The sequence below is a fragment of the Vipera berus genome (genome assembly GCF_964194415.1).
Source record: "Vipera berus genome assembly, chromosome: 1".
Taxonomy (NCBI): Eukaryota; Metazoa; Chordata; class Lepidosauria; order Squamata; family Viperidae; genus Vipera; species Vipera berus.
This window is the reverse complement of record NC_138202.1, coordinates 352,749,649-352,821,737: the sequence shown is the minus strand read 5'-3', so window position 1 is coordinate 352,821,737 and position 72,089 is coordinate 352,749,649. Positions and strand designations below refer to the sequence as shown.

Here is a 72,089-nt window from a genome sequence, read left to right as displayed (position 1 = left end):
AAAGGCCTCAATTCTTTTGCGCTCAGCCTTTCTTATGGTCCAACTTTCACTGCCATACATTGCAACTGGGAAGACCATAGCCTTGACTATACGCACTTTTGTTGACAGGGTGATGTCTCTGCTTTTTAGTGTGCTGTCTAGATTTGCCATGGCTTTCCTCCCTAGGAGCAAGCGTCTTTTAATTTCTTGACTACAGTCCCCATCTGCAGTGATCTTGGAGCCCAGGAAAATAAAATCTGTCACTACCTCCATTTCTTCCCCATCTATTTGCCAGGAATTAAGAGGGCCGGATGCCATGATCTTAGTTTTCTTAATGTTTAGTTTCAACCCAACTTTTGCACTCTCCTTCTTCACTCGCAACAAGAGACTCTTCAGTTCCTCTTCACTTTCTGCCATTAGAGTGGTATCATCTGCATATCTTAGGTTGTTGATATTTCTTCCAGCAATCTTAATTCCAACTTTTGATTCATCTAGCCCTGCCTTTCTCATGATGTGCTCTGCATATAAGTTAAATAGGCAAGGCGACAGTATACAGCCTTGCCGGACTCCTTTCCCAATTTTGAACCAATCAGTGGTTCCGTGTCCAGACATACCCAATTCCAGGAGCTGTTTCTTATATGTTTTAGCCTCCAGTTCCCTGATCATCTTTGTTGCTCTTCTCTGTACTCTTTCTAGAGTTTCAACATCTTTTTTGTATCATGGCAACCAAAACTGGATGGAATATTCCAAATGTAGTCTTACCAAAGCATTATAAAGTGGTACTAACACTTCACGTGATCTTGATTTTTATCCCTCTGTTAATGCAACCTAGGATTGTGTTGGCTTTTTTGGCAGCTGCAGCACATGGCTGGCTCATGTTTAAGTGATTGTTCCACTGGGACTCCAAGATCCCACATCCTTATCAGTTGTGGTAAAACTGTTTTTGTGGTAAAAGTGGCCCTCATACTTTTGATTATCGCAGCATCCCCAGAGATACGTGATCAAAATTCAGGCGCTTGGCAACTGGCATTTATTTTCAATGGTTGCAGCATCCTGGAGGTCATGTGATTACAATTTGTGACCTTCTCAATTGACTTCAGACAAGCAAAGTCAATGAGGGAAGCTAATTTCTTTTAATAACCGTGTGACTCAGTTAACAACTGCAGTGATGGACTTAGGTAAAGGTAAAGGGTAAAGGTTCCCCCGCACATGCGTGCTAGTCGTTTCCGACTCTAGAGGCCGGTGCTCATCTCCGTTTCAAAGCCGAAGAGCCAGCGCTTGTCCAAGGACATCTCTGTGGTCATGTGGCCGGCATGACTAGACACCAAAGGCGCACGGAATGCTGTTACCTTCCCACCATAGTGGTCCCTATTTTTCTAAGATTGTAAAATCAGGAATAACTTATTTAACAGCTGAAGAAACAGATTAGGGATGGATCATCATGGAGAAAGTCTTTATCTAAATCAGGAGTCCCCAACTCCCGATCCGTGGACCAGTACTGGGCCGTGGCGTCCCAGCAACTGGTCTGCACAAACAAGCAAAGCCCCATCCACGGGATGCAGGCAGCACTCAAAACTACGCACCCTCCAGTCCACAGAAAAACCTCTCTCCACGGAACCGTTTCCCAGTACCCAAAAGGCTGGGGACCTCTGATCTAAATCTATTACTAGGAATCGAAAATGACTTGATGGTACATTTTAATATAAAAATATTAAATACTGCACATGGGCAAAAGGTGAAAAAGACAAGATCAGGAGTGGGCAACTTCTCTACCTCTTCTGAGTCCACTTCCCTACCAACCACTTCCAACCCAGGTTAACTGGCAGGGTCAGGTTAACTGGCAGGGTCAGGTTAACTGGCAGGGTCAGCCTTTGACATCGATCAACAGAGTGGAGGGCAGAAAGAGAGATATTCCAAAGAAATATTACATAAATTAGTCCTCGACGTATGATTGCAATTGAGTCCAAAATTGATGTCGCTAAGCAAGAGAGTTGCCAAGTGAGTTTTGCCCCATCTTATGATCTGCCATAGTTGTTAAGTAATCATTGCAATTGTTAAATGAGTGACACGATGTCAGGTGTGCCCTGACTTCAGCCTTTAGGAAAGAACGATCCTTGATTCCATTGGTGAAGTGAAAGGTTCACTTTTACTAAATTCAAGTGGTTACAGCATAAGCAAAGCTGGATCTGAATATTCCCGCATAAACCTTGCATTTTTCCCCTTTCCCTCTTGACCGGTTCATCAGTGTCCAATAGTTTTCTTTTCTTTTTTATGTTTTGGGAACGGCTTTGAGGTTTGGCACCTCTTTGGTGGGGTTTCGCATTCTGTTCTCACGCTCTATCCTTGATCGGCTAGTTTATTCTGGTTTGACACTTCTGATTCCTGTCACCCTGTCATCCCCTCCCCTTTCCTCTCATTTTCATGCCCATTCCTTACTTTCCCAAATGCCTCTCCCCTCCCTTGTGTTTTATGGCAGGATGCCAGCGAAGCAGCCAAGTATGCTGAAGATGGCAGATCTTACACACAGTTGTTAAGTGAATCTGGCTTCCTCACTGACTTTGCTTGTCAGAAAGTTGCAAAAGGCAATCACAGGATACCAGGACACACGGCGACCATCACAAGCCAGTTGTCCAAATTTTGACCACAAGACCATAGGAATGCTGCAACATTTGTGCCATTCTCACTTCAAACGATCACTAAATGAATGGTTGTAAGTCAAGAGCTACCTGTAATTATCTATCACCTGTGCATGCTCTTCGTGCCTTCTTTTTCTTTAGAAGTGGAAAATTCTGAGAAGTTGAGAATCTTTTCAACCTCTCTTAATTCTTACTTTTCTCCCTTTGTAGATCCCCAACTGACCCCATTTTCTTCATTCTTTCTACATTTTGCCCACAATTAGAGAAGCTTTTATTTCAGTTTTGGGTTTGGCAGGATTCTTATCTCTTTTGAGACACATCTGGAATTATAAAGAGTAGCATTTCTGACAGTTGCAGGTGTGGCTGTTCAGAGACGAGAAGAGCCAAAGAGCAAAACCAGTTCTTCTCGTCCAGGAACTTATAATAATTCAACAACAACAGCAACAGCAACAACAACAACAACAACAACAACAACAACAACAACAATAATAATAATAATAATAATAATAATAATAATAATAATAATAATAATTCTTTTTTGAAATTCCCTGGCTGTTGGTTCTGCCTGGTAGTAGCATTGGATGATTTCTCAATTTTCTTTAGTTGTCCAGGTTTTGCACTTTTGTTCCAGTTGCTTTACAGTTGTACGCTATGACGACCGATCCGGTGTGGATTTTTTTTTATTTCTTCTCATCATTGGTGATGGGAGGTGCCTGGGTTGGTTCACGGTGGCTAAACCACTACCAATCTGAAGACCAGTAATCCCATAACCATAGGGACCACACCCGATAGCCATCCAGGCCCAGCCACTGTACCAGGAGATGCCAGAGTCGAAGAAAAAGAAGTGAAAAAAAATTCAAAATACTGCAACCTGGCCATCGAAACTGTGTGATTATGGATGAAACGTGTAATAGTGATACCCGTTGTCATCGGGGCACTGGGAACTATGTCCAAAAACTTTGCAAAATACATCAAGAAATTGCAGCTTCCTGTAATAACTCCAGCAAAGCTACAAAAAACTGCACTACTCAGAACATCTTACATTTTAAGGAGATACCTGGTTGATACCTAGGATGCTGGCAGCAACCCGTGTCAACCATTAGTGCCTGTCAATTTGTGTGTTCAGTTGACAGAGTTTCATGTTTAATGAATAATTTTTTTAATAATAATAATAATAATAATAATAATAATAATAATAATAATAATAATAATAATAATAATAATAACTCAAAATGATTTTTTCCCCATTCACTTGAGGCAACTGCACGTACATCTCCTCGCAAGCTGCAGGGACTTCCTTGGAAGGATCAAAAATATGAAGATGGCAGCTGCGGCCATTTTGTTTACATGTGTTGCATCCGAGATGCAGGCAAAAAGGGAAAGGGACTTCAGTTATATGGTTATAGTCATCATCTTGACATTTTTAATTCCTCCTCTAGAAGATGGTTGTCTGGTCACATCTGCCAAGAACCAGCAGCATGTTTTCCTGCTACTTTGAGATGAGAAGAACATGAAAGCTGGTCTAAGTTCTGAAATTAACTAGAATGGTTGACAAAACCTTCTAGAAATATCTCAATGCAGGCTCTGTTGACCCAGAATTAGGAGACAGCATAAAGGTAAAGGTTCCCCCGCACAACTCTAGGGGCCGGTGCTCATCTCCGTTTCAAAGCTGAAGAGCCAACGCTTGTCCAAGGACGTCTCCGTGGTCATGTGGCTGGCATGACTAGACGCCAAAGGCGCACAGAACTCTGTTACCTTTCCCACCGTAGTGGTCCCTATTTTTCTACTTGCAATTTTTACGTGCTTTCGAATTGCTAGGTTGGCAGAAGCTGGGACGAGTAACAGGCGCTCACTCTGTTACGCGGCACTCGGGATTCGACCCGCCAAACTGCCGACCTTCTGATCAACAAGCTCAGCATCCTAACCCACTGAGCCACCACGTCCTTAGGAGACAGCATTGGAAGTATCAATTGTGGATATGTGCAGATGGCCCTGTTGTCTTTGGGCACTTTCAGAGCATGGATGCAGGGTCATGAAAGGACAGCAAGGAAAACACCCAATGTCCTAACCCACCTGGGAACGTACAATGTCTTTAGGGAAACACCCAAAAGGTGTTTTAGCTACTTCTGCTTTCTCCCTTTTTTATCTACAGTGTGCCAGACTTACTGGGTGAAATCTTTATCTTATGTGTGTCAGCTTTGCTGGGTGGATTGCTTATGTAATCAGAAAGAATACAAGGATTTCTTGTCATTCGGGACTTCTCTCTTTTAGAGGAGCCCGTCTTTGTTCAGCTGAATAAAAACATAAAGCTTAAGGGCAGCTTCTGGTTTCCTGTATTTTTTTTATCAAGCAAAATCTCAGAACCTGCACAGCAGCTCAGGCCACAAAAAGACACAGAAGTGCTTGGTGTACTGTTAGTCCCGGATTTATAACCATTTGTTTAGTGACCATTTGAAGTTACAACAGCACTGAAAACAATGACTTCTAATTGTTTTCCACACTTACAACCATTGCAGCATCCCCATGGAGACATGATCAAAATTTGGATGCTTGACAACTTGCATCCCAGAGTCACGTGATCATCATTTGTTTACCCAGCCAGCTTCCAACAAACAAACTCAATGAAGGAAACCAGAGTCACTTAACAACTGCATGATTCACTTTACAACAGAATAGAATAGAATAGAATAGAATAGAATAGAATAGAATAGAATAGAATAGAATAGAATAGAATAGAATAGAATAGAATAGAATAGAATAGAATAGAATAGAATAGAATGAATAACAGAGTTGGAAGGGACCTTCTAGTCTCCTAGTCCAACCCCCTGCCAAGCAGGAAATCCTACAGCATTTTAGGCAAATGGCTGTCCAGTCTCTTCTTAAAAACCTCCAGTGTTGGAGCATTCACCACTTCTGGAGGCAGGTTGTTCCACTGGTTAATTGTTCTAACTGTCAGGACGTTTCTCCTTAGTTCTAGGTTGCTTCTCTCCTTCATTAGTTTCCATCCGTTGCTTCTTGTCCTGCCTTCAGGTGCTTTGGAGAACAACTTGACTCCCTCTTCTTTGTGGCAGCCCCTAAGATATTGGAACACTGCTACCATGTTACCCCTAGTCCTTCTCTTCATTAAACTACTAGACATACCCAATTCCAGCAACTGTTCTTCATATGTTAAACTGAAGTGATTTCCTTGGCCACCGTGACAAAAAAGTTGTAAAATTGGGTGTAGATCAGTTAACAACTGCCTTGCATAGCTAGTGAAATTTTGGACTCAATTTTGGACCTCTCTATGACTGAAAGAATGGAGCTCCAGTTACTGAAGCTAATTGTGGGGGCTCAACCCAACCTCTCCCACATGGTGGTGGTTTGGGATAAAATGGGAGGGAGAAGGGAGATGCACACGGCTTTGTGATTGAAGGAAAGATGGGTTATGCCTCTGACAACTTGGTCCTTCCCACGTCTGTTTTAAACATCATCGGAACAGAAGCCAGAAGGACTTCAGGGCAGATGATGGAACCAAGAAGACATTTTTTCTAGGATTCATATATATAATGCGGGCATGAGCATCTTTTTTTGTTTTAAGAATTTCTTTTGTCGGTTATATGCATGTGTCCTCAACTTATAACCAAAACTGGGACCCGAATTTCTGTTGGAAAAGAAAGCAACGTTAAATGTATCATGCCCGCTTATACAACCTTTTTTTTTCTTCCACAGTCCTTAAGTGAATCCTACTGTTATTAATAGAATCCGTTTTCCCCCGTCAATTTTGTTTATCGGAAGATGGCACTTGACCTCAGGGGTGCTGCAACCTTTGTAAATTCATGTTGGTTGCCAAGCACCTGAATTTTTTTTTCATGTGATTATGGGGATGCTGCGACAAATGTAATTGTGAGGACCGGTCATAAGTAACTTTTTTTCATTCCCGTTGTAACTTTGAACGGTTGCTAAACAAATGGTTGTAAATCGAGGATTACCTGTTTGTGCAGTGACAATCAATTGCTGGTTGTTTCCCAGTCTTTTAAAAAAGGTAATTTGAGAACTACCTGTATCTCAAACTGAGCGAGCAGTGCGGGAACATCCATTGTTCAGTAGGAGAACTTGCGATCTCCAGATCCTGCTCGAAGCCTTGGAGAACAGGCAGAGGTAGGTGATAGAACAGAGGTGGGCAACTATGGCCCCTTTATGACCTGTGGACTTCAACTCCCAGAATTCCTCAGCCAGCCAGCCCCTGCTTGACGAGTAGGTGGCAACTTTATCCAGGAAGACTATTGTCCATCTCTGTTAATCACTTACACATTTTTGTAGATCAGGCTGTCTTTCAGTTACTCATGCCCTAATCTCCTCATGACTTGACTACTGCAATGTATTCTATATGGGCCTGCCCTTGAAGACCACCCAGAAGCCTCATATGCTCAAGAATAGGGTTGTGCAGACAGTGATAGGCATGTCTTGATATGTCCATGCAAGGCCTCTGTTTTGTCAGCTACGCTGATTGCCACTTTGCTTCTGGGTGTCATTCAAGGTGCTGCCCCAAACGTGCTTTTCCAAAAGGCAACCGGACTTTGTTTTTCCCTGCAGATGTTTCGCTTCTCATCGGAGAAGCTTTTTGGATAAAAAGTGAAACATTGTCAAAAAAACCCCAAGAAAGTCCGGTCGCATTTTTAAAAAGCACTTTTGGGACCACCCTGACCACAGACATTCAAAGTATGGGTCGCTATCTATAAAACCCTACATCAGAGTTTCCCAATGTTTCTGACTTTGCAGACCGACAAGCTGTGTGCATGAGAGGGGATGGTTCTGGATGAGAGGCCAGCAAGCCTGCACGCATGCAGCTCCATTTGTGTGAGCAATGTGCACATGGGCCTGTCGCTTACGCAAATGGAGTAAGCGTGCGCATATGCTTGCCCACTGGAAGCGCAAGTGAGGATGTGCGTGAGTGCTTGCCGGCCATTTCTGCAGCCCGTTTGCAATCCCCTCACGGCTCACTAATGGGCCGCAGCCCACAGGTTGGGGACCCCTACCCTACATGGTATGAGGCCTAATTACTTTAGTGACCACCTGTCTGCTATCATATCTGCCTGGCTGGTTCCACCTGGCAGGGTTAGTGTGCTCCAGGTTCCATCAACTAAATAATGCCATCTGTCTGCAGTAATGCTTGCCCTCTCTGGCTGAGTTTTCAATGGCTTCCACCATACTGGCATTTCCAAAAGCCCTCAATAAACAGTTCCAAATGATTATAGCGGAGTTTATACATTGCTCTGAAATATAGTTTACTTAATTGAGGTTTCTTGAGTAGTTGATCCTGGAGAAAAACTGCCAGTTGGGAGGTCACAATGAGTTAATATTCCCACATGGCCCTAAGTCATTGTTTAACCAAACAAGCTCCAGTGGCCTATTGCTCATTGACTTGATTCCAGTTGAACAAAATCACAATACATTCAACCATGGTTTACTGGACGGGTCTTCAAACGTGGCCCTTTTATGACTTGTGGACTTCAACTCCCAGAATTCCTCAGCCAGGCACACTGGCTGAGGAATTCTGGGAGTTGAAGTCCACAAGTCATAAAAGGGCCACGTTTGAAGACCCCTGGTTTACTGAATGCATTATGCTTACCTGGGTGTGTGCATCATACAAAGCCAGTTTACTTCACACACAGCACACCAAGAGAAAAGCAAAAATCACAGTTTACGGCATAGTTACCAGATGGCAGAAACAGGTTTGCAACTTGTGAGAGACCCTCAGTCCACAAAATGTTCTCCAATTTAACGCCCTCCAGATGAATTGAGAATTCAGAAATTGCAGTTTGGAAGGCTCTGGAAAGAACCTTGGATAGCTTTAGCATTAGATTATTTTATGCAGGCTCTATACAGGGCAAACATGCACATACATGCACACATAGGCAAGGTTTTATTCAGGTATCCACTTCCAGGTAGTTAGTGGAACAAAAACTACCTCATAGAAAGGCAGTGAGTAAGAGAGAAGTCTTGCCAAATGTTGTTTCTTTCAGCTTGTGCCAAAATTCTGCAATTCCCATCTGGCTTGTGGCAAAGTGCTGAATCAGCTTGACTGACGCCTTCCATCTGGGGGGAAATGTGTATAGAGACACAGGAACAGTTGGGGGAAAGAGTGGAAGGAGGAAGAAGAAGCAGAAGGGTGGGGGTGAGGAGGAGGACAGGAGGAGGAGGAGGAGGAAAAAGAAAGAAAGAGAAAGAAAGAAAGAAAGAAAGAAAGAAAGAAAGAAAGAAAGAAAGAAAGAAAGAAAGAAAGAGAAACAGAAAGAAAGAAAAAGAAAAGAAAGAAAGAAAGAAAAAGAAAGAAAGAAAAAGAAAGACAGAAAGAAAGAAAGAAAGAAAGAAAGAAAGAAAGAAAGAAAGAAAGAAAGAAAGAAAGAGAGAGAGAGAGAGAAGGATGTACTATTTGTCTGAAATGGTAGAGGGTTTCCTGTCTGAGCAGGGGGTTGGTCTAGAAGACCTCAAAGTCCCTTCAAACTCTGTTATTCTGTTAAGACAGACATGTCAAACACAAGGCCCGGGGGCCGGATCTGGCCCGCGAAGTGGTTTCATGCGGCCCGCGAAGCCATCCTGGAAACAGTGAGGGAACGGCCCCCACTGCCTTGGCCCTGGCCCAGAGACCCTCAGATCTGTCCCACTCCTGCCCAGGCCCCCATAGGCCCCCTTGATGCGAACGATGTAGAGCTGGCCACGCCCACCCAGTAGGCCATACGCACTCTAGCCACGCCTACCCAGTAGGCCACGCCCACCCGGGCCATACCCACCCGGCCCCCTGAGGGCAACCACAATGCTGATGCGGCCCTCAATGAAATTGAGTTTGACACCCCTGTGTTAAGAGGAGGAGGACAAGGAGAAGCAGGAGAAAAGAACAGGGGAAGGGGAAGGTGGGGAGGAGGCAGAAGAAAATCAAATGGAGCCTCTTTCAAATTGAATGGCAAGCTGCCAATGTAATATTGCTCATGCATATATATTTCCAGCATAATAATTACTAGAAAAGTGAAGGGGAATTGCAGATCTAGGCACACAGTCAGGAGAGGTTTACATTTGGAGTTTACAGGTAGTCCTCAACTTATGAACAGTTGTGGTCAGATGACCGAGATTTACAATATTTTTGCTGGAAACCGGTTTTTCCTTGGGGTTCCACCAAAAAATGCTCCATAGAGAACCAAAGGTCCACTAAATGACGGCCACGAAAAAGGTAGTAAAATCAGGCCGATTTACATGGTGACTGCTCTATGAACGCCTCTTGAGATTTACGCCTTTGTGTATAAATTTGCACGAGGAATTTGCTCCTAGTCATTCATTTATGGCAAAACAGGGACTCCTGTGGCAATCGCCCAACTGAGTGTCTCCAAATTAATTGTCCCCTAGATGTCCTCCAGGTGTGATGGATGTGAGGCTCTTACTCAGAGTCACATGAAAGTGCTTCCCACCCACCCCCACCACCCACCCCCAGTCCTTGAAATAGCATAAAACTACACCAGTAGTGAAAGATAAATTAAGGAAGGTGTTCAGTGGGTTTCCTTTGCCCTCCCACCACTCAGTCAGTATGAAAAGCATCCACCCATTGTGATCCATCCTTGACTGGGGAGGAGGCAAACAGACCTTAACAAAATAACAGAGCTGGAAGGGTCCTTGGAGGTCTTCTAGTCCAGCCCCCTGCTCAGGAAGGAAACCCTATACCATTTCAGGCAAGTGGCTGTCCAGTCTCTTCTTAAAAGTCTCCAGTGATGGAGCACCCATAACTTCTGGAGGCAAGCTGTTCCACTGATTAATTGTTCTAATTATCAGGAAATTTCTCCTTACTTCTAGGTTGCTTCTCTCCTTGGTTAGTTTCCATCCATTTCTTCTTCTCCTGCCTTCAGGTGCTTTGGAACATAGCTTGACTCTTCTTTGTGGCAGCCCCTGAGATATTGGAAGACTGCTATCATGTCCCCCCTCGTCCTTCTCTGCATTGAACCAGGCATACCAAATTCCAGCAACCGTTCCTTATATGTTTTAGCCTTCAGTCCCCTGATCATCTTTGTTGCTCTTCTCTGTGCTCTTTCTAGAGTCTCAACATCTCTTTTACATCGTGGTGACCAAAACTGGATGCAGTATTCCAAGTGTGGCCTTACCAAGGCCTTGTAAAATGTTATTAATACTTCACGTGATCTTAATTCTATTCCTCTGTTAATGCAGCCTAGCACTGTGTTGACTTTTTTGGCAGCTGCAGCACACTGCTGGCTCATATTTAAGTGGTTGTCCACTAGGACTCCAAGATCCCTCTCACAGTTGCTACTGTTGAGCCAGGTACCACCGTCCTATACTATACCTGTACATTGGTTTTTCTTGCCTAAATGTAGAACCTTATTTTTTTCACCATTGAATTTCATTTTGTTAGATAGTGCCCAGTTCAAGTCTGTCAAGATCCTTCTGTATCTTAAGCCTGTCTTCTGGAGTGTTGGCTATTCCTGCCAGCTTGATGTCCATCTATCCCCTCCTCCAAATCGTTGATGAAGATGTTGAAGAGCACTGGGCCCAGAACAGAGCCCTGGGGCACCCCACTACACACTTCCTTCCATGTAGATGCAGTTCCATTGAGGACCACATGCTGAGTACGGCCTGTCAGCCAGCTACAAATCCATCTGGTGGTGATGCTATCTAACCCACATTTTTCTATCTTATCAAGTAGTAGGTTGTGATCTACTTTATCAAACACCTTACTGAAGTCCAAGTAAATTATATCCACAGCATTCCTCTGGTCCACTAATTTTGTCACTTGGTCAAAGAATGCAATAAGATTTGTCTGGCATGATCTGTTTTTGACAAACCCATGTTGGCTTTTAGTAATGACTTTGTTTGCCTCTAGGTGTGTTCGTTGATTCGTTGTTTGATTATCTTTTCCAGAATTCTCCCAGGTATTAAGGTCAGGCTGATAGGTCTTGTTATGTATGCAGGCACCTGCATAGCAACAGCCACCAGGGGGTGTTGGCCTGAACAGTTTTGGCGGGAAACCCAGTTTCGGTGGGAAACCTAGGGCCAACCCCATTGGCTGTCCGCTTACCTGGCTAGGTATTTAAGGAGGCCAGGTAACCCTCACTCCCCAGTACGCTACCCCCCTCCAATAAAGAGCTGAACACATACTCCGGCTGGCGTCTCTTCCTTGAGTCGGACCCACTACACAATAGTGGCGACGAGGGTGGGATTGCTGCCGACAAGGAGCTGAAGTCACTGGGGGAGCGCTCCGTGAGCTGAAGGGAACGGCATTTTCCTTCCTTCTTCCCGCCCCCATGACCGCCAGCCGGCCGGATCACGCCGGTCACCGCATCTGCGACTCGAGACCCGAACCAACACCGCGATGGCAAGAGCCGGACAACCCCGCGAATTCGACACCCGCCACCCTGAGACATGGGCCCGTTACCTCGCTCACGCCGAACTGTACATGCGGTTCAATCAGATCTCGGAGGACGGCACGAAGGCGGCAGCCCTGCTCTGCATCGGGGGACCAGCACTCCTGGAAATCGCCGCGAACCTGTTTGCCCCGGAGGCCATCAACACCGTCGCATACCGGGACCTCGTGGCCAAGCTCAACGCCCATTTCAGGGCCCGGCGTTCCAAAGTGGCCGCAAGGTCACAATTTGAAAAAAGGGACCAGCACCCCGACGAGTCTGGCGCCAAGTTCCTCGCCGCCCTACGAGAAACCGCCATCGCCTGCAAGTTTTCGAACTTGGAGGAGCGGCTACGGGACCAGTTGATTTGTGGCCTACAAGACAGGCGGCTGCAAGAGCGCCTGTTCGAGAGAGAGGAGGTTTTGCTCCAGGAAGCCGAGGACGCCATCCTGGCCCACGAGGCGGCCTGCGGGGCCAAGCAGTACAGGAGACCCGGACCGGCAGCCAGGCGGCCAGCATCCACCGGCAGGTCGCCGCAGCTGAGGACGACCAGAACATCGACCTCCTCCAGCGGAAGTCGACCCCCGACCAGCGAGTCAGACGCCCAGACACGCCAAGGCCTCCCAGCAACGCCACCAACCCTCAGAAATGCGCAGGGTGTGGTGGGAACCACGTGCACAGCCTCTGTAAGTTCCGGTCGGCCACGTGTCGGGCCTGCAAGAAAACAGGCCACATAGCCACGGTCTGTCGTAGCCACCGAGAGGAGATCCATGAGCTGCAACCGGAGGAATCGCCGTTCGAAGGTACTGGGGCCCCGACCAAAACGCGAATTGGCTATGTTGAGAGCCAGCAGGCCATTAACCACACGGGTAGCCGCCGGCTGCTCAAACCCAAAATTAGACTAACAATCCGCTTGCAAGGCGTCCCTTGCAGCATGGAGCTTGACTCTGGATCAGCGGTCTCGATCGTTTTGGACGAGACCCTTAACTACATAAATAGCCAGAGCAAGCAGTGGATTAAATTACGGCCTACAAATTTAACCCTGACCGATTTTCAGAATTCGCCGGTCAAGGTAAAGGGGGAGGCTACCGTCTCGGTGGGGTTTAAGGGTCGCGAAGAGCACCTGGAGGTTGTAGTGGTAGAGGGCCGGAGCGCCAGCCTGGTCGGTCTAGACTGGTTTGAGGCCCTGGGAATCACAGTCTCCGGGATCCACCGGATCCAGGGGGACTCCGTCGAGGCCGTCTGCAAGGAGTTTGCAGACGTCTTCGACGGGACGCTGGGCAGATACACAGGGCCCCCATTTCGTTCAAGCTTAACTCGAACGTTCCCCCCGTTAGGGTCCGGCTGCAGCGAGTCCCCTTCGCGCTCAAACACAAAATTGAGCGCGAACTGGATAAGCTGGTGGCCCAGGGAATCTTAGAGCCCGTAGATGGGGGGGAGTGGGAAACCCCAATCGTCACCCCCCTCAAATCCAACAGGGAAATAAGGATCTGTGCCGACTACAAGTGTTCAGTGAACCGCGCCCTGAACCCACACGCTTACCCGGTCCCCACGGTCAGCCACGTTCTCGCTTCCCTCCAAGGCGGCGCCATCTTTGCAAGGCTCGATCTTGCGCAGGCGTACCAGCAACTCACGGTCACCAGGGCAACAGCGGACATTCAAACCATAGTGACACACAGGGGAGTGTTCCGGGTGAACAGGCTGCAGTTTGGGGTCAGCGTTGCTCCTGGCATTTTCCAGGAAGTTATGGAGAAGACACTCAGGGGCATCCCATGAGTCTGCCCCTATTTTGATGACATCCTGATTGCAGGAGCATCAGCAGAAGAGCTGGCAGGTAGGCTCAGGGAGGTACTGTCCAGGTTGCGTACAGCTGGCCTCAAACTCAAGAAGGAGAAATGCAGCATAGGTGTTCCCTCCACAGAATTCTTGGGATTCAGGGTAGACACCAGGGGAATCCACCCCACAGAGTCTAAGGTGAGGGCCATCAAACTAGCACCCACACCCAAGAACAAGGCAGAGCTACAGGCATTCCTGGGCCTGCTGAACTTCTACCATGCATTCCTTCCACACAAGGCAGCCATTGCAGAGCCACTCCACAGGCTACTGGACAAGCAGGCAGCATGGGTCTGGACTCCCGCCCACGACCAAAGCGTCAGGGCTTTAAAGGCACTACTGTTGGATAAGTCCACAGTAACCCATTTCATCGAGACAAAGCCCATATGCATCGCATGCGATGCATCCCCTTATGGTGTGGGCGCACTACTCAGTCACCTCGAGCCCAATGGGGCGCAAATTCCCATAGCGTACTATTCCAGGACGCTGTCTGGAGCAGAAAGAAACTACGCCCAAATCGACAGGGAAGCCCTGGCAATCGTGGCAGGAATCAAAAAATTCCATGATTATCTGTATGGCAGGGAGTTCACTGTCTACACGGACCACAAACCACTCCTAGGTCTGTTCACAACGGACAGGCAGACGCCCCAAATTCTGTCCCCCAGAATGCTCCGGTGGTCCATCTTCCTTGCAGCCTACAATTGCAAGCTGGTGCACAAGCCAGGGAAGGAGATGGGCCACACAGACGGTCTAAGTAGGCTACCCATAGACACCCCTGATCCAGACCCGGCAGCAGCAACACAGATCCTAGCCCTGCAGGAGCTGCCAGAATGCCCGCTCCATGCCAAGGACATTGCCAGCAACACAGCCACCGACAACATCATGAGCAGGGTACACGCATGGGTTTGCACAGGGTGACAAGACAAGTCTCCGGGGCCTGAGTTCCAGGCCTATTTCACCAGGCGCAACGAGCTCTCCACACACAGGGGTTGCCTCCTCTGGGGAAGCAGGGTCATCATTCCCACAGCAGTCTGGGGCAAGGTATTGGACTCCTTACATGAGGGACACCCGGGGGTGGTTAGGATGAAGGCACTGGCCAGAAGCTACCTCTGGTGGCCAGGGTTGGACAAGGACATTGAGGAACGGGTCAGGGCCTGTTACACATGCCAGAGATCCAGGCCAGAAATGCCACACGCACCAGTACACAGGTGGGAGGCCACACACACACCTGGTCCCGCATCCACATTGACTATGCAGGGCCATTTCAGGGCCAACTGTTCTTAGTAGTAGTGGACAGCCACTCCAAGTGGCTGGAGGTAGTCCCTTTTCCCAACATGACCTCGGGTAGGACAATCCAGGTGCTCAGAGCTCTCTTTGCCACACACGGCCTCCCCGACGTAATTGTGTCTGATAACGGGCCTCAGTTTACCGCTAATGATTTCCAGGCATTCTTGAAGGCGAACTGGATTAGGCACGCCACCTCCGCGCCCTTCCATCCATCGACTAACGGGCAAGCTGAACGGATGGTAAGGACGACCAAAGACGCACTCCGGCGCATCATTAGCTGGGACTGGCATCACAGACTGGCGTGGAAGAGCCCAGCAGAACTTCGATGGGGACGGCGTCTCATCACCAAGCTGGACCGTTTACACCCAGACCGAGTAGCAGCTGAGACGGATAGGCCACCATCATCGTCATCATCATCATCACCACCATCACTAGCACACAGGGTTCTCAACGTGGGGGACCTGGTCTGGGCAAGGAACTATGGGGCAGAGCATCCATGGGTTCCGGGGACAGTGGTTGAGAAAACGGGACCCCTCTCTTACATCGTGGGGGTGGAGGGGGACAGACACATAAGGCGACACATCGACCAGCTCAGAGGAAGGGTCCCTGAGTGCACCACACACGCCCAACAGGAAAGCCACACCCCAGGAGAGGTCAGCCCAACCGGAAACAACACAGAACAGGAACCAGAGGAGGAGGACCTCCTGAACCCAGCCTTGCTCAACCCAGCACAGAGGCCTCAAGAACCGGCTGTCCAAGCCCAGGGCCAAGCCACGCCCAGACGGTCCACCCAGCCCCACAGGACACCTGCCTACTTGGTGGACTATGTGTGCAAGTGACCACGACACAGTTGCCTTGCATTTTGAAACACAGTGTATATAGTTATGTAGTTAGTTGCAAATTGTTTATCGTTGTTATGTGGTTCTTCTCTAAGGGGGGAGGGGTGTTATGTATGCAGGCACCTGCATAGCAACAGCCACCAGGGGGCGTTGGCCTCAACGGTTTTGGCGGGAAACCCAGTTTCGGCGGGAAACTTAGGGCCAGCCCCATTGGCTGTCCGCTTACCTGGCTAGGTATTTAAGGAGGCCAGGTAACCCTCACTCCCCAGTACGCTACCCCCCTCCAATAAAGAGCTGAACACGTACTCCGGCTGGCGTCTCTTCCTTGCGTCGGACCCACTACACAATAGGTCTGTAATTTCCTGGATCCACTTTTTTTCCTTTTTTGAAGATGGGATCTGCATCAGCTCTTTTCCAGTCCTCTGGTAGTTCCCCAGTGCTCCAGGATTTTTGAAAAGTATAGTTCAGTGGTTCTGAGATCACATCTGCCAGTTCCTTGAGAACCTTGGGGTATAATCCATCTGGTCCTGGTGATTTGAACTCGTCTAGGCTGGAAAAGTGCTCACTTACCGTTTTCTTGCCTATCTTAACTTGTGCTTTTAATCTGTTTTTTTATGGTACTGTTTTTGATAGGTAGGACTGTTTTTTTTCCCTTTGTGCAAAGACAGATGCAAAAAACAAGTTAAATATTTCTGCTTTCTCCTTGTTGCTTGCCACCTTCTTGCCACTTTCCCCCACTAAGGGTCCAATCATTTCCTTAACTTTTTTCTTGTTTTTTACATGTTGAAAGAAGCTTTTTGTTATTTTTGACTTTGGTCGCAAGCCTGAGTTCATTCTGAGCCTTAGCTTTCCTCACTTCATTTTGCAGGCTCAGGCTATTTGCTGATATTCTGCCTTAGTTATGTGCCCCTTATGACCATCACAGCAACACCATGGTCACATGATCAGAAATCAAGTGCTTGGCAACTGGCATATATTGCAGCATCCCAGGATCATGTGATCACCATTTGCGACCTTCCCAACCAGCTTCCAACCTGCAAAATCGATGGGAGAAGCCTGGTTCACTTAACTGTGTGATTCCGTTAGCAATGGTGATTCACTTAACAACTGCAGTAACAAAAAAATGGTCGTAAAAGCAGGCATGACTCACTTAACAACTGCCTTGCTTAGCAACAGAAATTCTGGTTCCATTTTGTAGTTGTAGGTTGAGGACTGCCTGTAGGGAGCAATGGAAAAATCACCGGCTGCCTGTTCAATTCCGAACTGCTGGAACTTTCCTTAATCTGAAAAGGAGATTCCCTTCAAATCTGTGGTGTGAAAAAGAGAGGATAACAGTGGGGAAGAAGAAAAAACCCTTAAAGCTTTGCTAGGAGTGCCTTCCTTCTACACTTCCATGTTGTTTTTATTGGAACAAAAGAAGTATACCTCCCTTTTTCTCATTCCTCACGAAGAAATATTGTCTGTTTCCAAGGAGACATACGGAACTGCTATTTATTCATTTTAAATCCAGTGCTACTTACCCATGGCTGCTATTCCTTTCTCACATTTATCTTTCTTTGCAGGCCAAGTCAAAATGTCCACAGTATCCAGGGGCCAGAAGGGAGAACCTGACATTGTTCCCCCTAAAATGGTGAAGAGAAGCGGGACTGAGCCTATCCCCATTGCATCCTTGGTGAAACCACACTAGATTGTGCCCTCAGAAAGCACTAGTTGAGGAGATGAGGAGAACGATTGCCTTACCTCCGAAGGAGCTAAAAATGGCTTTAATTTGCCTTAAAGGTGGGCTGGAAAGAAGAAATATTACGAGGCACAAAGAAGAGGTTATGGGACATATTCATGGCATAGTTAGAGGGCTGTGAGGAGGAACTGTGTGTGTTTCACCATCCCCAGCCAATACAACATTGGCAATGTAAAGTACAGGGGTAGGCAACCTTGGCTCTTTTATGACTCATGGACTTCAACTATGCTGAGCTATGCTGGCTCAGGAATTCTGGGAGTTCAATTCCATGAGTCATAAAAGAGCCAAGGTTGCCTACCCCTGGTCTAGTACATGTGGAAGATGGGATTGGCCAGCAAAGCTGGTTTCAGTAAATATGCATCTGCAGGTTCCCTGGTGCTCTCTGAGCTTGGTTGTTTTCTTGCAGACGTTTCATTACCAAACTAAGTAACATCATCAGTGCACAGGTGATGATATCCAGTTTGGTAATGAGATGTCCGCAAGAAAAAAAACAACCAAGCTCAGAGAGTGCCAAGGAACCTGCAATTCAATCCTGAGCTACAAATATTCCCTTCTAAATATGCATGTCATACGCTGGGCTCAATCTTCTACTGGAAGCAGGATGATTGATTGTCCATATATTTATTTGGTAAGGTAGCCTAGGCAGTTCATCTAAGCAAAACCAGTCTATTTATGAAACGTTGGCTGGAATTCTTCTGCCTCTTCCCACAGAAACACAGAGGCGCTATTCAGTTGATGCTCTAATGAATCGAATGCCAGATGCTGCTGGTATTGTCATGTGCTGACTGTTTATGTTTTTGCACAGTTTTAATAGAAAATAATGCTGTGGTAGTCAGGGAAAGGGACTGGGCTGGATTTAACACAAAAGAACAAGAAGCCAGAAATTATTGCCATCCCTGCATGGAAGAAAAGACGGGGGCAGAAGGTTTTAAATTAAGCTATGTTTTTTCTCCTGGTTTCAAGTAAATCCTGAAATGATATGAATTTTTACCCCTGCCTTCCCTCCTTCCTTCCTTCTTTCCTCCCTCTCTTTTCCCCTTGCCTTCCTTCTGTCCTTCTTTCCTTAATCTTCCCATCCTTCCTCACTTCCCCATATTCCTTCCTTCCTTCCTCTCTCCCCTTCCCCATATTCTCTCTCCTTCCTTCCCTTCTTTCCTTCCCTCTCCTTTTCTTTCTTTCTTTCTTTCTTCTTTCTTTCTTTCTTTCTTTCTTTCTTTCTTTCTTTCTTTTTCTTTCCTTCCTTCCTTCTTCTCTCTCTCCCCTTCCCCATATTCTCTCTCCTTTCTTCCTTTCTTCCTTTCCTTCCTTCCCTCTTCTTTACTTATTTATTTCTCCTTCCTTCCTTCCTTCCTTCCTTCCTTCCTTCCTTCCTTCCTTCCTTCCTTCCTTCCTTCCTTCCCTTTCTCCTTGCTTCCATCTTTCCTTCCCTAATCCACTCTACCTTCCTCCCTCCTCCTTTCCATTCCTTCCTTCCTTTCTCCCTCCCCTCCCTCCCTCCCTGCTTCCTATCCTTCCTTCCTCTTGATAGAGCAGCCATGAAGGCCTTGTACCAGATATTCAGATGCCATGATGCATACCTTCCATGTTCAGCATCCAGCATATTCCCTGTGGTGCTCTGTCTATGGAAGCAAAAGTTGCACTTCAAACAAGCGGGATAGGAAGAGCATTGAGGCCTTTGAACTCCCGATGTCGGAAAAGAATACAGCCAAGAAAACAAACCAAAAAGGATCATCAAGCAAATCAACCCAGAGTTCTCACTCAAAACACAATGACTAGGCACAAATTACCCTACTTCAGGCACATTGTGCAAAGACCCAGCTCTCTGGAGAAAGCTTGAACACTCAGAAAGGTGGAAGGAAAGAGGAAGAGGGAGACGACCCACCCACAAGGTGGATGGACTGTTAGAGCAGCAATGGATGCACCGTTGGAAGCTTTGACAACCAAATTAGGGGCAGATTATTATGGGGGGGGGGGAAATCTAGCTATGTGGTCACTAAGAATTGATAGTGACTTGATGAAACATCATCAGTTAATCAGTCTAGAGCAGGGGTAGGCAACCTTGGCTCTTTTATGACTCGTGGACTTCAACTCCCAGAATTCCTGAGCCAGCATGGCTCAGCTTGGAAACCTCTCCCTTTCCCCTCAGCATGGCTGGCTCAGGAATTCTGGGAGTTGAAGCCCACAAGTCATAAAGCGGCCTAGGCCTAGGCCTAGGCCAGGGGTAGGCAACCTTGGCTCTTTTATGACTCGTGGACTTCAACTCCCAGAATTCCTGAGCCAGCATGGCTCAGCATGGAAAACTTCTCCCTTTCTCCTCAGCATGGCTGGCTCAGGAATTCTGGGAGTTGAAGTTCACGAGTCATAAAAGAGCCAAGGTTGCCTACCCCTGGCCTAGAGGTTTTAACAGACCATCATCTGAATATTTATTTATTTATTCATTTATTTATTTATTTATTTATTTTATTAGATGAACAAGCCATGCAGTGTAACAGTTAAAGACCAATGCAATCTTGGGCTGCCGTAACAGAAGCATTGCATATCAATTATAGGAGGTGCTTATTCAGCTCAATTCGATGCTGGTGGATCCTGTACTGAAGAGGCGAGGTGGGGTGGTTGGATCTGATGATCTCTAAGGCCCTTTCCAACTCATATATAAGATGGTTTCATACATCCAGCAAAGGCATTCTTTATTTTTCTTTTTAAAATGCTGCAAAAAGCTTTAGAATAAAGGCTACAAGACACCACAGACTGCTCTAGACATCCTTATGATTCTCAAAACTCCTCTTTTGTGGAAATACATTTACCAGCCCCCCAACACCCCTCCCCCCGAGTCCCAGGTAACACATGGTGAACCTTTATTATGTGTCATTTCAAACAGCCTCCCCTGGTGTGCAGCAACTCAAAGAGGAGACAGGAAAGGAGAAGGCAAGGTTAAATTCAAAGCACAATAAGCAAGTTTTATTATGAACTGGAAAAGGGAAAGATGGAGGAGGGTCGATAGGACAACTAGAAGACGGTGAGTTAAAAAAACCACGCTGCACCGAAAAATGCTGTGTCCAAAACACAGTCAGTCCTCAATTTACAACCACAACTGAGCCCAAAATTTCCATCGCTAAACAAGGCAGTTGTTAGGGGAGTTCTGCCCCATTTTACAACCTCTTTTTGACACAGTTGTTAAGCGAATCACTGTGGTTGCTAAGCAGCAAATCATAGCATCATTAAGCGAATCTGGCTTCTCTCATCAACAGTGCAGCTCTCCTAAATACATGCCTATTGCCTGGCACCCAAATTTTGATTATGAGCCGTGGGGACACTACAACAGTTGTAAGTGTGAAAACTGGTAAGTCACTTTTCAGTGCCATTGTAACCTCAGTCACTAAACAAATGGTTGTAAGCCGACGATCATCTGTATATGGTGCGGGGAACATTGGGAGACTATGAAATAATCTCAGTCTGGTGGTTAGAGAGAGGATTTCAAGGAGAGGATAAAATAACACCTGCTCTAAGGCTGGATTATTCTAGAACAGGGGTCTTCAAACTTGGCCCTTTTATGACTTGTGGACTTCAACTCCCAGAATTCCTCAGACAGCATTGAAGTCCACAAGTCATAAAAGGGCCAAGTTTGAAGACCCCTGTTCTAGAACATAAAACCTCAGCCAACAGTTCTCTGATAAAGAGATTTCACAGGTCGTCCTTGACTTACAACATTTCATTTAATGATTCTTTGAAGTTACAACGGCACTGAAAAAAGTGAATTAGACCATTTTTCACACTGAAGACCAGTGTAGCATCCCCATAGTGACATGACCAAAATTTGGACGCTTGGTAACTGACTCGTATTTATGACGGCCACAGTGTTCCCGGGGTCCTGTGATCGGTTTTTACAACCTTTTGACAGGCAAAGTCAACGGGGAAGCCAGATTCATTGAACAACTGTGTTACTAACTTAACAGTTGCAGTGATTCGCTAACAACTTTGGCAAGAAAGGTTGCAAAATGAGGCGAAAGTCATTTAACAATTCTCACCTAGCAACAGAAACTTGGGCTCAATTGTGGTCGTACGTCGAGGACTACCTGTAAGTTACCTTAAAGCAGGGGTCTTCAAACTTGGCCCTTTTATGACTTGTGGACTTCAACTCCCAGAATTCCTCAGCCAGGCACCTTGGAGTCCTAGTGGATGATCATTTAACCATGAGCCAGCAGTGTGCAGCAGCAACCAAAAAAGCTAATACAATCCTGGGTTGTATAAACAGGCATAGAATCAAGATCACGGGGCTTCCGGATGGCAAGGCAACGCCGGAGGCAGCCATTTCTTGGCTGTCAGCCTCGCGGCTCCGTAGAACCGCCGAAAACAGCGCCGATCAGCTGTTCGGCGGCTCGGAAGCCCCCACATCGGGAGAAGAGGAGGGGGTGAGCGTCCAGGTAGGGGTAGAGCTCTCCGGGGCCGCCAGAACTTAGAGTTTTGGTGGCGGAAGGATTGAGCCCCCCCGAAGCCTGGGCATGCTCCGGACTGCGAGGCATCTCTGCTCCGGATTTTTTGGAGCAGAACAGGGCGTTCGCAACCATCCCTGCTAGCAAGGAAGAGCTTTTGAGAACGAGGATACAGGCAGAGCGATGCAGGAGATTTTGGTGAAGATGATGTTTTGATCTTTAACTCAATGGACTTTTCTGAATCTGCATGTGAAGGTGCGTAGTTAACAATAGAGGGTGAAAATGGCGGCTATATCTTCTAAAGTTCCTGCCCTGAGGCAGCAGTCCTTGGTGAAAACTTCATTGTTCTCTGCATCTGAATCTGTATCAGCTTTTACAGTAAAAGATTTGCAGAGTTTGCTGCAAGAGACTATGGATAAGCAAATGTAACAATTTGTTGAGATAATGGAGAAAAAGTTGGAGAAGTTTACAGAGAAATTAGCAGAAATGAGAGCAGACATCACATCTGTAATGTTAAATATGGCTAAAAGCATTGAGATTTTGGATGAAAGAGTGGAAGATCTTGTTCAAAATGATATTAGACTGGAAGCCAAAATGACAGAAACTGAAAATGTGATAGTGAAAATGGATTATGATTTGATTTCGACACAGTATTCTCAGATGGAGTTTGCTTTGAGAATCAGAGGCCTAAAAGAAAATCCTAAGGAAAACTTGACGAAAATGGTTTCTGAGGTTTTGGAAGGGGTGTTGGAGCGACCAGCAGATGAAATAATGGAAGATATAGATAAAATCTTCCGTGTTAATTCGTGGATTGCAAGACAAAGGAAACTACCCAGAGATGTGGTGGTTTATTTTACAAAGAGAAAGATTAGAAATGAAGTTATCCAGGCCTCCTATAATATTGATTTTGTAATGGATGAGCAAAAAGTTTTGATTTTAAAAGAGATTCCTGCAAGAATTTTAAGAAAAAGGAAGGAATTTGCTTTTTTGACACAAGAATTGAGACGACGTGATATTAAGTTTAGATGGCAAATACCAGAGGGTATGGTGGTGACTTATGAAGGTACGAGGCATTGTTTTACTATGGTGATTCAGGCACGTGACTTTTACAGTAATGTTTTAAAAGCAGTCCCCATACCGTCTTTGGAGTTTACAAAGAAAAAAGGTGACAGAGAACCTCAACGTTCCAGAGAGAATCCACAAGATGTTGAAGGGTTAACGCAGACAGATGTGAAAGCTACAGGAGTGGGTCAAATTTCATCACCACGGGAGAAGGCCAGAAATTGGAAGAGGTGTGCTGCTTCTGGAAGAATGAAGCAAACCTGAGGATTTAGTTGCATAATTGCAAGAGATAATAATGTAATAAGGATGCTAGAAGGATTAAGTATTTGGGGATTTATTTTTCACCCTTATAAAATAATTATATAATATTTTGTGTTGATTTAGTTTTAAGATGATTATGAAAATTTAATTGGGAAGATTTGTAGTAGTGTTTATTGATATTCTGTAGGTTATGCTTTGTTATTTGGATGGAAAGTTTTAAGCCTGGAATGTAATGTATGGTATTTTAAGTTGTATAACACATTAGGAGAAGGAAAGGTTGTATAAACATGGTTTTAGTATGTTAAAGTTTAGTTGGATAGAAGAATAGTTATATTTTTATGGGTAATATTGGAACAGGTAATAGAATATAAGAATATAAGAATGATGTGATTATATAAAAAATTTTTAAGTTTGGAAAGTAATTTATGGTATTTTAAGTTGTATAACACATTAGGATAATGTGAATTTAAAGCTTAGTTGGAATGAGGAATAGTTTTAGACAATTGATATAAATTGGTTTATTTGGGATTGTTTTTATTGGGTATCAGATTGGAAGGTATTATTTTGTATTTGAATAATTATTGATATGATATATATATGTACGTTTGGAATTTACCTATATGAGTTAAAGTTTGATAGTTTGAATAGTTTAGGATTGTTTGCGTAAGTTAGATCATGATTGTTTGTATTTTTATACCCTGTGTTTTGGTATTAGATTGGAAAGTATTATTTTGTATTTGTATAATTATTGATATGATATATATATATATATATATATATATATATATATATATATATATATATATATATGTTTGGAGTTTTCTTATATGAGTTAAAGTTCGGTAGTTTAAATAGTTTAGGATTGTTTGCGTAAGTTAGATCATGATTGTTTGTATTTTTATACCCTGTATTTTGCTCTGGGAAGCAGGGGGGGGGAGGGGAAAGGGAGGGAGGGGTTGGGGAGGGTTGGGGAGGGGGAAGAGGGTGGGAGGGGAGGGGGTTGGGAGGGGTTTTTTTTGGTTTGTTAAAGATAAAATGTATTGTAAAACTTTTTAATAAAAAAAAATCACGCAAAGTACTAGTACCACTTTATAAAACCCTAGTAAGACCACACCTCGAATACTGCAGCCAATTTTGGTCACCGTATCACAAAAAGATGTTGAGAGTTTGGAAAAAATTCAGAGAAGAGCAACTAAGATGATCAAAAGGCCTGGAAACCAAAACATACCAAGAACAGCTGCGGAAATTGGGTTTGGACAGTCTAAAGAAAAGAAGAAATAGGGGAGACATGATAGCATGTCACGAAAAAGAGGGGGTTAGGTTGTTCATCAGATCACCAAAGGACAGGATGAGAAACAACGGCTGGAAGCTGATCAAAGATAGAAGCAACCTAGAATTAAGGAGAAACTTCCTGACAGTGAGGACAATCAACCAGTTGAACAACTTACCCCCAGAAATCGTGGGTGCTCCATCGCTGGAAGTTTTTAAAAAGAGACTGGACAATCACCTGTCTGAGATGGAATAGGTCCTCCTGCTTGAGCAGTGGGCTGGACTAGAAGACCTCCAAGGTCCCTTCCAGCTCTACTCTATTTTAATTCTCATGGTACCCAGTAGATTCCCTACCTCATCTGATTTTATTTTTGAAAATGTTATATGATAAAATGGGAAGCTGGAACATTGCCAAGTTGTGCGAGCCTCTCTGATCCCCTTAAAATGAAGGATGTCTCTGGGACCTGGAGGGATTCTTGGAAAGCAGATTGGTAGATTGCTTTATCAAGAACTTTGGAAACGTGCCCAGAGGCCCAGCAGAAGGTGGGCAGAGACCAACGTATACTGCAGCAGGAGCAGAGGTATCTGCAGCACCAAAGGATCGTAAAACGACTTCAGCGGCCTTGGGCTGTCCATTGCAACACAACGGCCTCTTGTGTACTTGCAGGCAACAGCATTGGTGCATGAACAGAAGGGGGCAGAATTTGCATTGTATCAATGCAGGGGTGTGTTGTTGTTTTTTTGTCATTCCTTGCAGCTCCTCCTCTAGATGCTCTTAGGTAGCAGTCACAAAGGACTTTATTACCCAACGGTATCCTTGTCAGTGATTTTATAAACCCATCCTTTGAGCTTCAAATCCAAAAGATGTTCACCATCTATCAAAGGTTCTATCTCCTTGTTTTATTTATGTATCTGTCTGTCAATCAGATTTATATGGTTGCCTATCTCACAAGTGACTTTCGTTTAATATTAAGGAAGGCGGCATTTTCCAACCTCTGCAAATTTTAAGATGTGTGGACTTCAACTCCCAGAGTTCCCTAGCCAGCATGTCATGGCAAATCTAAGAGAAGTGGATTTCAACTCCCAGAATTCTCCTTAGACAGCTTGCCATTGCAACTCTAAGATGGGTGGACTTCAAATCCCAGAATTCTCCAGCCAGCAGCATCTTAAAAGTTTCCAGGCTGGAAAATATTTTAAGGAGAATTCTGTCCATTATAAACCATCTTTGGAATGCCTGCTCATAGCTATGATGAGCACAAGAGATAGGGCCTTTTCTGAGACAAGGTTACTAGGGTAGAATAACTCAAGTCTTTTGAGCCTTTACTGACTTACTTTCTATTTTATTGCTGTTTTTAAAAAAGATAAAGACCGGCCGTAAGGCGAGATGGAGAAAGGCAAAGGCCCAGCTAAGCGACTCATAGTTGTTTCTTCTTGGTTGGTTTGCCCTCTGGTGGAGGATAAACAGTTGTGTTGCACACCTACCGTTTTGATTTTACAAATCGGTTTGCCTGTTTTCTTGATGGACAATATTGTCCCATCTGGCAGACTGGAGTAAGATCAAGATGGGGGTCAACTTTGCTTATTGGAAGCGCCCTGGGGAGGTTGTAAATGGCAATGTAAATGGGATGCTGCGACCATCATTAAGTACATGCTGGTTGCCAAGTGCTCCAGTTTTGATCACGTGACTGCGGGGATGCTGCCACTGTTGTTAATTGCAAGGAGCAGTCATAAGTTGCTTTTTTTCAGCATCAGTCATTAAACGAATGGTTGTAAGTCAAGGACTAACTGTATTTCTATGCCATGGGGAAGGCAGCTGCCAATTGCTGATGGATGTGAGCGAGAGGGTGGAGGCAGAGCCTGGACACTAACGGGAGGATTGTCAGGCATAAATAACCAAGAGATAAGAATTCCTTAGTAGCTTATCTCAGGGCTTTTCAACCGGTGGTATGGGTATCACCTGTGGTACATTGGCACCTGGCAGCTGGTATGCGACCATCCTAGAAAAGTGGTAGCAGGGGAGGGGAATGAGCTGAACTGGTGGCAGCACCGCACAAGCCTGAGCGAAAGTTGGCTGGAGCTGCAGGGCTGTCAGGGCTCAGTGAAAGCGCCTGGATCATTGCTTCTTCGGGGCTATCAGGGCTCAGCAGAAGCACCAGGATCAGCACCAGGCTCCAGCTGGAGCTTGGTGCCAATCCTGGTGCTTCTGAGCCCAGAAGAAGCGCCGATCAGCTGGAATGTTGCAGCATCTCCAGGGTCTTGTGATTTACATTCAGATACTTTGCAACTGATTCATATTTATGACCGTCACAGTGTCCCAGGATCATGTGAAGTGACCAAAACCTGCTGCAACCACCCAGCAGAGGGGGGGGGAAATAAAAACCACACACACCCCATCCCACCCCCGCTGCCAATTCTCAACAGAAATGCTCACAATGAAAACCTCAGACAGGAGGAAGAGCGCCACAGACAGACAGACAGATTTATTTCCTGCCTTTATTATTTTTTACGAATACTGTAATTCATAGCTGCAAACATATCCAATGCACCTTCTTCCTCCTCTCCTCTTTTCCTATTTTAAGAGGTTTAAGAAGTGCACAATGGGGGTTATGTGTATGCTCATGTGTGCTCTGAATCTCACATTTTGCCTTTGAATTTGGATTTCTGCATAATCCTATTCAATACTACTCTCTGGGGAGAAGAGCAGAAAAGAGAATTGCTGTCCTGTTCATCCTTGGGAAGTATATGAATGCATTTGATTTGCAGGAGTCTAAATTAAAAACACTCCTCCAGATGGCCATCTAGCCTCCATTGGAACACGTCCAATATTAAGGTTTCTGCCCCCCACACCCCCCAATATTAAATCAAAATTCCTGTAAGCTACAAGTCCATTTTCCATGCCCTGCATTCTGAACAAAAGGAAGAGAGGTTTTGACCTTCTTCTGTGTGATACTATATTTGAGGGGTGTATAGTCTTGTCTCTGCCTTCTTTCACCTTCTTTCTCAAGACTGAACATATTTAGCTCTTTTCAGTCTTTCAAAGGACTTAAATTTCTAATTCATCACTGATCTTTTTGGAACATGCTCCAATTTCTCTGAATCCTCTTCTGATTCAACATGGATTCACTACCCTGGCAATTGTCTTCCCATTTATGATGCTCCGTTGTTGAAAATTCACTGGATTTGGGAATATAATAGCAGTTAGTTTTCAGTCACTCTAAGCCTGACAAAAGCAAGACTTTGCAATGGTGGCGAATATCTGTAGCTCGGGTGTAGGATGAGGGAGGTGGTTTGTTCTCCGAGCCTGTGGGTTGTGTTACTAACTTAACAAATGCAGTGATTCACTTAACAATTGTGGCAAAAAAGGTTGTAAAATGGGGCAAAACTCACTTAACAACTGTCTGATGTAACAGAAATGTTGGCCTAATTGTAGTCATAAAATCGAGGACTAGCTGTATATAAAGTCAGTTACAGGGGGCAATAGGTACATCCTTGGGAAACCTGAAAAACCAGGTTAAGGACATGTCGTCATGGAGAAAAATCTATCGTCATGATCGCTAAGAGTTGAAAACAACTTAATGGCAAATAATCATCAATCTAACAAAACCAAGAAATAAGTGGATGCTTATTATCCTCAGCTAACAGCCAAACACCATCTGGGGATAATGTCTAAACATCTGGAACTCTGAACAGATAATAATAATAATAATAATAATAATAATAATAATAATAATAATAATAATAATAATAATAATAATAACAACAACAACAACAACAACAACAACAACGAGAAGAAGGAGAAGGAGAAGGAGAAGAAGAAGAAGAAGAACAAGAAGAAGAACAAGAAGAAGAACAAGAAGAAGAACAAGAAGAAGAAGTAGTTGGAAGGTACCTGGGAGGTCATCTAGGCCAACCCCCTGCTCAGGCAGGAAACCCTATACCATTTCAGGCAAATGGCTGTCCAGTCTCTTCTTAAAAACTTCCAGTGTTGGAACATTCACCACTTCTGGAGGCAGGTTGTTCCACTGGTTAATTGTTCTAACTGTCAGGAAGTTTCTCCTTAGTTCTAGGTTGCTTCTCTCCTTGACTAGTTTCCATCCATTGCTTCTTGTCCTGCCTTCAGTTGCTTTGGAAAATAGCTTGACTCCCTCTTCTTTGGGGCAGCCCCTGAGATACTGGAACACTGCTATCATGTCACCCCTCACCCTTCTCTTCGTTAAACTACACATACCCAATTCCAGCAACCGTTCCCTATATATTTTAGCCTCCAGTCCAATCATCTTTGTTGCTCTTCTCTGTACCCTTTCTAGTCTCAACATCTTTTTTACATCGTGGTGACCAAAACTGGATGCAGTATTCCAGGTGTGGCCTTACCAAAGCATTGTAACGTGGTATTAGTACTTCACGTGATCTTGATTCTATCCCTCTGTTAATGCAGCATAGCACTGTGTTGGCTTTTTTGGCAGCTGCAGCACACTGCTGGCTCATATTGAAGTGATTGTCTACTAGGACTCTGAGATGCCTCTCACTGTTACTACTATTGAGCAAGGTACCACCTATGCTATACCTGTGCATTTGATTTTTCCTGCCTAAATGTAGAACCTTACTTTTTTCACCACTGAATTTCATTTTGTTAGATAGCGCCCAGTGTTCGAGTCTGTCCAGATCCTCCTGTATTTTAAGCCTATCTTCTGGAGTATTGGCTATTCCTGCCAGCTTGGTGTCATCTGCAAATTTGATGAGTTCCCCATCTATCCCCTCATCCAAATCGTTGATGAAGATGTTGAAGAGCACTGGGCCTAGAACAGAGCCCTGGGGCACCCCACTACACACTTCCTTCCATGTAGATGCAGTTCCATTGAGGACCACATGCTGAGTACGGCCTGTCAGCCAGCTACAAATCCATCTGGTGGTGATGCTATCTAACCCACATTTTTCTATCTTATCAAGTAGTAGGTTGTGATCTACTTTATCAAATGCCTTACTGAAGTCCAAGTAAATTATATCTACAGCATTCCTCTGGTCCACTAATTTTGTCACTTGGTCAAAGAATGCAATAAGATTTGTCTGGCATGATCTGTTTTTGACAAACCCATGTTGACGTTTAGTGATGACTTTGTTTGCATCAAGGTGTTCGCTGATTTGTTGTTTGATTATCTTTTCCAGAATCTTCCCAGGTATTGAGGTCAGGCTGATAGGTCTGTAGTTTCCTGGATCTATTTTTTCCCTTTTTTGAAGATGGGAACTACATCAGCTCTCTTCCAGTCCTCTGGTAGTTCCCCAGTGCTCCAGGATCTTTGAAAAATATAGTTCAGTGGTTCTGACATCACGTCTGCCAGTTCCTTGAGAACTTTGGGGTGTAATCCATCTGGTCCTGGTGATTTGAACTCATCTAGGCTGGACAGGTGCTCACTTACCATTTTCTTGCCTATCTTAACTTGCGTTTCTATTCTGTTTTTTATGGCACTGGTTTTGGTAGGTTGGACTGTTTTTTCCCTTTGTGTAAAGACAGATGCAAAAAAGGAGTTAAATAGTTCTGCTTTCTCCCTGTTGCTTGTCACCTTCTTGCCATTTTCCCCCACTAATGGACCAATCATTTCCTTAACTTTTTTCTTGTTTTTTATATGTTGAAAGCTTTTTTTGTTATTTTTGACTTTGGTCGCAAGCCTTAGTTCATTTTGAGCCTTAGCTTTCCTCACTTCATCTTTGCAGGCATGGGCTGTTTGCTGATATTCTGCCTTAGTTATGTGCCCCTCTTTCTACTTCTTATATTTGTCCTTTTTATCTTTCAATTTATCAGAGTTCTTTATGCAGCCATGCTGGTTTCTTTTGAGACCTGTTATTTTTCTTCTTTGTTGGTATTGTGCTAGACTGGGCCTTTATTATCTCACTTTTCAAAATTTCCCAAGCTTCTTGAGTTGTTTTCCCCTTTAGGATTCTCATCCATGGAATTCTTCCCAAGGTCTCTCTAAGTTTATTGAAATTAGCTCTTTTAAAGTCCAAGACTCTAGTTTGGCTGTGTTCTATTGCTTGTGCTTCCAGAATGTTGAATTCCAATATTGCATGATCTCTTCCCCCCAAGGTTCCTGTGGCTTCGACACTTTCTATCATTTCATCTCTGTTTATGAAAATTAAATCCAATATGGCTAATCCCCTAGTTCCCTTCTCTACTTTTTGGGAGAGAAAGTTGTCTGCTAGGTTTGTCAGGAATCTGTTTGATCTTCCACTCGGTGCAGAGTTTGTCTCCCAGTTGATATCAGGGTAATTAAAGTCCCCCATTACTATTGTGATGTGCTTCTTACATACCTTAGTTAGCTGACTAGCAAAAAGTTCATCTATTTACTCTGCTTCGTTGGGCGGCCTATAGTATACACCTATGGCAATGTCATTTTTTCCCCTTTTATATTGACCCAAATGCATTCAAATTTACAGTTTTCATCATTGTTGTGCTCTATTTCTGTAGTGATAGTTATTTCTTTTATATAGAGCAACTCCACCTCCTCTTTTGTTTAGTCTGTTTCTTTTAAATAGTTTAAATCCCCCTAGCTGTGTGCTCCATTTGTGGGTTTCATCCCACCATGTTTCTGTAATGGCAACAATATCATATCCGTTCTCATTTACCTGAATTTCTAGTTCAGCCTGCTTACTGTTCATACTCTGTGCATTGGTGTATAGACATTTGAGTCCTTTATGACTGACCCTGTGTTTACTTGCTACATAACTTGTGTGGTGCCTGACTTCCCCTATTTTCTTAGATTGCCGGGGTCAGTGATGTTCAATGAACTCACTGTCCCCGTTGTTTAGTTTAAATGTTCCTCCAGAAAAGCTGTGAATTTATTTCCAAGTAACTCAGTCCCTTTCTTGGATGGATGCAGACCATCTCTTTTGTACATTTTTTCATTGGACCAGCTACAGACATCGTGACTAATATAACCAAAGCCTTCTCCTTTACACCACTCCTTTAGCCACATATTAAATTCTGCTATACGCTGGCCTTTTCCATTTTGCTCCTTACTGTATACACTGGTAAAACCTCTGAAAAAGTAAGCCTACAGCCTATTCTGCTAACTTCCTGCCCCAAGCTCTGGAAATCATTCTGCACAGAGAGCACATCTTTTTGGGACAGATCGTTAGTGTCAAGATGTACAATAGCCTCCACATCACAGTCCTTGCTGGCATTCTTGATTATTTTAGAACTACGCTTCTTGTCCCTACTGGCAGTAGCACCTGGAAGACACCTGACCTCTTTCGAACCTTCTGTGTCCTTTCCTAAATTTACATCCCTTATAATTGAATCACCAACCAGAAGGTGGATTTTCTTTTTGGATGCCTTTCTGTTCTTGCATGACTGGTAATACCAAATTCGCACTTGTTCCTGTCGAAAACAAGTTTTTCATCTTGGACCACGATCCCCTGCTTATTTGAGTTATTATCACAGATACCTTTACCTGTCTCCTTAATGTCCCTATTAAGGTCAGAAAGGGCACTGTATCTGTTGTGCAGGGACACAGCGAAAGCTTTGGGTTTATGGTTCACAGATCTCACCCTACCAGATCCCACGGTTGTCCACACTGCCCTTCTCCTGCAGGATCTTTGTGGTAGAGGGGGCTGATAGCACGGAGGCTCAATAGGGTAGAAGGGCTGAACTGGACACCTAATTTCTGCCTGAAGAGCACAGATTACAGACCCTTGATAAATAATCTGTCCTTGTAGACTAGTGAGACCCTAGACAAATAAACTGTCCTTGTAGACTAGTGACTAGTCCTCGACTTATGACCACAATTGAGCCCAACATTTCTGTTGCTGAATGAGACATTTATTGAGTTTTGCCCCATTTAATGACCTTTCTCAAAACAATTGTTAATTGAATCATTGCAGTTGTTAAGTTACTAAAATGTTGTTAAGTGACTCTGGCTTCCCCATTAACTTTGTTTGTCAGAAGGTCACAAAAGGGGATCACATGATCCTGGGACATTGCAACTGTCATAAATATGAGTCAGTTGCCAAGCATAGGAATTTTGATCATGTGACCACAGGGTTGCTGTGTGAAAAACGGTCATAGATCATTTTTCAGTGCTGTTGTAATTTAGAACAGTCACTAAACAAACTGCTGTAAGTTGAGGACTATCTGTATTGGATCGTATCCTGAGATGAAAATTCCTCAATTTATTGATTTCAGCACTGCTCAAGTCCAGGTAGCTGCCAATATAAGGAAAGCAAATTAAAATATGCAATGGAATAAACTCATAAAGTGGCAAATGCAGACAACAACCCACCCTGAAGCCTATGCAACAAATGCCAGCTAAACAACATTCTAGCAATTGGGGGGGGGCATTCCTACATCCGGGAATTGCAGCCTCTCCTTTTGCAATACACGTGAATAAAAACACGTGTTTTCCTTACGTGCAAGTTAAGGCATTGCAAAATCGAGGGAATTTATTTTTTTTAAAAAAATAATCTCGGTGAGGCGTGTGCTTGAGCCTCGTTATTAATGATGCCGGTTGTTTCCTTAACGCGATTTTCTTTTACACGGAAAGGAGGCCTCCCAAGGTGAGTTTTGTGTCAGCGTGTCCACATTTTAATTTTCGTTTCCAGCCTCCGCCCGATCTCAAATCTATTGGCGGCCCTCTTTCTTCGCAATGCATTATGGGAACATTCTTTTCTTTGGCGCCAAGGCAGCCCTTCGCGCGTTGCACTGTGGGATTACTCACCCTCCTTCTTTGTGCAACTCCTTATAAAAGCCGGATCTTCTTCGCGCGCACCTTTAACGGTTCGTGGCCCCTAGAGACTAACGGAAGTCCTCAGCCACGAGGCCTATTTGAAATCAGATGTTTTCTTTCAAATAAAGGCCCAGAGGGTAACTTAAAAACGCCTCATGTCACGCCGGCGCATATCGAACGGCGCCCCGTATTGTTCGATAATAACTTTGGAAAGAAACCTTCGGGGAAAGAAGCGGGGGGGGGGAACTAGAGAGTGGCGCATGCGCCTTACGAAGGGCGGGAAGGCTGCACTCCGCTTTCCCCCCCCTCGGAGTGTGTGACGTCAAGGGCGCGGAAGGATCCTTGCGCAGGGCAAGTAGAGCGCATGAGCGGACGGCCATTTTGTGGCAGCTGAGGGAGTCGAAGCGGCGCCGCTCCTGTCGATGCCCGTTGGCCTCGCCCGCTTTCTTCCCTTTTCTCTCCTTCTTTCCTTCGGTTGGATCGGATCGTTGCCGATTTCTTCTTTTTAAAAATATATATATATATATCTTCTTTTCTTTCCCCCTCCCCCTCGCTGCTTCTCGGGCTCCTTCCCGCCTCTTCTCTCACACACCGACCAACCCCAACCGCAGCCATTGCTGACCTCGCCATGTCTGGTGGCGGCGTGATCCGCGGCCCGGCCGGGAACAACGACTGCCGCATTTACGTGGGCAACCTGCCTCCGGACATCCGCACCAAGGACATCGAGGACGTGTTTTACAAGTACGGAGCCATAAGGGATATCGATCTGAAGAACCGCCGCGGGGGGCCGCCGTTCGCCTTCGTCGAGTTCGAGGACCCCAGGTTAGTGGCCGGGACGGGGGGAGGCCTCGCGCTGGGAAAAACGCCCCTGGGGGGGCGGAGATTTCCCCCCCCCCCACGAAAGGGCACGGGAGCTTCTTTAGGCCAGGCCGGCCGGACCCAGAGCCTCTGAAGTCCCAACTCCCATCATCCTCGCCTCACACGGCTCGGGACGATGGAAGTGACGGGAAGGGGGCACAGGGCGAGGTAAATCGATCGCGGTGCAGCCGCTCCGATCGGCGTCTCCGCCGATCGTCGTTGCGATATCGTGGAAGAAAAATGAACATTTGAAATCAAAAGGCGGGGTGCATCGGGAGGCTTTCAACGGTTCCTGCCCTATAATGAACCCTGTGCGCTCATAAGGACCGGTTGGGAAGAGGTTGGCTCAACTCCTGGGGTGGCGAAGTGAAAAGAAGGGCCAGTGGAGACGGGATAGCTGTGTGTCCCAATATTTGAGGGGCTGCCACAAAGAAGAGGGGGGGTCAACCTATTCTCCAAAGCACCAAAAAGGCAGGACAAGAAGCAACGGATGGAAACTGATCAAGGATAAAGGAAAATGAATAAAGGTTATTCTTTTATAAATGGTACCAAATGTAACACCAAATGTAACCCCAATGAATTGTATCAAATGTAACACTAAGATGTGGGGGCCATCTATTTCCTGCTTAGACAGAGAATTCAGACATGGTAATCAACAAAGCTCTTTTGAAGTGTTAAAAAGGATACTCACCTCAAGAAGGTGAGTAAAACAAGGTAGTGTAGTGACGGATGTAAGGAAGTTGTTACAATAAGTCTTTTGGAAGTAAAGGTTCAAAGAAGATCTTTTTGACTTCAAAGACTGACTTAGGTTTCTTAGGGGGCGGCATGTATCAAGAAAAGAAAGTATAAATACTTGCTTTGAAACTTGCTCAGGGCGCTCTTTGAACCCAATCCAACTTGGGAAGGGTCTAAGAGGCCACGTTTGCAAACGCTTTCTTTATTATTTTCAATTTCTTTTCAATAAATCTTTGTTTTTGTTAACCAGACTTGTCTTTGAGTTGTGAGTATCAAATTTTGGGTTTTTAAATCTCACAAGGAGAAAAGCAACCTTAGAAGGGGTGACATGATAGCAGTGTTCCAGTATCTCAGGGGCTGCCCCAAAGAAGAGGGAGTCAAGCTATTCTCCAAAGCAACTGAAGGCAGGACAAGAAGCAACGGATGGAAACTAATCAAGGAGAAAAGCAACCTTAGAACTAAGGAGAAATTTCCTGACAGAACAATTAACCAGTGGAACAGCTTGCCCCCAGAAGCTGTGAATGCTTCCAACACTGGAAGTTTTTAAGAAGAGACTGGACAGCCATCTGTCAGAAATGGTATAGGGTTTCCTTCCTGAGCAGAGGGTTGGACTAGATGACCTCCAAGGTCCCTTCCAACTCCTACTCTATTTCATTCCCATGCATGTACAACATGATGCTGTTTTCTATGTCCCTTTGCACCGCAATCCTGCCTGGTTGTTATCCTGAGGAAGGTCAGATTGGTGGTTGGTGGGGTCAGAACATGGGAGGATGGGAAGTTGGTTCCTGTCTTAATGGGAAAAATATCTATGGAAGATCTTTTGTGAGGCCATGAAGCTGTAAATGTAGAAAGTAAAAGTCATTTGGAAGCTTTTCTATGGGAGCTTCTTGTATAGATTGCTTTCCCTCTGCAGCATTTGTGCCTTAATTGGATATGTCCCAAAGGTGCTTTTTTTTTCAAAAAAAGCAACTGAACTTGGTTTTTCCTTGAAGATGTTTTGCTTCTCATTCAAGAAGCTTCTTGGATGTGAAGCAAAACATCTTCAAGGACAAACAATAGTCCAATTGCCGTTTGGGGGGGGGAAAGCACCTTTGGGACCACAGCTATGACCTGGAGGACCGAGAATCTCCATACACATTTAACAGGATCTACTTTGCAGGATCCATCTTGCAAAAATTGAGAAAAGGATCAAATTCAAGAATGTTTATATCAGGCCTGTGCAAGGTGAAGTGGAATCCGCCAAGTTTTGGGAATGTTTATTGGAGTCGAAAAGCTAATTTCAAAACCAGTGGCATAACATAATTTATAGTTCTTGTAATGGTGCTTTCAGCTAGGCCACTTTAAAATACCGGTAGTTCATTTTGTAGCTAAGAGTGAAAGCTACAATGCTAGTTTTGGAATAGATACAAAATACCAGTTTTACTTGAGTGTTGGGCATAGCTTTTTTTAAAGTGATACACCCTGCTTATTCTGAGGAGACACAGCTTCTGTAATGCTTAAAGGTCCTGGTCCATTATTTAGCAGTGAATTTACCCATATATTTGTGCATTCATTGCTGTTAAAAGCCAGATTCTAAATTGACATTTGAATAAGTAGCTCTTTTTTTTTTACAAATTAAAAGGCCACTTTTTCCTTTTAATTAATGAACATTCAGAAGGGAAAAATGAAAACTAAGAAAATGGAAAATACAGTAGTAAGCTTCTATATTGATACTGTGCAGGTAATATTTTAATTCACCTTTGTTCCCAAAATATATGCATTCAAATTTTTTCCCCTCTTGGAATCTAAAATTTCTTAACTACCTTGTTTTGTATGTTATTCTTCTCAGTTTCAACAAACAGCATTGCTTTTTATGCATATACTAAAAAAAGTAATGCATTACTTTGTAGAGTTGTGCTGCAATGTCAGCAGTGTTAGAATATTGCTTAACTTACAGAACAATGTCTGTAGTTATAATGCTGTTGGAACAAAGTCTTCTCCTTTTATAGATTGAAGACAAAGGCTAGCTTCCTGCTTGAAATGTATTCCTGGAAGGCCTGTGAGGCAGCTGTCAATCAGGAACCTTGGATTTAAGATCAGTGTGGTTTTCTTTTTCCGATTCTTGCAGGGATGCAGAAGATGCAGTGTACGGACGGGATGGATATGATTATGATGGGTACCGTCTACGGGTGGAGTTCCCTCGAAGTGGTCGGGGCACTGGCAGAGGAGGAGGAGGCGGTGGAGGTGGTGGGGCCCCAAGGGGCAGATATGGACCCCCATCGAGGCGTTCTGAGTACAGAGTGATAGTGTCAGGTAAGTTTTTCCCCTTGGGCTAAAACAAATTTCATCTTTGAAAATGATTTGACTGGTTAACAATTGAATAAAATTGTTGATGGACTATATTTATCTAAGTTATCTTTCAGTTTTCTGGGTAATTAGCTCATGATTTGGCATCTTGCAAATCTGTACATTGTTCCACATTTCCCCTCAAAATACTAGATTTTCTGGTTTAATCAAGATAAGTGCATACTTTAAATAAATATGCTTTGCCACTGATTATTTGTACTTCAAATAATCATGTTGATATACAGCATCATGTTGAGATGAAACCATTTAAAGTTTGTTTCTGTTGCATGTGGGCCCTTCAAAACTACTAACAATGAAAAGCAATAATTAAAATTTATGAAAGAAAATGTAGATAATTGATCGTGTAATTTTACTGGTGAATCAACTGCATTTCTAGACAAGGTAGATTGCTGTAAATAATAATAGGGCTAAGCTAACTTTCTGGTCCAAAGAATTCTACAACTGAAAAGGGAGCCCATGAGGGAGGGCTTTTCTTTTCCCTTGTGCCTTTCAGTCTTTGGTTGCACTTAAGTTGTAAGATAAAAGAATGCTTTAGCCCAGGGGTAGGCAACCTTGGCTCTTTTATGACTCATGGACTTCAACTCCCAGAATTCCTGAGCCAGGCTGGCTCAGGAATTCTGGGAGTTGAAGTCCATGAGTCATAAAAGAGCTGAGGTTGCCTACCCCTGCTTTAGCCACTGGATTTTGGAGACAGAGAAATTGGTTTTGGAGGAGGTAGTTAAAATATTTTATGTGAAACCCCTTTGGTCTTCCAGAATAAGCACCCACATGCTTTAAACTGAGTTGAGAATCACAGTCTAGAGTTTAAAATAACATAAGGAAGGAAGCACTCATTTGCATTCTGACTAGTTATAGTTTCTGTAGACTCTTCAAAGCGGTTCTTAAACAGCATGTATTACCATACTTCAATTTATTTTTTTAACTAAATGCAAAAAAAGAAGAGGAAAAAGATTTATAAAATTTGTACCGTGTTTTCCCGAAAATAAGAACAGGTCTTATTCTCCCCCCCCCTCCAAAAGATGCACCAGGTCTTATTTTAGGGAGATGTCTTACCTCCGGCACTGACAGCCCCGCCTGTCCACTTCTTTTTGGGGGCTGAAGGAGCAGCTTCATTCTGCAGCTGCATTCCAGCCTGCATTATGCAGTCAGGCCTTTCCAGAAGGCCTGTGTAGCCAAGTACCGAGCTATGGATTGAATCTATAGCTCTGTCCTCTACTGCAGAGGTCTTGCTGAACCAAGCTATGGATTCAATCCATAGCTCGGTTCTTGGCTGCAGAAGACACAGAAGTGGGCCAGCGAGGAAAGGCCTGGCTGCAAGGTAAGTGAGTGTGGGGTTTGTGGGGCAAATCCACACCCCTGCCCTAGCTTCATTTTTAAGTGTGCCTCGCCCCAAAACTAGGATTGTCAGCTTGTCACTTTTTAAACAATTCATAGATACAGGTAGTCCTTGGCTTTTGATCACAATTGGGACCAGAATCTCAGTTGAGTGAAATGGTTATTAAAAGAGACCTGTGACTGCTTTGCTCAACAATTGCAAACTCCACAGCAGGTATCCCTCTACTCGGGACCTAGAAATCCTCCCTGCCAGGGTTTTGGCTCATCATCTCTGGAGGTTGGCTGAGAGAGCTGCCTGCTGAAGGATTTCAGCTCTATGCCTACTTGGATTGATGAAATCCTCCAGCAGGCAGCCCTCAGAGATCAGAAGGAGTTCTCTTGGCAGCTGCAGCAGCTTGAAACCTTCCTTGCTAGCTTTCCCATTGACTTTCTGTGGAAACCAGCAAAGACGATAATAAATGAGGATCAACTAGATTGTGATCACATGACCGCGAGGTGGGGTATTTTGCAGCATTTGGATGTTCTTTACGGGCTGTAAAGCACCCTTTATAAGGCCATTATTTATTCAAACTTCTTGAAACGGTCAAAAGTCAAAGTACTTGTAATTTGAAGGAGTATGGGTTTAAAACCGTGATTAATATATGAAATGACTAATTTCCAGTGTGCACGACTAAGTTGAGTGAGGAATGCCTCCATTTCGCTAGCAATAACTTTACAACTGTCTCTTGTTCAGGACTGCCTCCCAGTGGAAGCTGGCAGGATTTAAAGGATCACATGCGTGAAGCAGGTGATGTATGTTATGCTGATGTTTTCCGAGATGGAACTGGTGTCGTGGAGTTTGTTCGGAAAGAAGATATGACCTACGCAGTGCGAAAACTGGATAACACTAAGTTTAGATCTCACGAGGTAGGTTTTTCCACTTAGTATTTTAGCAAGAATTGGATACAGAGGGTTGGATTTGGATGCAGTAAAACTGAAGGTAAGGAAGTGCTTTCTGTTTATAGTATTTAAAAATGTAGAAAGGGCTAGTTGGGTGTCATGTTTAAGTAATGTATGGGAGAAGTAATGCAACTTTTCTTGTTAAAAAAAAATCTTCAGTCTTATCAGCATGCCTGCAAAGACTGCTTAAAAACTTAAGACCTTTCAATCGAAAGTTGTGTCTATTTGATAGGGAGAAACTGCCTACATCCGTGTTAAAGTTGATGGCCCAAGAAGTCCGAGTTACGGAAGATCTCGTTCCCGCAGCCGTAGTCGTAGCAGAAGCCGTAGCCGAAGCAACAGCAGAAGTCGCAGTTATTCCCCGAGACGAAGCAGAGGATCTCCACGCTACTCTCCCCGTCACAGCAGATCACGTTCTCGTACATAAATGATCTTTAATAGTGCTCCTTTTTGTAGAATTTCTCCATGTTGTATGCAGTTTTCCTTTGCCCATATATAGTCCATTCTTTTAGGGGGGGGAAAGAACAGAGCTGAAACTGTTTTACTGAAAATTGGCTAAAGTGTTGAATTGCAGTTTTGTATGATACCCCTAGTGAGTATTTGTTCTTTGACATCACATTCCCTTGCATCTTTCATAAATTGTATTTTAACATGTCCTAGTCAGGGTTCTTTCTAGCTAGTTTTGCTGCCCACTCTCTCTTCCAACTGTGATATTGCTGTATAAAATGTCTTTGTTCAGCTATGGTTTATACAAGCTTGGGATGTTGGGGTTTAAATTGTCTCTTTTGGGGGAGCTTACATTTTTATCTTGCCTTTTCATGTGTCTTTCTGTAGACATATCTGAAGAGATGGATTAAGAATGCTTTGGATTAAAGGATTGTGGAGCACATGTCAATCATTTTAGGATTGTCAAAAGGAGGATTGAGGAGGATCAGATCAAAAATGGAGGCAATGGTATGACTCCAAGTGCTATTGTCACAGATTAAATTGGCAGTATTGACCTTATACAGAGAGAGCAGTGAAATAGGCACGCCTGTTCTCTATTGTTCCACTCATTTTCTAGTCAGCTGAAGTTTTCTGACTACCATCATGACAATTGTGGCTTAGCTGAATCCATGTGGGATGGTGGGGGTGTACTGTGTCAGTTGATTACAGGTGTTGCCCATTTTTATCCTTGTAACATGCAGGTTTTTCAGACATGGAGGTATAATCTCAATACTGCTAAAATCTGCATGTCCTCTGTGTGACTGATAGAGCATTGCTGTTTCATCTTAAATGTAATGGAATGGAAGCAGTGTGGGGGGGCACACTGGGGATTTCTTTCAGTTTTCCCTCTTCCCCTGCAAGATAAATCAGAACTGACTCTGATAACTTCAGTTAATCTTGTTACTTTTTAGACTGAGTAATGAGCTTTTAGTTTAGGCCTTGATAGTTCTAGCAGCAGGATTTGGCAACTTCATAACACTTTTTTTCAACCACAAAACCTGTAATGCACATAGAGTAATTGAAATGTTGAAATTATCAGTTATCCTTTGTAAATATTAGAATGTTTCTTCCAAATGATTAACACTGCTAAAATTTGAGCTTCACAATACAAAAGTTTGTCTTGGGGAACTGATAGTTATCAATGCCTGTTTTTTTTATTATTCAGTGGCAGACATAACTCATCATTCCCCAGAATCCTATTTTTCATTACGGTATCTAACTTTTTGCCTCCTCTTTTTTGGTTTTGCTGGTTATAAAGGTTTGGATTGGAGAGGGCTCACTGGATCCCAATCCTTGGAGCTGGATCATTGGATTCAAATCATAATGTGGATAGGATAGGGAGGATCAATTTCAAGGATTCATGGAGCGGGATCAGATTACCAGGAACATAGGAGTGGATTCCTGCCCCAACCAAACCGCACTCGTATGGAGTTTTATTCAACTCAATTGGCTATTCCAAAGATTTTTTTTTCCTTTTTTTGACGATTGGAGCCCATCCATAAGATGCACGATGGAGTTTTCATATTTTTTTTTTGTAAAAGGAGCAAAGCAAGGACCTGGAGAGGTACGCTGGAGCATTCTCCTTGGAAGGATTCAGCACAAGTAGATGGTAAATGTTAAAGGGGAAAAAAGGGGGGGTTGTTTATAAATGTTAAACCAATAAGTCATTTACCTAAATTTAACAACACAAAGAAATTGGAGTCTTTAAGATTAAGTAGGCTTTAAATTGGCTATTGCCTTTTTCTTTTTGACAAATAAAATTTTATAAAAAAGTGCATGGTGGTTTTGTTGTATTAAATAATGCCCAGATATGTTGTTCTTCTGCTATGATGAATTCACTTAAGTTCCTCTTGATTCTTGGCCTGGTAACTAACTGGGCTTCTTCATCTTATACTCTTTGGCCCGTTCATACGCATTGCGACACTGGTAGTAGCCTGGGCACAAATAAGCCCCGATGAAAAGGTGTGAGAATGGAAGATAATAAACATCCTGGAGCTTGCATGGTCAGGCACACGGAAGGAAACCTTTGGCTGCTCTAGCATGAGGCATAGCCGAGGGTTCGTGCAACTTGGTGAGAGCAGAATATGGATGATCAGGTAAGAGCTACAGAATTCTGTATCAGGTAGGACTGGTCAATAAACAACTGCTTTAGCTTCACACGGATAATCCTTGAGGTATGAAGTGCCTGTAGTTCTGTAATCTTACATTCTTGCACAGTTTTTAAAAGTGTTAACAGTTGGCTCTTGATTAAAAATTAGTGGAATTTCCTAAGGGGTTATTGAAAGTACTCAGGGCCCATCCTCTCAGCAAGCCCTGGTTTCCATCTTGGTGCCACATTGGTAAAAAGATCTCACAACAGTAGCATGGAAATGGTTTTCTATTGCTGCTTTTCTAATACAATCTACAGCCCCAGTTTTCCCAGGCTGCCCAGAGTTAATGGGAATTGGGTGGCATATACATCTAATAACAGTGGTACCTCAGTACTTACCGTTAATTGGTCTTGGTTGCATGATGAGTACCAAATTTTCCCCATAAGGAATAATGTGAGCCACAAGGCAGCTGACTCCCACAGGTGCTACCTTGTCGGTTGGGCACCAAACAAACGAGTACCGGGACAAAAATTTTGTGTCAAAACGCATTTAAGTGCCAAATTTGATGAGTCTCATAGCAGTTGCAGTACCACAGTAAATTGACTCCTGTCAAAGATCTTGGCAACCTGGCTGCACTTCACTTCCAACCCCAGAAAAAGCCAGGGTGTAAAATAGTCTAGGATTCATTATGCCTCTGGGAACAAGGACATTAATCTTGGAGATGCTTCTTAAAGGTATGATAGAATTGATTTTGCACTTGCACAAATCATTTTAGGGTTATATGATATATAAGGGATATGCCCTAACCCTTATTTAGGGATGTGTCCTATATTAGATACTAAGGCTACCTTTCTAGATTCTTCTCAAAAAGATAAAATAACAGTCCTTACAGAAAAGGTGTGAAAGCCCACCAGCTGTAAAAAGTATTGGATCAGTTGACAAGCATTTAAGTAGCATTTTTGGGGGAATAACAAGCAGTTGATTCTAACTGCATATGCAGATAGTCCTGGACTTAACAACCATTTGTTTAGAGACCATTTGAAGCTACAATGGCACTGAAAAAGGTGACAAGTAGTCCCCTGACTTAATAACTGCTACAGCATCCTCATGATGAAAATTGAGTTTGGCAACCAGCGTGTATTTGCTGACTTCCCCACGTGTAACTTTTCCAAGCAAAGTCAGTGGAGGAAGTGGGATTCTCTTTAACTGCAGCCATTTGCTTAACCATGGCAGAAACAGTCATAAAATTGGGCCTGGCTCACCTTTAACAACTGCTTTGCTTAGCAGTATAAATTCTGGGCCTAATTGTAAGTCGAGAACTACCTATACCTTACATTTCAGATGCATGTTCTAGTTACCTAGGGATCATCGGATGCTGGTCAAGGTTGGTTACCGTTAAACTGATTTAAATATAAGCTCAAAAAGATTGAAGTAAGACTAAAAACATCTCTTTAAGAGAATGGGGAGCAAATAGGATATTTGAAGTGTTTAAAAGTATTGAGTCTCTCCTTAGGCAGATCCGAAAGACTAGCAAGACACAAAATTCTTCAGCAGCCAATGATACATTATTTTCCCTATTAAGTTTTCTGTTTAATGATGTCTTGAACTTGATGATTGGGTAAGGATCCCTACTCAGTCATGAATCCTGCTGGTTATCATGGGCTGCATTCCTCCTGGAACTATTAGAGTTGACAAGAAGAAACACTTATCATATGTTTATGATGCTATACAGGTAGTCTTCATTTAGCAACTACAATTGGGACCGACAACCTGGTCATTAAGTGAAGTCACTAGGTGAAACTGCAACTAATCTTTGGTTTTCCTTTGCTTTACAGACCTGCGATAGTCATAAATGTGAGGATTGGTTTTTACTTTTTTATCACTGTCATATAACTAAACAGTTATTAAATGAGGCAGTTGCCTTTTTTGGTATAATTAATGTGGCAACTGTTAAATTAGGGCGATCTGTACTTGTTCCAGCTGAAGGGATCCTGTCCCCCCTTGAGCATGCGCCACATTACTTGAAATTTTGATAGCTTCAAGTTCCTCATATTAATCAGACTTAAGGACTTAAGATTTAAAGTCTTAAGTTTCTTCACAAAATTTGAAAATAAGCTTTTGAGTAACTGCTGCGTAAAAGGCTGCAGAGCTGTATAGCGACATTCTAGTGAAAACAGCTCTTGCTTATTTACTGAAGGTTCAAGAAGCGCAATAACGAGATAATCCCTTAGATGTAGCAGGGGAAAGTTAGTAAATCAGACCTGTAATTAAGATTGTGATTTGTTTTTGTAAACACCTGGTTCTATAGCTTCAGGCTAAAGGTTTTCAGCCTATATAAGCTCTGGGCAGGCACCTAGGCTGGTGCTCATAATGATGAAAATGATAGCTGTGTATAATTGCCCTGTGATCACGTTACTAAATTTGGTGGGGGGGTTTTTCTTTTCCTTTGGTATATGCACCTGTGCAATGGAAAAATAAGACCTCTGAGGCAAAGTAACCTCTAGACCAGGTGTGCTTTACTTGGGGCCCAAGTGCTGAATGCAGTCTTGGATAGCTAGTAATGTGGCCCCACAAGATTGTAAAAATAGATTAAAAATGAACTTTGTTTATATACATTGTGTTATAGATTTGATGTATGGCCCAGGCAAGCCAAAAAGTGGGACAGCCATACTCTAGAGACTAACATAGTCTAGAATATGGACCCCTACTGGGGAAGTATATATTTCCATTATATTTTCTTTTAGTCATATATTGCATAGATCAATGGTTTATGAAGCTTTGGAGGCAGCATCGAGAACTCTTATGCTGTTAGTTTTTAATTTAATAGCAGAGGGAAATTATCAAGTAAATCTTCATTGCACAGTCACTTGTCAACGAGATGGGCAGCATACAAAGTTGTTGAATAAATAGGAATGTGGACCTCTATTAAAGTGGGTTAAATGGCCTAGCATGTTCTTGCAGGGGAAAAATAATTTTCAGGTGTCAAATGATAAAACTAGAAAAACCAAAAACCTGATTCTAGGAAAATCATAGTTTTCCCATTTCAGGGTTTGATTTTATAATACTCTGCAGTGCTAAAATGGAGGAAGAGGATAGTTGGCAAAAGTTTTTTTTTCTAATTTCAAACTTGATCTTGGAGGAAAAAAATATAAACTTTTAACTTACATGGAACCTGATTAATTTGTTTTTTAATGTATTAAAAATTGCTATAGGCATTCCTAAAATATATCAGGAAAGAGACCAGTGCCTATCTCTTTGCCCTTTGCTCCTGAGATAATTAGCAAAATAATGAGTTTTCGATAGACAGTAAACTCTTATCTGTGAACCAGGTTAAAATCTAAAGTTTTGCCTTTAGAAAAAAAAGGCCCACAACTGTTTCCTTTTGATAACAGTCCCCGGATAACATCCCTGTGGATGGCATGCTTGGGCTCAGATGTACATTACTTTAATGTACGCATATCAAAATCAATTGAAAAGTTGCCTATTTGCTGCTTTCCAAATGTTTGAGGCCTTGGAAAATTATTTGAGTCGGTGATTTAAATTAGCATATTCAAGTCACTATCCAGACTCTGCCCAAGCGTGAGTTGTGAAATATAGCATATTTGGGGGATTTTTTGTTTTTTTAAGGATATCTGACGCTGGCTTCTCAAGTGATGGGGCTTTGTCCCTTCTTTCAACTATTTGTAAATAGTCCGTATTCTGGCATTTTACTCAGTGCTTCAGCCTTGTATCAACGGTGAACAGCAATATTATCTTTATGAAGAAACTTGTTAATGTCACGAGTGGGCATGGTTTTTCATGCTTCAGAAATGGACTAGCAAATGTGGTCTCTTTCCACAGGGTGGCCACTGAAGGACGAGAATCTGGCTGTTTCTTCCACATGAGCCCTTTCAGCTCTTATTACATGATGGCTACATGGAATAACACCAGACGGCTGTCTCATTTCTCTAGCTGCTGCTCCCTTCTCATCCAGCCACTAGAACAGATAAAGCAAAAAAAAAAAAAGTTCTGATTTTTTTTTTAAAAAGAAATTTGGTAGAAAAGCAAGCATGCAAATTAGAAATCTTCAAACCTGCTTAAAGCGGGAAAATTTCCAGCCCATATCTTGCTTGCTAGTAAAACATTTCCACGTATTCTCTTTTTCAAATCCCGCAGCGTAATTAATGTGAAGTGAGAGAAAAGGGAACGATGGGCTAATCAGGATAGTATATGAGCTATAGCAAATATTGCCCAGATTCTGCTTCACATATTGTAGAAAGTGCTTCCTGTGGTTTATTTCTGTAATCTGGATTGCCTTAGATCTTCGAATGTTCCTGTCTTTTGCCTTGTTTATTGGAGATTTCCTGATAATCGGTCTCTCCAATGCTCCTTTATCTTGCTTGTCAAAGATCTGAAGGATCAGTTACCCTCAGTCTTTGGGATTGTGGTGCATTACCTGAATCAGTCCTGAATTGTCCAAACTGGATGTTGGAAATTTTTTAGTGGAAATAGTTTTCTCTTGTCACATTACAAATGCATTTTAATAAATGTCTAGAAGAAAACTGACTAAACAATCCAGCTAAAGTAAATTGGCAAGAGTTTACGGAACATACGTGTTCATCTGACAAGATGTAACCCCTAACCTCGGTTGAGTCTCGTGAGATTTTTGAGACAAAAGTGGAAGTAAACTCAGCTGGTGAAGTTTGAAAGGGCAAATTATGACAATCTTGCTATAAAGGCGTTTTTAATTAAGTCTTGGGAAAATCAGAATTTCAACCATGGGTTGTGATTCCCACAGTGTGAAATGGATAGGCAACTTTTAAGACTTACGTGGACTTTGAGATGTCTATTGTTAATCTGCTTAACGTGCTGTTTTTTTCCCCTCCCCTTCCTCCATGTTACCGTTCAGAAAACTTTGAAAATAACCAGGAAAAACCAGGAAGTGAAAGCTGAGCTCCCTGGCCGCTCTTAGGTTGCATATCATTCCTGTTAACTGATGGCTGGTGCATGGAGACGTGGACCTCTGCTAGTGGGTGATTTGCACTTGGAGCCAGGAGAGGATTCCAAGAGACAAACCTTCCGCCTTTACGTTCCCTTGCAGAACGGTTCAGCCCGACAGAGGAGGAGGAGGAGTCCAGTGTTTTTTTTATTGGCGGGAAACATTAGGGTAACATTTCTGCAACAACACTGCCATCGTGTTTTCAAGAACCCGCCTTCTCCCAAGAGGTGGTTATGTAGGCATTGCCATAGTTCAAGGACTGTAACTCTTGAACCTTTGCTGGACAAAAGATGGGGTTGGGGGCCTTGGCCAGGTTAATGAATATCTTAAAATGCAGTTGCCCTCAACATCCATAGAGAAAGACCTGGCGTTATTGTGGTTGGTAGTTTGTTTTGTGGATCGGCCTGGGATGATCCACGGGCCAAGTGCTTATCAACTTAAGCTCTAAATACATTGGTACCGTAACGGGTCCAGAAAAGCTGTGCACATCTCTAGTGATAGCATCTAGCAACTGTTCAAACCATTAACCTGATGTGCAGCTGTGGTCAACATCTGGAGAGCATTAAATTTCAGTGGAACGAGGGAGGTATGTGCCAGTGGACGAGCTTTGCTGGAATCCATCAGCCTTCATCATCCATTTAAGGTAAAGTCTGCTTTGAGTTTGACTTCTAGGGATTTAACAGACTTGTCCGTGTTTTGACTTTCAAAATCTAGCCTGTAGGCTTCACACTTTCATTTCTATCCCAACTGTGAAGGAGTTCTGAGCCAGTGAAAAGCCAGAGATGGGATGCCTTCTAATTTAAAAAAGAAAACTTGGGAATGCAGTGAAGCATTAGCTTCTAGCATCATTCTTATTGAACCAAGTGCTAAATAGTGTCACAAATAAGCAGTTCATAGGAGTTGATGGCTGGCTGTAATACAGCGCTTGGAAGTGAATCCAACTGCAAAAAAAGGATCACACTGAACTAAGTTGGTAGAGAAAATGCTAGGACCAGAGAAAAAAAGAGACAAGTCCTCCAGTTTGCTTTTGGTGAATTGTTTTAAGGCTTGAATCAGAGTAGTCTGTTTTGTAAATAAACATGCCTTTCAATAATTTCTGTAGAAGTCCAGTGACAGATTCTTGAAATTCCAGATTTGCCCAGCTATTTGCCTGTCTCTGCTTGTGAGAATTTTCCACTTCCCCCTTGACTTCTTATTGTTCTTCTCACCTCAAGAAAATTGGAAAATATGGTACACCGTAATTACTAAGGCTCTGTACATGATGGACTCCCAATGGATCTACAGCAAATGGATGAAGTTGGGGCTCCAGACACCAAATGTAGACTACAGTAGTTCAAATGGCTTATTTCCGTTAACAGCAAATGGACTGGTTTATGTTCTGTGTGGATCAAGGCCTAAGTACATAATGGCTTTTAAATTATATATGTTTTTAAAATATTTTAATATAAGGTCAGGATGGTGCCCCAATCTTCTTACAAGGAACACCGCCGCCTTTTTAGGAACCTAATTTCACTCTTTATTTTCCTTTTTGGGATATAACCCGGGCCCATCTCTAGAAAAGTGTAACTAAGGATAGGAAGGCATTTTCTGACCTGCGAGGTCAGATGGTCGTTGTTTTCCTTTTTGAAGTCTAGCACTCCAGCTTGAGCAATGCCTTTGAGAAGTCTTCTCACCTGTTGTATTTTTTTTTCCCCCTTAACGTTCGGATTTTAGAACAGCTGAAAAGCAGAAGTGCAGAAACAGGAAAATATGGAAGGAGGTGTAATTTTGGCTGTGAAGTAGGGATGCATCCCTGCATAGTTAAGATACAGAAAAGATCCACTTTTTTTACAACCTAGTTGGGCTGACTTTTAACAGTTTCTGAATTTTAGCAGTTTTTTTAGTTCAGACATGTCAAACACAAGGCCCGGGGGCCGAATCCGGCCCGCGAAGTAGTTTCATGTGGCCCACGAAGCCATCCTGGAAACAGTGAGGGAACGGCCCCCACTGCCTTGGTCCTGGCCCAGAGACCCTCCTCCTGCCAGAGACCCTCAGATCTGTCCCACTCCTGCCCAGGCCCCCATAGGCCCCCTTGATGCGAACGATGTAGAGCTGGCCACACCCACCCAGTAGGCCATAGGCACTCTAGCCACGCCCACCCTGGCCATACCCACCTGGCCCCTTGAGGGCAACCGCAATGCTGATGCGGCCCTCAATGAAATTGAGTTTTAGTTGATTGGAGACTAGATAATTGCATGTGTAAAGGCCTTCTCAAAAAAATACCATTTGAAGGAAGCTTTTACTGGATCCTCTGTACTGTATTAAAGTTTAAGCTTGATATTTTTCTTAAGCTTGATTCTGCCTGCAACTTATAATTTAACCTAGAGAAATAATCTGCTTCTTTTTCCTCAGTTCTGACATCCTCACTTAAACATTTTCCTTTAATGTGCAGCTTTAATTACTGACAAGTCTTTTTATACCTGTTTGAGGCAAGGAGTTTGACAGCAGTTGGAGAGCTGGAAAACTGAGCAAATACAGGAGTGCCTGCCCAATAAAAGTGAGAGCAGTATATCTAGTTTGATGTACTGGAATCGAATCGGAATCAGAGGTGAAAGGGACCTTGGAGGTCTTTTAATCTTCTAGAATTAGAATTAGTCAATATCAGTTCCTCTATTGTCTTTAGCCTGCCAGTCTGTAAATTAAATTGCAGAATGGGACTGTCACAGTTAATGACCACAAACATGTTACAGTACAAATGTTTCTGTAAAAGGCCTCACAAGTGTCAACAATAAAGAATAGGTTCATTTAGAAACATTGTGCTTGATTTGTGCTAGTTTTTATTTATTTATTTCCAGGGGTGCTTTAAGGTACAAAATCTCTACTACAACAGAACCATGACATTTCAAAATTGCTTTCGCAAATGATTCTGTTGCTGCTTTTAACCAGCATAAGTTTGCAACATCGGAGGAACTCACATTTTTGCGACTCTTGGGTGACTTTCAAAATCAGGGCAAGAGATTATTTTAAACCTCCACAAATTCAAAAGAACAGATTCACAAAAATAACGTTTCCAACCCCGTTCTCAAGGCAAAGAAATAAGCCCTACTGTGCCCCTAAGTATACTGTATCTTTAGGGATTTTGATTGCGAGCCTCTTGGCTGAAATGCATAAATAAAATTGCTGTTTGCATAAGTGCATCTGAACTTATTCCATCCTTGCCTTTTGTGTGTTTCTTTCCATCTGTAATCACAGTGATTTTCAGGCAATTCATAGAAATGACGCTATGAATGAATCATAATAACTTCTTCAGAATTGAGTTTGTGAATTTTAACTAGAGTGACTGTGCCAGCAGGAAGCCAATTCCCAACATGGGTTTTGAGAGTTCCCTATTAGGATCGGGGTGTCCAACTTTGGCAGGTTTAAGACCTGTGGACGTCAATTCCCAGAATTCCCCAGCCAGCATGGCTGGCTGGGGAATTCTGGGAGTTGAAGTCCACAGGTCTTAAAGTAGCCAAGGTTTAGACACCCCCTATCTTAGAATCTTTTTTTTTCTCATCTCGTCCATTTATACTGTTAAGGCAGGGGTCTTCAAACTTGGCCCTTTTATGACTTGTGCAAGCTGGCTGAGGAATTTTGGGAGTTGGAAGTCCACCAGTCATAAAGGCCAAGTTGGAAGACCCCTGTGTTAAAGAATGGGAGGTTGACATGTGCATCAGTTTAGCAACATAAATCGTGTGATTGAATTAGCCCTGATTCATGAGTGAACAGCTAGTGGAAGACAGAGAAAGAAATGGAGACTTTCCCAGCTATCCTTCATAGATGAACCTAAACATCTCTTGGAGGGGGTGGGGTTAGAATGGAATTGGCTGCAGCAGTGGGGCACACTGGATCTTGTTTTAGAAGATGCTGTTTCAGTGCAGGCCAAAGTATCAGGCTGTAGTACTTCTAACTCTGCTAGTATCTTTGTTGCTCAGAAATGAGCCCTGGGAATTGCGGGATATCTCAGCAGCTGCTCCCTGGTCCATTAAATGGATGCTACCACTGAGCTGCAGGTCTTCTGACCCTGAATTATTACAATCCTGTTTGAAGACGCTCCAAGCAGACTCCCAAGAGTCAGCTGTGGGCGCACAACACAGTTAGCTTATTTATCAAGTCTGTCGGAACCATGACGTAAATTTCTTTTCCAAACCTAGGTAGTAGGTTCTCCCGAGACAGGCCTGAGATGCTAAACCTCCAAGGTGGGGGCGGCAGGGGAAGGTTAAGGCTAACCAAGTACATCTTACACAAATCCAGCTGTGAAGAATGCTTATGCAGAAAGACGGAAATTGATGTTTAGGTGAGTCGATGTAGCATAAGTATTTAAGATGTTGCCCTACAAGGTGGGAGATCCAACTTCCAATCCCTCCTTGAGTTCCCAGAGGAAAGGTAGGATATAAACCTTTAATTTTAATGGCATGTTGTGCATAGCTGCCAGTTGAGTACTACCTGGTATTTATTGATGATTATTCTTTCCCTCTGGAAAAACTAGGAAGTCCACCCTTATTCTTCAGTAAGTAACTGGATGGGAGGATGGAGTATTGCTCGGTAGTTAAAAGCTGCTTGAAGAAAGGCTCAGCGCTCAATTCCTGATAACTGCCTGGTAGCACAGTTAGCAGGATAAGTCGGAGCTAATGGGAAGCCTGTGAAATGGCTGTCAGCCAGAACAAACAATACTGGGCTAAAAGTATTTAGAAAGAAAATGATAAATTTGTTGCATTAAGCCATAACTGATTTCGGGGGGGGGGGGGAGGGTGTCACACACCAAAGACATACAGTTGCAAGAAAAAGTATGTGAACCCTTTGGGATTACGTGGAGTTTTGCATGAATTGGCCATAAAATGCGCTCTAAACGTCATGTAAGTCACAACAATAGAAAAACACAGTCTGCTTAAAATAATACTACACAAACATTAGCTGTTGTCATGTTTTAATTGAACATAAGATGGAAACATTCACAGTGCAGGGTGGAAAAAGTGTGTGAACCCCTAGCCTAATGACCTCTCCAAGAGCTAATTGGAGCCAGGAGTGAGCCAACCTTGACTCCAATCAGTGCGATGATATTGGATGTGTTGCTGACAGTTGTCCTGCCCTTTAAAAACACACACCTGTTTTGGGTTTACTGGTCTCAAGAAGCACTGTCTGATGTGAACCATGCCTCGCAGAAAAGAGCTCTCAGAAGACCTACGATTAAGAATTGTTGACTTGCATGAAGCTGGAAAGGGTTACAAAAGTATCTCCAAAAGCCTTGATGTTCATGTGTCCACGGTAAGACAGACTGTCGACAAATGGAGAAAGTTTAGCACTGTTGCTACTCTCCCTAGGCGTGGTCGTCCTGTAAAAATGACTGCAAGAGCACAGCGCATAATGCTTAATGAGGTAAAGAAGAATCCTAGAGTGTCAGCTAAAGACCTACAGAAATCTCTGGCACATGCTAACATTTTTGTTGACACATCTACAATAAGGAAAACATTAAACAAGAATGGAGTACATGGGAGGACACCACGGAGGAAGCCATTGCTGTCCAAAAAACATATTGCAGCACACACTTTTTCCACCCTGCACTGTGAATGTTTCCATCTTATGTTCAATTAAAACATGACAACAGCTAATGTTTGTGTAGTATTATTTTAAGCAGACTGTGTTTTTCTATTGTTGTGACTTACATGACGTTTAGAGCGCATTTTATGGCCAATTCATGCAAAACTCCACATAATCCCAAAGGGTTCACATACTTTTTCTTGCAACTGTAAACCAGATGCAATTTGGGAGGCGTGGCATATAAATTTACCAGATACAAGTGGGGTCAACATTTTCTACTTATTTTGGGTCCAATGGTGGAGAGGGCTTATGGAGCCAAAGGAATTTTAGGTAAGCTTATCTGTTAAAAATTGTCCAAATATAGGAAAGTGACCTAGTTTGTGGAGGCTTAATTGAAGCAAATCAAGGAAAGAGTACACCTGAAGGGCTGCTGTGAAGGATTCTCATGACTTGGCAGATAAAACTCGGATCAGAGTTGAACCACAGTAGACGCTGGTCAGTGCCAAAGTACAGTAATCTGGGATCAGTTTTGAGTCTGCATGTTCTGGCAAATAGGACTCTCTAGTATCAGTTCTCTGCTGAGTTCCTGAGCCTTGTAACTGGTCAAGACTTTCTGCAATGTGAAAGGAGCTGGATCTGAGCATTCACTACACTTTTGGTGAAGAGGGTGCATCTTATCGCTGAAGGAGCCCTTCTCAAGAAGCTTTTGCTTGGTCTTACTACTTTGGACAACTTTAGACCAGTCTCTTAAATCTCGTTTTTGGAAAAAGTGATAAAGTGATGATGCTACAGCTTCAGAGGACCATAGAAGCAGCAGATTATCTGGAGCTGTGGCAGCTGCTTTTCAGGCCAGCGTTCAGCATGGACTCGTGAACCTCTTGGTTAGCTTTAGAGAGAGAAGATCTGGGGGAATAGAACCCTTCTGGAGAAGGTTGGAGTTGACTTTTAAGTTTCTTGAAGCTGGACTTTCTTGAAGTTGACTTCTAAGCAACTTTCAACACCATCAACCATGGTATCTTTATAAACCACCTCTGAGGGATTGGACTTGAGGGACATCATTTGGTTGTTCCCAAGGAATTAATTCTAGGGCAGGGGTGTCAAACTGGCGGCCCATGGGCCGGATGCGTCACATGCAGGCCACACCCAGCCCGGCTCCACAAAGGCAAAAAAGTGTGATACGTCACAATACATCATGTGACACGATCGAGTTTGACATCCGTGTTCTGGGAGGGGGGGGGGTGTAAGATATAAGAGATGTGCCCAGAGATCTCCACTTTTGAAGTGTCCCAAGATATCTACTCTCCACATTTGTCTAATATCTACTTTAACTTATTATGAGTGGTCATCTTCATCATGAAGAGGGATATTATCAATGTACTGATATACCCAATTATATATCTTGGCCTTGGGCCAATCAAACCATGTAGCCGAAGTGGTGATCCAAAGTTGAAGGCCATCGGTCTGGCTGGGGAAGAAAGATCAAAGTGAAACACACACACAGGAAAGAGTGACTGTAGGCCCTTGGGCCAAATTTCCAGAATTTGGCAATTTCTTTGGCTCTGAACTTCTACTCCTCAATTCAGAAGTATTCCACACTTTGGGGATTGTCCTGGACATTATACTACTGCTCAAAGGATAGGTGAGAGGTTTTATCCAGGAGAACATTTGCAGGACTCACCTTATGTACCAGCTGCTGCCATTCCTAGATTAGGAAGCTCGTCACCTGTGCTGAATGTGGATTACTGTAATGTGTTCTGCATGGGGCTGCCCTTGAAAAGCACTTTGCATGCTATAACCTGAACAACATTTGACCCCTTGGCAGTGATGGGTATTTCCCATTATACACTCAGGAGCCCATGGCTTCACAAACTGCATAGCTGACAATTGGTCCTTCATGCAATCAAGGAGCCGATGATCATTTTTCAAGTCCTATATGGTCTCAGACCTAGTTAATTTCATTTATTTATTAAGAAAATATACATGAGCACCCAACTTACTCAGGGTTAGCTGTGGCACTGGATTCCTATATTCACCTACTCATCCAACTGGATCTAGTAGGGTCAACTTTCTTTTCGCAATCTGATAAGACCTAGGGATAAGCTGTTCCTGAGCTTTGGAATTCCCTCCCTGTTGAAATCCACCATCTACCTCTTCCTTCCTGGGTTACAGGTGAGCAGGAAACACCTGCCTGTTCCATCCAGGCCAGGAGGGATTCATGCTTTGAATGTTGGGATATATTGGCAGTCACATTTTTTTTAAGTATCCTTTATGATGCTGTTGAGATTTTTGTTTTTCTCAATGGGATTATTTTTATTTTGTGTTTTTAAAAATTCCTTGGAGTTGTTAGCTGCTCAGAAAGTTTGGGGATGGGCAGCGTACTAATGTAGTATGTAAGTAAATAAAGGATTTTAAGCCATTTGGCGAGTTCATTGCAGGAACCAGAACAGATATAGTTAAGTCAGGGGTCTTCAAACTTGGCCCTTTTATGACTTGTGGACTTCAACTCCCAGAATTCCTCAGCCAACATGCCTGGCTGAGGACTTCTGGGAGTTGAAGTCCACAAGTCATAAAAGGGCCAAGTTTGAAGACCCTTGAGTTAAATACATGTCCAGCGAAGGAAGGCTTACTAGATGTGCAGCAAAAGACACCATGTTTTTCCTTTCTTTCCTCATGTCTTCCATCCAGCAAGCCTAATCTTAAAAATCAAATATTGTTCTGTTTTTTTAGTATGTTTTTTTTAAATGTTGGGGCTATTTTCACACCAATAATTCAAACTTTAGTGCACTGGGACCTTGTAAAATGTCTGCTTCTCTCTTCCCCCTGTCCATTGACAGACTCCACAGCCTAGATTTATGTTATTTCCTGTTTCCAGCAATCGGCTTCAAACCAGCCCCCTCACAGTATTGTGGAGAACACTTCACTCATCATGTGGTATGCTTTTATGGTAAAAGATGAAAATTTATGGTGTTGTCAATTCTATATAATCCCTAACACACCTTCCTGAAAATGAAGATTTGTTGTAAAAATATTGCAATTGAAAAACCAGACTTTCTGATGCTGGGGAAAGTCATTTTATATACACCTAAGCTTAGGTACATTCCTTTTTGCAGTTTTTCGCTGCAATTTTTATTGCAAATGCCAAGTCAAACAGACAGCTTGTCCTTTCCAGCTGTCCCACCTTCTCCTTTGCCTGTCCGGATCTGTCGAAATGAAGGTGCCTTTTCACATTATACTTCAATTATTTTGAATATGCCCCTCCCCTTTGAGACAGGTGTATCTTCTCCTTTCTGCTGTGATCTGCTTTCTGAAATGAAACAGTGGCCTGCTATAGCCACCTAGTGAGAAAAAATGGAAAATGCAGGTTGTGTTATCCGTGTAGAATCGTCCAAGCACCAGGTTGAACTTCTCTCCTGGAGCAGCACCAGGTCTTTTTTTAAGTATAGACCATTACATATTTTAAGTATAGACCATTACGTATTTTATGTGTAGACCATTACATATTCAACGATCAGGCTGAGCGCCTGTTACTCGTCCCAGCTTCTGCCAACCTAGCAGTTCGAAAACATGTAAAAATGCAAGTAGTAAAATAGGGACCACTACGGTGGGAAGGTAATAGTGTTCCGTGCGCCTTTGGCGTCTAGTCATGCCGGCCACATGACCACGGAGACATCCTCGGACAAGCGCTGGCTCTTCGGCTTTGAAACGAAGATGAGCACCGGCCCCTAGAGTTGGAAACGACTAGCACACATGTGCGGGGGAACCTTTACCTTTTTTATAGCCACCTAGTGAGAAAAAATGGAAAATGCAGGTTGTGTTATCCATGTAGAATCGTCCAAGCACCAGGTTGAACTTCTCTCCTGGAGCAGCACCAGGTCTTTTTTTTAAGAATAGACCATTACATATTTTAAGTATAGACCATTACGTATTTTAAGTATAGACCATTACATATTCAACGCTCAGGGAGAGCGTCAGATGGAAAGAGCAGGGTGATAAGCGTAGTCCAACATGTCTGGTATCAAGTTTCAAAAAGCTTTTCTCAGGAACACTTGTCAGTCAGAGTGGATGATGCTAAGCTAATGGAGCAGCTCATGCAGGGGTCTTCAAACGTGACCCTTTTATGACTTGTTGACTTCAACTCCTAGAATTCCTCAGCCAGCGTGCCTGGCTGAGGAATTCTGGGAGTTGAAGTCAACAAGTCATAAAAGGGTCAAGTTTGAAAACCCCTGATCTAATGAGAGCACAGAGTTTCCTCTTAGTGTAGAACAGGAGGACCCATTCCACAGAGTATGGAAGAAGCGTCTCTGGTGGTCATGTGCTGGGCTCTTAGTGGCCCAACAGGTTGCTGTTAAACTATGCCAGCCATTTGGTCACTGAACTCCTCCAGAAGCTGTGAATGCTCCAACACTGGAAGTTTTTAAGAAGAGACTGGACAGCCATTTGTCTGAAATGGTATAGGGTTTCCTGCCTGAGCAGGGGGTTGGATGAGATGACCTCCATGGTCTCTTCCAACTTTACTATTATTATTAAATAAGTCTACTCCTCCATGGTCATTTAGGCTGTGCCGGCCAGAGAGCCAAAACACCTTTCCAGTGCACCTATAATGTTTTCTCTTTTTTGGCAAGTTCAGGATGGGCTCTTCCTGTAATGTATTGGGATTTTTACTTGTACTGATTTAAACTTGTCTGTTTAAATGCTGCTTAAAGGTTGCTCAATGGTGTGTCTGTGTAACGGTCACTGACTAAGCCAGACTTGTTGTCTCCAAGATGATCATTGGTAGATTTGGGGCAGGAATGGATTCCTTTAAACCTAGTGGCCTCCACCTAGTGGCCAACTGTATAAGTAGCTGCACAGCAGCCACTGTTTCAGTTCTGTTCCTGTTTACTTCAATAAAGCATGTTCCTGTTAGCAACCTTCCGTCTCGCTTATTGCCTGCAAAGAACCAGCTACAAAACACTTCCCATTGATACATAGAATTAAAGATTCCAGAGTCTCCATGTGCTTCTTTATTAATCTGTTAAAGTGAGACCTATACTCTTTCTTAGGGTATAATAATTTTAGATAGATTTCAATATTTGTAGCTCAGGGTTGAACTGTGAGGGTCCTTGGTGCTCTCTGAGCCTGGTGCAGATGTTTCAAACTAGGTAAGAGTTAAGTTAAAAGATAAAAATTACTTTTGTTGGAGTCTAGAGACCACAAATTACTTTGTTGCTGACATAGATTATTGATTAGAAAAACTAGATCTCATACTTTTTTTCCCCTCATCCAAATTCACCGATACCCTGAAATCTATCTGTGGACATGCAAAGGAACCTGGTTTCAGACAAGCTCAATCATCATGATCACCGATCAAAACTATATTTAAGTATAATTCTAAGTGTAAGTAAGCTGGGACAGGCAGATGAAGCCTCCGCAGGTGTGAAGAATGGACCTGCAGGTGTGCAAGACAGTTCTTAAGAATGGATGGTGGGAACATTTAGCAGGGAGAGATTGCAGAGAAAAATAAATCTGAATTTTATACCTGCATCTGGGTGCTCTTTACTTCCCCCACCCCAAGTAGAATATTCTTATAAAATTGGGGAAAGGATGGGAATGACATAGCAACCATTTGACCAGGGTAGTATAAAGACTCCTCCTTTGAACAGGGGAGGTTAATTAAATTTCGTGTTCAAAAAAGGTGCTACTAGATTCCTTCTCTTATTTTTGTACTGCTACTCCCATTTTTAATGTTCTCCTTTTCTCCCTGATACTGTTGTATCTCATTCTCAGCTTATGACTCAGCTAGACTTAAGTCATCTATAACTTTTAAAGTAGCATCTTCTCTTTTATTCTCATTCTGTCCAAGACAGGGGTCTGCCCAGGGGATAGGATTAGAAAAGTCACAATAGCAGCTGTGATTGCATGAACAAAGTTCCACCATCATCCTTTTTAACCTGTCTTGCATTTGTGGGAAGGAAGTCGGATCACATGGCTGCCATTGTGACTTTTCTGACTCCTTGAGACATCCCAGCTCCAAAGATGGCCTCCAGATCAATAAAATGTGTTAGGAATTGTCCCCCAAAGGACAAGGAGGGGGGTTTCTCCTGATACAAGGATGGATGGAGAGCTCTTCATTCAGCAATAGTTGCCATACTCTCTGCAGGAAGGGAAGAGAAAACAAGCAGGGGTGTTCCATCCATTCTGTTGGATCATCTTGTTCCTTCCTCTTCCCCCCCCCCATGAAATTATGTCAAAGGGTGTGTACTGTACTGTACTGATCTGGAACTTCCTTGGGGTGTCTTTGTGCACAAGACCGTTTTGTGTTTTTTTTTTAGAAAATGGCTTTGCTGGAAGTTGAATTTTGTTCCGTAGTAGTAACAGCAAAGTAAAGTTTTATGCTTTTAGTAGAATATTCTTTAGTGCAGGGCCTTGCTAGGCACCCTGTCTTGATGGCCAGCTTGGTTTACATCTCTGTCCCCCAACTACAATGGGAATGGAAAAGGGAATGAAATGTTCCAGCGAGGCCAGGTTGTGAGAACAGAAACACAAGGAAGATAGAAGGGAAGCACCAACAAACCACCTGGCCTCCAGAACAGGGGTGGCAACTATGAAAACTTTAGCTTGAAGGTGCTTTTTTTCACGAGGCAACTGGACTTTCTTGTTTTTCTTGAAGACATTTTGCTTCTCATCCAAGAAGCTTCTTCAGCTCTGACTGGATGGGGGTGGGGGAATGGTAGGATTTATACTCCCATCCCCTCTGTTGAGAGAGGATTGTTCAGTTTTGACATAGATGGCTTCTTTGACCCCTCTTTCAAACCAGAGGGGGAGGGATACGACATCATCTATCTCCAGTCTACAACACAGTCCTTTCAACAGTTCCAAGAAGGCCCCATACCCATTTGCACCACTCAGGTGACCCTGAGGACACAGATAAACCTCCAAGTGGCCTCAATGACTCTCTAAAAGAATGTAAATGACCAACTGTCTGCAAGGACTATGAATTCTTCCATTCCCCTCCATCCAGTCAAAGCTGAAGAAGCTTCTTGGATGAGAAGCGAAACGTCTTCAAAGAAAAACAAGAAAGTCCAGTTGCCTCGTGAAAAAGCATCTTTGGGACAACGATGACTGGATGACTGAGAATCTCCATAAACACATGGCAACTTTATGACCTGCGGACTTCGACTCCCAGAATTCCTGAGCCAGCCATGCCACTCAGGAATTCTGGGAGTTGAAGTCCACAGGTCATAAAGTTGCTATAGTTGTCCTCCCCTGTTCCAGAGTCATCTCCAGAGAGGATGTCAAAATGTGCAAGATGGCACACTGGTATTATGAGTGTCAGTGTTGCTTGCAGAGGAAAAGAAAACACATTTGGCTTGCACACTTATGGACAGGCCATGCCTGGTTTGTTTCCGATCTAGTTATTCTGAAAGCCTGCTTTGCCTGAAGAGCAGGTCTAAAGCGCTTTAAATAAATGAATTAAATTAATTAAAAGCACCATCACTATAACATTAAACAGGGGAACAATTATATTGCTAAAATGGAGTGGCTGTTGTTAATTAATTAAGAAGCAGGAAAATTAGCAGGAAACCTTTAAACAGTCTCAAGAGCTTTCTTAGTGGTTGGTTTTGGCCTGCATCTTATCTGAGGGGTGGTATAATGTAATGGTTAGAGAATTATATCTTCACTGGGGAAAAAAATATTTGGTGGAGCAGTGGGCTAATGCCTCCTTAGTAACACCAGCTGCCTGCAATTAGTGCAGGTTCGCATCCCACCAGGCTCAAGGTGGACTCAGCCTTCCATCCTTCCGAGGTAGGTAAAATGAGGACCCAGATTGTTGGGGGCAATTAAGCTGACTTTGTAATAATGCCGCTTGGGGTGTGTGTGAAAGCCCTAATAATACATAGAATGAAGGCTACTGCTAAGCTTGTAAGCCGCCCTGAGTCTTCGGAGAAGGGCGGGATATAAATGGAATTAAAATAAAAATAAATAAAATAAATTTTGGACTAGTATGAATGAACTAGACATTTGTTTACATGTAATCTGGATCCAACTGGACAAAAGAGTTAGCGTTAAAAGGAAACCAGGTTGCCAAGGAACACGATGGTTGGACACCATCCAAGCTGACACCAGCCAGAGCATAGAAAAACTCTAAAGAAGCAGTGCAAGATCAGAAGATGTGGAGAGACCTGGCCCACAAAATCGCTAAAAGTCGGACACAGTTGAATGGATAGCAGCAGCATCATCAGTCTGGATCCCTAAATCTTATTAGCAGCACTGGTTCTCCCTGTCCCTCGAATTTTATGTCCCTGATAATTATGCTAATAGCATAGTTCTCTTCCTCAAACACTAGGAAATCTGGTAGTTCTTAAAAAACATTATGTCGGAGAGTGAACCACTTTGTCTCTCAAAGTCCTAGTTTAGCAAGACATGCAGATTCTGGCATGACGTGGCTGACTGAGAAATCAGCCAGGAAAGCCAGGAAAGAGTTCTAGCTGTCTTTGACAGTATCAACCTTTCTCACTGAAGTTCCTCCCTTCTTTCTATCTGTCCATCTTCTTTGAAGCATCAGAAAATAAATTTCATGGCGGTGGGTTCTATGTATAGAGCTGCTTGGATGATTGAGGAGGCCAGTAAACTGATGAAATCAACAAACATGCTTCCAAATGGTTAATTGATCTACATTTTTTCCTGAATAATTTAATATTCTGGATGCATGTAACGTCTTAAATCACCCTAACAAATCCAGTACTTTGGGTTTATCCAAAAGGCTAAGCTAAATGTAGCTTACTACATTGTGTCTATACATCAGTATGGAAATACTTTCCCATAGAATGTTTAAGTTCCAATCTTCAAGATTTAACATTTAGTTTCTATGTTTAAGTTCCTGAGGAAAAGGGTGGCAGAACTATACTGGACATACTTGATTTCTCAACCCTGCTGAATTGAGGTCTTTTTCCCCCCTTCCCCATGCTTACTTTGGTTTTTCCTTACCGTGTTACATGAATTGATTTTAATCAGAGAGCTGTTAACTTAGGTTTTTTTTTCATTTTTATGGCATTGATTTAATGGTTGTGTTTTTCTGTTATGCATTCATAGGTGGCCAACATGATGAAAAAGCCTTTGCGCTTATGTTATGATGTGACACAAGGATGGAAGGGGAGTTTTCTTGGTGACTTTATTTTTTTTATTTTTTTATTTTAATCCCATTTATATCCCGCCCTTCTCCGAAGACTCAGGGCGGCTTACAATCTAAAGCACAACTCAATGTGCTTAGTAATAGCCTTCATTCTATGTATATGCCTGCTTATTAGGGCTTTCGCACACACACCCCCAAGCGGCATTATTACAAAGTCAGCTTATTACCCCCAACAATCTGGGTCCTCATTTTACCTACCTCGGAAGGATGGAAGGCTGAGTCAACCTTGAGCCTGGTGGGATGCGAACCTGCACTAATTGCAGGCAGCTGGTGTTACTTAAGGAGGCATTAGCCCACTGCTCCACCAAGGCATTAGCCCACTGCTCCACCAAGGAGGCATTAGCTCACTGCTCCACCAAGGCATTAGCCCACTGCTCCACCAAGGAGGCATTAGCCCACTGCTCCACCAAGGCATTAGCCCACTGCTCCACCAAGGAGGCATTAGCCCACTGCTCCACCAAGGCTCAGGCTCCACCAAGGCTCCATGATGTATTTTGTCACTGCCCCACTTTTTACCCCCTCCAGCATCCTAGATTTATACAGGCAGTCCCTGACTTATGACCACAATTGGGACTAGAATTTTTGTGGTTAAGCAAGGCGGTGATTAATTTTACCCAATTTTATGGGGTGTTTTTTTGCTGTGGTTGTTAAGTAAATCCCTGCAGTTCTTAAGTGAATCTGGCTGTTGTTAACCAAATCTGACTTCCCCCGTTGACTTTGATTGTGAAAAGATGGCTATGAAGGTCACAAAGATCACGCAATTCAGGATGCTGCAATTGATCATAAATACAGGTAATCCTTGACTTACAACAGTTGTCACATTTAGTGACTGTTCAAAGTTTTAATGGCACTGAAAAATGTAACCTAGGACCATTTTTCACAGTTATAACTGTTGCAGCATCCCCATGATCACATGATTTACATTTGGACACTTGTCAACTGGTTCATATTTATGACAGTTCCACGTAATCATCTTTTGCAATCTTCTGAGAAGCAAAGTCAGTGGGAGGATTCACTTAACAGCCGTATTATTAAATTAACAACTGTGGCAAGAAAGGTCGTAAAATGGGGCAAAACTCACTTAACATATATTTCTGACTTAGCAACATAAATTCTAGGCTCAATTGTGGTCGTAACTCGAGGACTACCTTGAGAGCCAAAATTTCGATCACATGGCCATGAAGATACCGTAACAGTTGTGTGAGAACTGGAGGTAAGTCCCTTTTTTCGGTGCCACAGTAACTTCCAACGGTTGCTAAACGAATGGTTGTAAGTTGAGGGCTACTTGCATTTCCTTCTATTGCTGCAAAACCACCTCAACAACTTTTACAAGCAGAAAAAAGGCACGGCACAACAAATACATCAGCTCCTGTCCACTGTGGTTGGGAGAGACATGTAGGTGTTTGGTGGGCAGAGAGAGTCTGGTGCGGGTACAATCCTTAAGATTGTTTTAAATTTTTACCCTGCAGTTTGTCTGGCTGGCTAACAAAACCGTGGATAATTTTTGTGGACCAGCGCAGCCTGTTTGTCTGGTATGTGGCAGCTTGGGCTGGAAAGCCTCGTCATGGTGCTGCATCTGCTGTTTGCGCCCCGCATGCCACCAACAGTGGCCGCCAAGGAAGGGTTTCTCGTTTCCAATGGAATTCTAGCCATCCGCACTAATCTTTTGAGCGGCTTTGATGTCCCTGTGAATCTGCGCCTTTGTCCTCTTCCAGGGGCCTCTTTCTCGCAAGGGATCCTTTCTGGGCTTCCAATCTTTTACGGCAAGAGACTCCTTTCTGTAGAAAGCTCCAAGCCAGAGGGCCCCCCCCCCATTTGTTACCTTCTCTTCTTCGTTTCTTTTTGCTGGCGTGCAGATGTGTACAGGCGTTGCAAGAGAAAGAAAAAGCAGTCTTGTTGGGGGAAAAAATTATTGTGGGTCTTTTCCCGTTGGGTTTGCGCCCAGCACCCTCTGAGTCAATCGCTGTATCCAGATTCAAATAATTAATCTCCAAAACATCCCGACCAGTTTAATTGGCAAGAAGGGATAAAGGGCAGGCAAAAGCAGAAAGAGAGAGAGAAAGATGGGGGGAGGGGAAAGGCAAGGATTTCTATTTTCTAAACATCTATATCAAAAGGACACAGAGCTTTCCAGTCACTGGAAAGAATCCTGTGAGTAATTAGCAAAATTAGCCCCAAAAGGAGGGACCTTTGTTTATGCATAATGGCAGCCGAACAGAGATGGAAAGTAGGACACCAGGTGATCCCTCCTCTATCTTGCATGAAGGAAATTATTTGTGGATGGGATGATGTGTCCAACATTCCTCTTCTCATCAGCTCAGTACACCAAATTATGCACTATGATGAATTGTGCCACCTGGGTCATTTCATGCTGTAAATCTTAATGCTTCTCACGGCCTCAGGAAATAATGCATATTGCACCATGTCCTTCATTGGTCACTTCCGTTCTATTTGCCCTCTTTCTTTCATGTCTTTTGAACAGTGCAGTTCAAAGTCTGCATATTTCATACCAGTTCTATCTTTGGGTGTGCAGTTCTGATACTTCCCATGTCCTGGGATGAGTTGTTCTGTTCTGAAGTGTAGCAGAATCTGTGCAGCCCAGGTTTCCTGCATGCTGGTTCAGCAGCACAGGATTTTTACAATCCTCGGTTGTATAAATAGAGGCATAGAATCAAAATCATGTCAAGTATTAGTACCACTTTATCAATCCTTAGGAAGACCACAGCTGGAATATTGCATCCAGTTTTAGTCACGATGTTACAAAAAAGATGTTGAGACTTTGGAAAAAGTGCAAAGAGCAAATAATAATAATAATAATAATAATAATAATAATAATAATAATAATAATAATAATAATGATGATGATAATAATGTTGGAAGGTACCGTGGAGGTCATCTAGTCCAACCCCCTGCTCAGGCAGGAAACCCTATACCATTTACCATATACCAGTGATATATACCATATACCCTATATACCATATAACCTATACCATATAGTATATACCATATACCAGTGATACGCTACCCAGCTGGAATTATCAACTGGACTTTGGCTGAATTAGAACACCTAGACCGGAAAACGCGTAAACTTTTGAATATGCACCACGCTCTACATCCACGAAGTGACATCGACAGGTTGTACCTGCCAAGAAGAATAGGGGGCAGAGGGCTACTGCAAATCCACCAAACTGTAGAAGAAGAAAAACGAAGTTTGAATGACTATGTAAATCAAAGTACAGAAAAATTGCTGCAGGCTGTGAAAACAGAGAGCATTATAAAAATAACAAAAACAAAGGCAGAATATAAGGAAAAACGGCTGGATGACAGATTAAATAGATGGAAAACCAAAGCTTTGCATGGACAACATTTGAAAAACATTGAAGGAAAATGTGATAACAACTTGAAATGGGCATGGCTTAAGATGGGAACCATCAAGAAAGAAACGGAAGGCTTAATACTGGCTGCTCAAGAACAAGCACTACAAACTAATGCCATGAAAGCAAAGATACAAAAATCTACTGACAATCCAAATTGCCAACTTTGCAACAACAAAGTTGAAACTGTTTCATATTTAATATGTGAGTGCAGCAAAATCGTGCAAACTGATTACAAAGCTAGACATGACCGAGTTGCTAAACTAATCCACTGGGCATTGTGTAAAAAATACGACTTGCCTGTGTCTGAAAAGTCGTGGGAACATAGGGTGGAAAAAGTTGTCGAGAATGAGAGGGTGAAGATCTTGTGGGACTTCCGAATACAGACAGATTGCCATTTGGAACACAACACTCCAGATATCGCAGTTGTAGAGAACCGAAGTGTACAGTTGATTGATATCACTGTACCAGGAGATGCCAGAGTTGAAGAAAAAGAACTGGGAAAAATTACGAAATACCGTGACCTGGCCATCGAAACTGCGTGATTATGGATGAAACGTGTAACAGTGATACCCATTGTCATCAGGGCACTGGGAACTATGTCCAAAAACCTTGCAAAATACATCAAGAAATTGCAGCTTCCTGCAATAATTCCAGCAAAGCTACAAAAAACTGCGCTACTCAGAACATTTTACATTTTAAGGAGATACCTGGTTGATATCTAGGATGCTGGCAGCAACCCGTGTCAACCATTAGTGCCAGTCAATTTGAGTGTTCAGTTGACTGAGTTTCATGTTTTATGAATAAAAGTTTTATAATAATAATGTTGGAAGGGACGTTGGAGGTCATCTAGTCCAACCCCCTGCTCAGGCAGGAAACCCTATACCATTTCAGACAAATGGCTGTTTGGGAAGTTCTTCTTAAAAACTTCCAGTGTTGGAGCATTCACAACCTCTGGAGGCAGCTTGTTCCACTGATTAATTATTCTGTCAAGAAGTTTCTCCTCAATTCTAGGTTGCTTTTCTCTGGTTAGTTTCCATCCGTTGCTTCTTGTCCTGGCTTCAGGTGCTTTGGAGAATAGCTTGACTCCCTCTTCTTTGTGGCAGCCCCTGAGATATTGGAAGACTGCTATCAGGTCACCCCTCGTGACATGATCAAGTGTCTGGAGACAAAAACATATAAAGAACAGCTGCAGGAATTAGGTATGGCCAGACTAGAGAGAAGAAGGACTAAGGGGGACACGATAGCAGTATTCCAGTATTTCTGGAATTCTATCTGTAAATATTGGGATTGAATTTGAGATTATTGCACACATGCCCTTTGAGAAATGATAGCAGTGTTCCAATATCTGAGGGGCTGCCACAAAGAAAAGGGGTTCAGCTTATTTTCCAAAGCACCAGAAGGCAAGACAAGAAACAATGGATGGAAACTAATCAAGGAGAGAAGCAATTTGGAATTAAGGAGAAACTTCCTAACAGTGACAACACTTAACAGAACAGCTTGCCTTCAGAAATTTTAAGTGCTTCATCACTGGAGGCTTTTAAGAAAAGCCTGGACAACCACCTACCTGAAATGGTATAGGGTCTCCTGCTTGAACAGGGGGTTGGACTAGAAGACCTCCAAGTTCCTTCCATCTCTATTCTGATTGATATTTAGCCTCTGCCGATGACGAGGCTACGATGCCTTGTTTCTTGCTGTACCAAAAGGAAGATACATCTGGTAGGTTTGCTATCAGATTTATCTCCAACTAATCAAAATACGCATATTGAGTAGATTCTGGATGATCTGCTATTGGAAGTTGTCAAGTAAAGTTTAGAGTTCTGTTTAAACATCTGCCTAATCTTTTTACTCCTATCTACAGGGAGACCTTAGCCTACAACCACAATTCAGACCAGAATTGCCATTGCTAAGGAAGGCAGTTGTTAAGTGAGTCATGGCCAATTATACAACCTTTTTAAGCTACCGTTGTAAGCAAATCACTGCAGTTATTAATGTGAATCTGGCTTCTCCCATTGACTTTGCTTGTCAGAAGCCAGCTGGGAAGGTTGCAAATGGCAATCCCACGATCCTGGGACCTTGCAACCATCAATAAATATGGGCCAATTGCCAAGCACTTGAATTTTGAACATTTGACCACGGGAATGCTGCAATGGTCTGAGGATGGGATGTAAGTAACTTTTTTTCAATGTCATCCTAACTTTGAACAGTTGTTAAATGAATGGTTGTAAGTTGAGGTCTACCTGTAGTCCAATTTCCCCAGTTATATATCTGCTCACAGATGCAATGTATAGTAGCTTTTCTCACAACTTCCCCATATTGCTCATTGCTTGCTAACTTGGTTTCCTCCTTTGTTCCAGTATCCAGCTTTCATGGGTGTACAGGTAATGCTCACTTACTGCCTGCAGTTGGGACCATTAACTACATCCCTAAATGATGCAGTTGCAAAATGAAACATCAAATGACCACGCCTGACTTATGACATCAGTTCCACTTGTGGTTTTTAAACAAACTTCTGCCATCACTGCTAATTGTTACTCCTTTCTGGCTTCCCCATTGATTTTGTTTGTCGAATGCTGGCTGGAAAGGTCGCAAATGATGATCACATTGCCATGGGACACTGTTGCCATTGTATGCTGGTTGCCAAGTGCCTGAATTGCGATCATGTAATGGTGGGGATGCGATGATGGCTGCAAATTCAGACTGGTTGTAAATCTCCTTTTTCAGCACTGTCGAAACTTTGAATGATTATGGAATAGGTCAGTAAGTGAAGACTAGCTATACTTGAGTCCTTTGCCTCACTGAGTCTTTTTTTTCTTTTGTTTTTGATTAAGCAGATAAAGTCTAAAAAGGTAAAGGTAAAGGTTCCCCCGCACATGCGTGCTAGTCGTTTCCGACTCTAGGGGCCGGTGCTCATCTCCGTTTCAAAGCCGAAGAGCCAGCGCTTGTCCGAGGACGTCTCCGTGGTCATGTGGTCGGCATGACTAGATGCCAAAGGCGTGCGGAACGCTGTTACCTTCCCACCGTAGTGGTCCCTATTTTTCTACTTGCACTTTTACGTGCTTTCGAACTGCTAGGTTGGCAGAAGCTGGGATGAGTAACAGGCGCTCACTCTGTTACGCGGCACTCGGGATTTGACCCGCCAAACTGCCGACCTTCTGATCGACAAGCTCAGCGTCCTAACCCACTGAGCCACCGCGTCCCTCCGAGATAAAGTCTACTTTGATCCTTTTTATTTCAGTTCCAAGCGAGTAGGTAATAACCCCAGAAAGATTTACTTCCACTTTTTTTATTTAAATTCTTCACTCTTTTATCTTCTGCACATAAATTATCAACACATTATACATCTTCTATTTTTATATTCATGTTTATAAGCACAGTTCAGCGTTTCCCTATTTTTCCATGTTTTGCAACCTTTGGTTTATCAAACCCAGCTTCGGCTGCTTGTTTTAAACCATATATGGATTTTTGCAATTTGTACATCAATTTTCCTTTCCCTGTCTTTGCAAATTCTGGCAGTTGGTAGATGTAAATCTCCTCTTCCAAATCACCCAGCAAAAAGGCTGCCTTAATATTTAAGTGTTTCACATGCAACGTTCTAAATGTGGCTACATTTGGTAGTATTCTGATGCTTCCATGTTTAAAGATAGCTGCAAAAATGTTGCTTTAATATTTGCCATATTTTTGTGTAGTCCTTTGCTACTAACTTCGCTTTGGCATCGTGTGAGCATCCTGCTTTGTTTTGACAACCCACTTTGGCTATCCTGTCCATGGTTTGTCTTCAAAGATTCTATTTATTTCCATGCAGCTGCCATCCATTTCTGTGCCTCAGTTGATGGCAGTCCCTATAAAGGTAGTCCTTGACTTATGAGTGGCTGCTTAGCAACCATGGTGGACCTTCCGGAGGTACTTACCATCGTTCAGATGGTTACTGTAATGTATTGGGCCTTGTTTTACTGAGTGTACCACATGGGGGTTTGAATGCTGGAAGGTTGCTTAAACAAGGAGCCGGCTAACGGCTCCCAGCTCCTCAGACAACCCGTCTCCAGCGCTGCCATTGGCTGCCTCTAGGGCGGCAATAGGTTGCTTTAAGCCTATTGGCTGCCACCTAGAGGCCAGGGTATAAATAGCTGCATTCGCAGCCCTGTTCCCCAGTTCAGTTCCTGCAAGCAATAATGTTCCTGAGTGAACTCACTCGCCTCATCTCTTCTCTCAAGCAACAAACCCAGTACACAGCAGTTACTCTACCTGTGGTGACATGATTGCACTTCAGGTGCTTGGCAACCAGCTTGCATTTGTGGCCATTTACAGCCTCTTGTGGTCACCAATTGCACTTTGATAATTTTACCAAAAAATTGGCATTTACTTCCAGTTTTTGTCAAAACTGCGCCTGTAGCAAACCCTTGGTTTCCTTAACGACCACTGCAAAAAAATGTGGTATACCAGGACATTCACATGGGTAACTCAATTTGCAACTGTCATAAATTATGACTGTAATAGGTAAAGGTAAAGGTTCCCCCGCACATGCGTGCTAGTCGTTTCCGACTCTAGGGGCCGGTGCTCATCTCCGTTTCAAAGCCGAAGAGCCAGCGCTTGTTCGAGGACGTCTTTGTGGTCATGTGGCTGGCATGACTAGACGCCAAAGGCGCACGGAACGCTGTTACCTTCCCACCGTAGTGGTCCCTATTTTTCTACTCGCATTTTTACGTGCTTTCGAACTGCTAGGTTGGCAGAAGCTGGGACAAGTAACAGACGCTCACTCTGTTACGCGGCACTCGGGATTCGACCCGCCAAACTGCCGATCTTCTGATCGACAAGCTCCGCGTCCTAACCCACTGAGTCACCGCATCCCTTATGACTGTAATAGGCAAGCCCAATTATGGCAGTAACTTGTTATTTTCAATTAATTGCTATCAGGAATATCCCTTGCTCTAGCTGCACAATACATTCTCTCAATAGATTTCTTTAGTAGATCTTTGAGATCTGAATTCCATTTCTGGTTCCGAATGGATATCAGCAGCTCCTTCTAATTTTAATGCTATTGGCGGCGGCAGCCACACCATCACAACACCATTATCTGGTTCTCTTTGTGAATTCCTGGATTGATCCAGGTGCCGATGATAAAACTAGGCTGGCTTATACCAGTGTGGTAGGTGAATACTGAAGTACCCCTGGGTCATATTTTGTTCTTACTTAAAATGAATATTGTTCTGCACACGTTTACTTTTTCTTAGTCCATAACCCTGCAGTCTCTTGCTCTTATTTGACAGCCAAGTACTATTTCTAAATTGGTTTTGCACAGTGCTTTTTTTGTAAAAGAAAAAGGTGCCGGAACTCACACATGTCATACAACCCGTTTTGCCTACCCTACAAGGTTCCATCCAAAAAAGGTGCCGGAACTCCGTTCTGAGCATTCTATGAGAAAAAAAGCCCTGGTTTTGCAATTTTATTATTATTATTATAATTTTTCCTTTAGGAAGATGGGATACAAATAAATAAATCAATCCAACCATAGCATGTTTTCACTCTCAACTCTAACCAGGCCAACATGACTTGGGAGCCAGGTTTTGCCATCTCAGGTGCCACAGTTGGATCAGTTTGACCCTCTTTTGTGGAAGGAGCAAAAAAAAATCAAGATGGAGTTTGAGACTGCACAATTGGTGCTGCCATCTTCCCTTTTTTTGAACCCATTGCTGTGACAACATTGAACAACATTTATTTATTTATTTATCTAACTCTCTAGATTTTTTAAATCCTGTTTCTACTACTTTTTAAAAGGAACTCAAGGCAGCAAACATACACAATACTCCTTCCTCCTATTTTCCCCACAACAATCCTGTGAGGTGAGTTGGGCCCTAAGTCACCCAGCAGCTTTCATGCTTAAGGCAGAACTAGAACTCACAGTCTCCTGGCTTCTAGCCTGGTGCCTTAACTACTAGACCAAACTGGTTCTCACACATTGATACAAAAATTTCTTATGAGTAAAAATAAAGAAAAAAAGAGTATTGTGGCACGGCATTAAATTTTTAAGCTACTGCAAATTAACTTTTTTTTTAACCACCTCATTTTGGCTCTTCAGGGGATGGTTAGGGCTGCTGCTGCATTTGGAGTTGGCGGTGTGCTGGATGGCTCTCATGCGGAGAACACCTATGAGCAGTGATGATGTTGGCTTTGCGGAGATCGCGCTGGGAACTGCCTCAGTAATGCAGCAGGGGATCAAACTTTAGTCTGCTCATTCCAGCCCTTTGTGGTAGGCCAAGTCAAGAAACACTCCACAAGGACAACTGGAACACTACATTATTGTTACAGAGTATATAGCAATGCAGCAATTGTCAAATATTTTGGGCTCAGGACTCTATCTTCTTAAAAATGACTGAGGACCTCAAATAGCTTTGGTTTATGTTTGTTGTATCTTTTGGTTTTTACTGTAATAGAAATTAAAACTAAGTTTTTTTAAAATACACACCCACACATCTATCTATCTATCTATCTATCTATCTATCTATCTATCTATCTATCTATCATCATCTATCTATCTATCTATCTATCTATCTATCTATCTATCTATCTATCTATCTATCTATCTATCTATCTATCTATCTATCTATCATCTATCTCTGTCTTCAAAGACGCCCTGAAACGGTCCCCAGAGGCACTTTGAGAACCATTAGTAGCAGAATTTGAAAGCCTGAGGATTTCACTCCTGTTAAACAGAATCAAGCCAATGCAATCTTGAGTTTCTTCCTTAGAATTTCCTGCTTTCCCAGGAAATTGCATTTTCTGGCTGGAAAT

General features: G+C 43.2%; 1 protein-coding gene across 1 annotated transcript; it reads left to right on the top strand.

Moving 5' to 3' along the window:
• Positions 1-33,806: 33,806 nt before the first annotated feature.
• SRSF1 (serine and arginine rich splicing factor 1) lies at positions 33,807-50,369 on the top strand. Its single transcript, XM_081346622.1, has 6 exons — positions 33,807-34,253; positions 37,132-37,316; positions 39,439-39,611; positions 39,877-40,063; positions 40,479-40,598; positions 41,389-50,369. Exons 1-5 carry the CDS (start codon positions 34,060-34,062, stop codon positions 40,499-40,501), a joined length of 762 nt encoding a protein of 253 aa, XP_081202748.1. The 5' UTR covers positions 33,807-34,059; the 3' UTR covers positions 40,502-40,598; positions 41,389-50,369.
• Positions 50,370-72,089: the final 21,720 nt, after the last annotated feature.

Bases quoted from the DNA above. Each gene is read 5' to 3' on its own strand.
- SRSF1 (XM_081346622.1), top strand. From the start codon at position 34,060: ATGTCTGGTGGCGGCGTGATCCGCGGCCCGGCCGGGAACAACGACTGC. The intron at 34,254-37,131 runs GTTAGTGGCCGG...CGATTCTTGCAG, and splicing joins GTCGAGTTCGAGGACCCCAG to GGATGCAGAAGATGCAGTGT. The intron at 39,612-39,876 runs GTAGGTTTTTCC...TCTATTTGATAG, and splicing joins CTAAGTTTAGATCTCACGAG to GGAGAAACTGCCTACATCCG.